Source organism: Lathyrus oleraceus, chromosome 4, assembly GCF_024323335.1.
Source record: "Lathyrus oleraceus cultivar Zhongwan6 chromosome 4, CAAS_Psat_ZW6_1.0, whole genome shotgun sequence".
NCBI classification, from domain to species: domain Eukaryota; kingdom Viridiplantae; phylum Streptophyta; class Magnoliopsida; order Fabales; family Fabaceae; genus Lathyrus; species Lathyrus oleraceus.
The window spans coordinates 100,410,505-100,482,593 of record NC_066582.1 but is presented as its reverse complement, the minus strand read 5'-3'; the positions used below and the strand labels follow the sequence as shown (position 1 = coordinate 100,482,593).

General features: G+C 33.9%; 1 protein-coding gene and 1 long non-coding RNA gene across 2 annotated transcripts; one reads left to right on the top strand and one right to left on the bottom strand.

Moving 5' to 3' along the window:
- Positions 1 to 43,091: 43,091 nt before the first annotated feature.
- On the bottom strand, positions 43,092 to 47,002 carry LOC127073690 (uncharacterized). The gene is made up of 3 exons (XM_051014870.1): positions 46,491 to 47,002; positions 45,083 to 46,400; positions 43,092 to 44,776 (listed from the first exon to the last, which is right to left on the bottom strand). Exons 1-3 carry the CDS (start codon positions 46,785 to 46,787, stop codon positions 44,538 to 44,540), a joined length of 1,854 nt encoding a protein of 617 aa, XP_050870827.1. The 5' UTR covers positions 46,788 to 47,002; the 3' UTR covers positions 43,092 to 44,537.
- Positions 47,003 to 62,467: 15,465 nt separating this feature from the next.
- On the top strand, positions 62,468 to 65,112 carry LOC127073689 (uncharacterized). The gene is made up of 3 exons (XR_007785837.1): positions 62,468 to 62,911; positions 63,777 to 63,943; positions 64,066 to 65,112. It is a non-coding gene; the product is annotated as an uncharacterized LOC127073689 (long non-coding RNA).
- Positions 65,113 to 72,089: the final 6,977 nt, after the last annotated feature.

Genomic DNA, 72,089 nt, shown 5'->3' with positions numbered 1-72,089 from the left:
GTCACATATATTCAAAAGTCGTTGGCTGAACTTAACAAGCAAAGAGTTTCATATCCCATGGTTTAGTTCCTGTTTGAATTCGAGCTTACTTCGATAAGGTCTGTCGAGACATAAACCTCAAAAAGGCCTATGGCGCTTAACTTCAGCAAAAAAAAGGGAAATGACTGCAGCGTAGCATCTGAGTGGTGCTACTGAAAAGAGTCGTTAATCTCGAAAACCAACTTCAAGAATATCTGGACAAGAAGGCTTCATTTGATGATCAAATTTCAAACCGTCGCACTTGAATTGCTGAATTGACCAAAGAAATTGAAAGTTTGGAAAAGAAAAAAGTTGAGATCAAGAAGCTACCGAGGGTGTCGAACACGGTGAAGTTGCTCTCCGACTGGGAACTGAGGTTGATTCTTTAGAAGAGGCTAGTGATCATCTGGCCACCAAACTTGCATTCTCCAAGAGGAAGCTTGAAGACTCTAGATCTAGATTTCTTGCTTAAATGTGTACTTTGAATTTTCTATTTCTTGGATTGTAATTTTTGTAATGACTTCCATTTTGGCACCTACTTTTGAACACCACTTTGGCATATCGTATTTATGCATATTATTTTGTTGAAATTATAATTTCATGTAGCATAGGTTTGTATATTTTTAAATATTTACTGTTTATTCTCAGGATTCGACGGTCAGGTGCTAACTATTCGATCTCATAAGCATTATTAGAGAATACTTAAATGATTCGAAATGGAGCTTCCCAATTAGGGGACCATTTACCTAAAGTCTTGTCGTTTTTATCCATAGGCAAAATAAATTTGCACACACAATCTCCGGTCGAGAATTTTTTAACCTTAACCTTTTTATTATAGGCCTTGGCTACTCGCTCTTTTTTCCTTATCAAAACATCTAAGGTAGCTAGTCTTTCCTCATCCAAATCGACCAATTCATCCAACATCATATTCCAATAATGTTCATATGGTATCTCATTTTATCTTTGAATCTTATTCGATTGTAAATATATTTCGATAAGTAAGACAATCATGTTCGTAAGTTAGTTGAAAAGGAGTAGCATTTGTTGCTTTCTTAGGGGATGTTCGACATGCCCACAAGACTTGGTCCAAAGATTTATGCCAATTCTTTGGCTTCTTTCCCACATGCTTCTTAATTAGACCAATTATGATTTTATTAGCTGCCTCGACCTGGGCATAATAAGGTATGGATGTTAACAACTTAATTCCCGTCTCAGAAGCAAACTCTTGTATCTTTCGACCAGTAAACACCGATCCTTGATCAATCATAATGGTATCAAGGATTCCATATCTATAAATAATATTTTGGATAAAATATTTTGCTTCATCATGGTCGACATTGACTAGGTTATTGCTTATATCCACTTATTAAAGTAGTCAATACCAACTAAGATGTACCTCTGGCTTTTAGACGATGTTGGTCAAATATCTCCAACCAAATCCAAAACCCAACCTCTGAGTGGCCATGGTTTCACAATTGCATGTAACTCGCTTGCAGAAATATGTTGAATGTCTACATGTATTTGACATTCTTGACATCCCTTGTAGAATTAAATACAATTATTTAGAATTGTAGGCCAATAAACACCAATAGAAAATAATAACCATTTAATTTTGTGTGTGACTTGATGGGTGCCACAAGCTCCACTGTGGATATTTGATACTGCCAAGTATGCCTCACTTTTGCTAAGACACTTGAGCAAGATACCTTCAGGGGTCTTTTTCAACTATTTATTCCCTATGATAACATAGCTTAGAGATCTATACTTCACCTTTCAATTGGTCGATCATGTTAGATTTTCTAGATATTCTACTATAGGTTTTCTCCAATCAGTATCTGTCAACTCGTCGATGGCAAAGATCTCAAAGTTTTTAGGATCTACAAATCCCAATTTTGTCATCAGCAAATTCGAAGGAGATAACCTTGCCGATTTTACTCTTCCTCGAACCTCGCTTAATTCTTCCAACTTTCCCTTTGATATTTTGTATCCTGATGTAATCTGGTCCAGATCATTTGCCTCTTGATTTTCGAGTCGAGGGACATGTTGAATGTCAACAAAATCAAAACGCTTAATTATTCGGTTTACTATAACAAAGTACATTATTAAATTCTCCTTAATACACATGTACTCTTTTTTTATTTGCTTAACAACCAATTCAGAGTCTCCTCTAATTTCGACTGTTTTTGCCCCCAAATCCAACAAAATTTCAAGACCAGCTATCAAAGCCTCATGTTCGACCTTATTATTCAAGCAAGAGCCGTCAATTTTGTATTTAAACTTTGTTGGAATCATATTAGGAAAAATTACTAAGATTACAATGTTGGTTCCATTTTTATGGCTAGGACCATCAAAGTATAATTTTCAAGGTTCTAGTTCCAAATAATTTTGAGGTGTCTCGACTATCGCATGATCTACGATAAAGTTGGTGACCATCTGCGTCTTCATTGCCTTTAAAGGTACATATGGAAGGGAATATTCAGTCACGGGAAGCCCACTTTCCAATTAGACTATGCATAATTGGCTTAGATAATATATGCTTAATGATATTGAAATGCGAAGAGACGTAAACATCAATGGGTTTTATATAATGCTTTAACTTCATACACGAGAAATAAAAACAAAGGCACATCTTTTCTATTAGACTATACCTAGTCTCTACATCATTCAAGACTCGACTGAGGTGATAAATGGCTCTTTTGACGCCATTATCGTCCTCATGTGCTAACATGCTTCCTATGGTCGAGTCTGAGGTAGAAATATACAATCTCATGCACTTATTCATAACAAGAGGAGAAAATATAGGAGGGTGCATCAGGTACTACTTTATTTCGTCAAAAGCCTTATAATGTGCTTGCTTCCACTTGAACTCTTCCTGTTTTAGGCGAAGCGATGGCGAGAATGCTCGAGTTTTTCCACTAAGGTTCGAAATAAACCTCCTCAAAAAATTGATCTTCCCCAATATACACTTGAGCCCTTTCTTTTTCGATGGAGTTTGAGTCTCCATGATGGGTTTAGTCTTATTTTGGTTTTTCTCGATGCCCTTTTTATGGACAACGACACCAAAGAAATCTCTAGCTTGCATATAAAAAGCGCACTTAAGAGGGTTCATTTTCAACTTTTTTCATTCTTTCGAATGATTGTCGAAGGTGGTCAAGATGACCATTTCCTGACACAGACTTAATGATTATATCATCAATGTATACTTGCATAAAAGTTCCAATATAGTCATGGAAAATTGAATTCATTACCATTTGGTAGGTTTCCACAACATTCTTCAAGCCAAATGGCATCACTACCCATTCATATGTGTCTAAGCCTCTTGGACATCGAAATCTCGTATTTGGCACATCCTCATCTGTAATAAATATTTGGTTATAACTAGAGTAACCATCAAGCATACTAAGATAATAAAAACCTATCGTCGAGTCGACCAACCTTTCAACGACATGCATATGGTATTCGTCTTTTGGGGTTGCAACATTCAGATCTCTGAAATATATGCAAACCCTTAATGTTCCACTCTTCTTAATTACCAGAACAATGTTTTCAAGCCATTAGACATACCTTGATGTCCTTATGAACTTGATTTTTAGGAGTCTTTCGATCTCGTCTTTTATTTTTTACATAACTTCTAGTACGAACCATCTTGGCATTTGTTTGACGACTTTTTCCTAGGCTTTATTGGTAACTTTAATTCCACCATATCTCTACTTAAACATGGAATTTCATTATAATCCCAAGCAAAACAATCTTTATATTCTTGAAGTAAATTAATTACCTCTATTCTCAAACTTGGGTCAATGTTAGCATTGATGTACATCGACCTTTTATTAGTCCTTTCTCCTAAGTCAATTTCCTCCAAAGGATCCTGGGGCTGCATCTTTGTGGTTGATGCAACGAGATCCTTCTTTAAACCCAAAGGCTCATCATCATGATATAGTCGAGCCTTTGGCCTTCTACGCCACCGTTTTCCATTCCTTCTTATCGTGACTTGTCAAAATAGAACTGGGGTTTGTTATTCTTCCAATTTCCTTTTCGATGCACCTGTCGAGAATTCTCTACCTCCCTAACATCCTTTTTGTCAAAGAATGCACTGCATCTTGGTAAAAGTACGAACAAAACCCAAAGATAAGAAGTTTTCAAATCAAAACTAATAAAATGCCAGAGATTACAGGTAAGGGGGTTGGTTACACAGAGGGAATGTGTTAGCACCCAAAGTGTCCTAGGTACTCCTAGGGAGCCCTTTTTTATATGTGTATGTGTTTTCGGTATAAAATGATGTTTGCAGTAAATAGAGTATGGGGATAAGAAAAGAATTCATTAGTTATACTTTTGTGTTTGACAAGACCTTCAGACTTGTGCCTACGTACCAACATAAAAATGAGGGATCAAAACCTTGTAGTTTGTGGTATCAATTTCAAAGTGAGTTGATTACTTTTAACAAAAGTTTAAAATTTATAGAGGCACAAAGGGTCTAAAAGAGTTTGCAGGAGTGTTAATTCTTTTTGTCTTTTGAAATTTTAAGTCAATATGGTTAAGTACGTTTACAGGTTTGATTAAGAAAAGAGTGTAAAAATGCAATGGCATAAGGCCAAGGTTTCTAATTTGCAATAAAGAGTCTAAGTTAGAAATCAGAAGCAAAGAAGATTTTGAAAGGGGATAGAGATTTCAAATTTAAGAAATGGGAGGATATGAAGAGACTAATCCTAAGAAGAAATTTAAAAGTTAAGTGTTGAAAAGATCTGACCAATGGGATGCAATCCAACAGACAAGAATGTCATATAGAAACCCATTTTTCCTTTGGAGTTTAGAATCAAGCAATATCAATAAATAAGTAGCAAGATTAAGAGCAAGGCATCAAATAAAGATAGCCACATCCAAGCTAGCAACTTCATAGTCTTCTTTTTAATCTTCCCATGTATCAGATGACATACTCCATGAATGGCTCAGAATAAGGCATTAGATCCAGGTTTGAAGTAACCTTTGCATCAAGACCATGTAGCAGATGAACTCAAGTGGATCTTAATATTTGCATCAGATGAAAGCTCAATTTACAATCCCTTGGTTTCAGAGACGTTGGCATTAGCCAAGTCCTTTTGCATATGGAATGTTGCCTAATTCTAAGTCCAAGGCTCAAATCAAATCCAAGAGTCCACACAAACATTTTTTAGGGGTTTTTTGTTGTTTATTAAGTATTTTAAAGTCCTAAGACCACAAATACAAACAAGGTACACAAACAAATATAGACAATCACAATATATGGCTCAAGTGAGCAAAGTAAAAATGGCATAAACATAAACAAGTTAAATGATATGTAAAATGGCAAATGAAATGATAAATGACTTGAATTTAAAGTACATAAAGTAAATGACTTGAAATTAAGAGCAATAATAATAAAAGTTAGTCAAATTGTTAGTTGGTTAGATGTTAGTGAAGTTTTGCTTTTCAATTGTTTAAGTCATTCTTTGGATAACACCCAACCCTCTATTCACAAGCATGGATCCTTGAACCAAGACATCTTCCAAAGAAAGGAAAAAAGGCCAAGTTTCCACATAATTCCATGAAAGAGGGGAGACTTACAATCTCACGTACTAGAATGCTATGCCTTTTGGATCAAAACTTAGCGTTATGTTAAGCAGTCGTAATTGGACTGATGTAGAAGTCACAACTATCTGAGGTCGGGCAATAGAAATTTTGGTGTTAATGCATGTTAGAGATATGGTATAATGAACCATACTCCTAAAACATACCACACTCAAAAAAGAAAATGATCAAAGGATGAACCTAATCTCATTCATACTTGTATTGGTTCATCTAACATGAAGTTATTGATTAACCAATTAGCCTTAGGATATTGAGACTTCAATGGTCAATGAGAGGAATGGGGATAGAATGGGATTGAAGATGAAGAGGGAGGGGAAATGATACAAACACAAATTGATCATGGGAGGGCTTTTACCAAATTAAAATCATTCATTCATTTTAGGAGATGAAATGTACATTTCATCAATCCCCTAAATCCAACGATTTTAATCCAACAAAAGTCAAATCAACCTTGACCAAGGCGCAAACACATAGTCAAACTTCACAAGTCAATAAAAATGGCTCAACATAATTTCTACACAATTAATCAATTAAAAATCAAATTAAAATGCATTAAATTAAATTATGTTTGATCAAAAACCTAAAACCTCTTCAAAACACCAAATAAATGGCCAAGAGATTTATCATAGGTCAAACAAGGTCAAAGGACCTTGGACAAAAAAATTCATAATTTTTGAAAAGTCAGAAGTATTTTTGAACAATTAAAAATATGCACAAAAACAATTAATTCATGGAAAATATCAAAATTAATCCAAAAACTAATTTTAATTCAAAAATTGAAAGAGGAAAATATTTGAAAATGTATGTTAAAAGTTCCATATTTTTTGGATTAAAAGTGAAATTAATATGAATTAATTAAAAATAAGCAATTAAATGAAATATTCAGAAATTCAAAAAAAAAGCCATCTGATCTCCCTCATTAATTGAGGTGGCAGATCAGATGGATGGAAATGCGTGTTCCACATGCGCTTCAATCAACTATCCCACACACGTGGTAATCAAAAGCAACGCACGAGATTAGAACAAATCAGTTGGATCATATGGCTGAGATGCACGATAACACATCACCGGAGCAAGGGTCCGGTCTTCTTCTCTGGTGGACCTCACCGGACTGGTCCACCATCAACCATCACCAAAATGAAAAAGCAAGACATGGATTTATGGAAAAAATGCTCAGGAGCTCGAATCTGGCCTCAATTTTGTCCAATTTCAAGTATATAAAAAGATACAGGGATTTGAATTTTGAGGATCATGAACTGAGTTGCTTAGATTTGACCTCAAAGCAACTCAATCTTCTTGCCTACATTGATAGGACTTTAGACAACCAAAAATCACAAAGAATGGTGAAGAATTGAGAGAGAATCGAAGAGATGAAGTTTTTGAAAAACCACCTTCGAGTTGATCCAATTCCACTTGATCTTGATCGGAATTTGATTGCTTTCTCTTCCTCTTTCTTGCAGAAACCAATTGAGATGAAAAGGGAAGTGAATTTCTGGAGTTTGAACTTCCAAACAGAAGATGAAGTTCAAGCTCGATTTCAAGAGAAATCTTCAGAAATTTTATGGCAGTGGGGTTTGAGTTGGTCTAGCAAAGCTTGGGCAAGGTGTTGATGATGATTCTGAAGCCTTGAACTTGTTTAAATAGGCAATGCATTTGATATTTGCACCTCTTGAAATTTGGCCAATTTTAGAAACTTCTTTGCATGGGTGCATGGGCAATGATTTGGGCCTTAGGAATGATGCAATCCACTTTTAATTAGTATGCAAAGTGTACTGAATCTATCATGTGGAAGCATGCAAAAGAGTTTGATCATTTGAATTCAAATCTTGCCAAAACACCTCTCACAATGGAGCCATGCGCAAGTCCCTCAATTTTGATCCAAATGAGATGATCTTGGACTTTTTGGAAAGGCGAGGTCAAGGGGAACAACTTTCATGTTTAACACGTTTTCATTTGAAGCTTGGATCATGATGAATTTTAAGGTGGAAGTTTGGGAAATCAAACATATTTGAAAATTTTCTAAGTCCCAAGTCAAATGTTCACTTCTTCCACCTAGAATAACTTTTCCTATGGACTTCAAATGAGAAACATTCCTTCATCAAAGTTGTAGCTCTTTTAAACCTCTTAAATTTTGTAACAAATTTGACCTTATTTGGATTTGTCATGAAGGAGTTATGCATTTTAGAAGTTGAGCAAAATCACTTGTTCAATGGTAATGGTCCAAAATGACCTATAATGTTTCCTCTTGGCACATTCACTTTCAAGTTTAATTTGCACTTCCTCCAAACATAAAAGTTGAAGTAGACATATTGAATTTGATCATGTAATTTTAATGTCTTTCATCTCATAAAAATTGATCAAGTTATGGTCTTCGGAAGTTGACCTATAAACTAGGTTTCAGACAAAATGACCTATAATCTTTCACCACAAAAAATGACTTTCCAAGAAAAAATAGCTCTTGACTTCAACATGAAAGTTGTTTGGAATTCCATTTTGAGTAACGTTTCTCTTGGAATCATTTTCATATGACAAATATTGCAGGAGAGATGGTCTAGGGAACCCCAGTTTTGACCAGTTGACTTTCTCTAGTCAACCCCCATGAACCATCTTGCTAGCTTGATATTCTCTTGACTTTTGGGACTCATGAAGGATAATATATGCATAATATGATGTAAGGTGAGGTATCCCTTGAAATATTTGACCAATTGTTGAAGAAACTTGTTGAAGAAGTCACACAAGATACCCAGATGAATTAGGGTTTCCAAGGCAAACAAAATCCAAACTCTTGATGATTTCTTGATCAAAATAACATGTGAAGAACATGGGGATCCATATATGATTCTTAGAGCCAATGTGAACCATTTCTTGATTGTGCTCCTTGCATTGAGGTTCTTAAACCCTAGATATGAGCTTGATAAAGCATAGGTGAGCGTGCACACTACCTACAAAAGCAACAAACTATACATTGACATGATTTTGGTATTTTGGTTAGTAAACAAAGAAAAATGAAGTATGATACAATCAAAAGTGCTTGGTGATCTCTTCCAATGAAAACCCAATGAATGAGGGGTAAGGAGGATGTCAGGTGGTGATCCTAATGCATATGATGAGATAGCATGAGGGGTCTTAGGGCCAAAATTGGGGTCTTACAATCTTGCAACGACAAAGTCAAACTTTTGATGTCTTTGTTTTAGTGCTTGTTTTGAACTATATAAGGATTTGACAAGCTTGCACACCTTTTGTTCATTACCCAGAAGCACATAACCTTCTGATTGCTCCATGTAAATCACTTCATCGAGATATCTATTTAGGAATGATGTTTTGACATCCATTTGATGAACTACAAGGTCATGCAAGGAAGTTAATGCAAGCGAAACTCTAATTTTTGTTGTGCTTGCTTCTAGTGCATATGTGTTGAAATAATCAACACCTTTCTTTTGTTTAAAACTCTTGGTTACTAATCTATCCTTGTAGGTGTTTAATGTACCATCACTATGATAATTTCTTCTAAACACCCACTTCCATCTAATAGATCTTGATCCTTTAGGTAGATCAATAAATTCTCAATTATGGTTTGACATTATTGAATCTATTTCGTCTTTGATAACATCCTTCTAAAAGGATTTTTTTTGAAGTTACTACTTCCTTATAAATCTTAGGATCATCTTCCACTTGAAGAATAATAGGAATCTTACGAACTAAATTCTAATGATTTCCTTCTACTAGGTACAAGAAATAAGTCGAGAATCAATTTCGTTCGGTCTTAGATCCTTAGTCTTCCGGACTCCCTTGTTTATCCTATGTTCGATTTGTGTTTCAACAATCCGTGAAGAACTTTTGGTTTGTGTTTCATCAATCCGTGGAGAACCTTCCTCACGAGGTTCTTCATTTGTGGGAATATCAAATTTCATATCTCCTTTGTGATAAGATTCTAAAAATTCCACATCTAGTAATTTAATAGTTACATTAGACTCCAAATTCCGAGGTCTATCATGATTCATCTTTAGATGATCTTTATATGTCTTATAATAAGTATCATTGAACACAAATATATTATTCACATAACATCCAAATTATTATTATTATTTTTTAATTTAGAATCGTAAACTTTAATGAATTTGATCACTTTAATAATTAATAAATTTTTAATATAATAATTCCAAAAGAATAAATTATATTTAATATAAAGAAAAGCTATATACTAGTGTTTTGAAACAATAGCATTTTAAAAAAACAATATTGCAAATCAATAAAACCAAAATATGCACACAAAAGCATTTGAAAAATAACAAAAATAACAGTACCTTTCATAAAGTCTTTATTTTTGCAAAATATTTCACCTTTAAATGTAAATTTCAATTGACATTAAATTGACATTAAAGTTTCCAAGTAAATACATGATTTTGGAATGAATTTTATTTTTCTTCCAAAAATATCTTCTTTTTTTTATAAATAATAACAAAATACAATCCCTAAAAATTGGTGGTTATTATTAATAACTTTTATATTTCCACTAGAAGAAAAGGTATAACCGCCTCATTCAAAAAACAAAAATTATACCCTCTATCAAATATGTGACTCCACTTAATAGAAATAGATCAAAATGAATACAAAAATACATGATGTTATTGTTGAAATTTCCATTAGAAAATCGCATGGGGCAAAACCATCTTCTATTTCTTATCTTTTTCCATCTCGTTTTCATTCATCTTAATTTCTTCTTTTCAATTGATATATTTTTTTCTATATTTTTCTTCATTCAATTTAATTTTGATCATGATTAATTATATTTTTATTGTTAATTTTTTATTTTCAATTTTTATTCTTGATGTTTAATTATAAATGAATTCTTTACACAAGTTTATATTTACATAGAGTTGTTGTTTTTTTTCTTGATCTTTATGACAAATTAAAAGAGACATGCTGAACTTTCATTTATTAACTTACCTTTTTCAAAAATAGTGATTATATTTGCTAAGGTTTTTCTTTAATTTCTTTCTCCTGTTCGTAAATTAAATAAAAAACTATAGTCTCAATTTTTCAAGTTTTAAATTGTTGTCCCATTCTTCGGCTGTATCTTCTTTGATAGTTTGATTCTTGCAATCTTTAGGGACGTTCATGGTGCGGGTCAACCAACGAATCCGCTGACTCAAACCAATTTAACTTATAAATTATCTGAACTCATTCATTTATGGGAATACTCAACCTAATCCATAACAACCTGAATAGTTTTGGTTGGATATCGGATTTGAGTTTTGTAACTGCGGACCCGTTCATCCAATCCATTAATGTGGTTTTAGTAATTATTATTATTTTAAATAAAAATATAAAATTAATATCTCATTAATAATCATAATGTTTTCAAAAAAATATATTTTCCTCCAATAATACTATTAAACCAGTAAATTTATGTAATTTTAAGATTAAATATTATTATTTATTTATTTTTGTATCATTTCCAACTTATGTATTTTTATAAAAATAAAGTGTCTTGTTGAATTTTATACTATTATAAAGTGTTATGCCGAGTTGATGAATTTTATTAAATATTATATGATGTATTTCATTGAATTTGAATGTTATAAATGAATATGATTGTATTGAATTGTGTTATATATTTTTTAAAATCGATAAAAAAAATCATAAAAAATATATTTTTTATTTGAAACACTACCTACAAATTCAACCTAACTCATTAATGAATGAAAGTTGGACGATAGATTCAACCTATTAAATTTTGAACGGATCCAGTAAACAAAAGAAATTCTCCTTTTCATCTCTCTTTTTATGCCTTTTCTCTCGTTATGCCTTTTGTTTCATTTTAAAAAACTTTCAGTATTAAAAACAGAATATGCGTTTTTTTTTTATATTACGCAGTTCTGTGCCCACTGTATTCTTATTAAATTAATGTTCTTATTTAAATATAGAATTTATTACTATAGATAAATGGGATATAAGATTTTGATCTGGACTATTTTATTTCCAATATTCCAGAAATAACATAGTAAGTTTAAAAACTGCATTTCCAATTTTGTCTGTTTCAATTAAAACTGCATTTCCAACTTTGTATGTTTCAATTAACAAATAACTGCTATATAACTTTACCACTTTCTCGGCATTACATCCAATACACAGATATTACTTATTATGATACTAACTTAACTTTCAATGTGTGCTTTCCTTTCAAAAATTTACATATTCAATGATTATCAAAATGAATAAAATAACTACTTTGTACATTGTTTAAAAAAAAAATACTTTCTACAAGGGGTGGAGTGTATGAGGCAATGGAAAATGGAGGAATAGTCCCTGAAATTATTTGTGATACAAGCATAAGCATGATTGGTGACACAACATAACCAACAACAACAAAAGAATTTGTGAATATATTTTCTGATTTTAAGGTTGGATTTTAAATGTGGTTCGTTGTTTATTGTTTCTTGAATGAGGTTGGATTGTGGATTTTGTAATCTATAACAATAGTCTATAAGAATAGTTTATAATAATAGATAAAAGAGATAGTCTTTTTTGTCTAACTTATTTTTTCATTCTGGTTTTATCCTTCAAAAAATTGTTAATTGATTATCAAAGTGAACGTAGAATGATACAATGGCCATAGAATTATATATATATATATATATATATATATATATATATATATATATAATATATATTAATATATATATATATATATATATATAATATATATATATATATATATATATATATATATATATATATATATATATATATATATATATATATATATATATATATATATATATATATATATATATATATATATATATATATATAGTGTGCATGGTTACCACAAACCGTAGAAATCAATTCATTCTTTGTTCAAGTTTGACAACCGGTTTTTTTTCACAATTATGATTAGGATTAACTTTTTTGGATGTATTTAAAAGGTTACTTAATTAGAGTTTGCTTCTTTTAGTGGATAAAGTTTGTATCAATTATTTTGTTTCATAAATTGAGAATTTGCTTGGAAAGTGGTGAGCTTCAATCTTGAATCAGATAACTCTGTGTTCATTTATCTATTTATAGTATCTGGAATTGGTTTTTAAGTTCAATTTTGAATTAATTTTCTACGGATTTTTGTCAAGAAGATAAGTGAGGTGTTAGGAATTTGAATTTTTGATTGGTTTTAAGTTTAATTTTGAATTGGTTTTCTATGGATTTTTGTCCAGAAGATAAGTGGGGCGTTAGGAATTTGAATTTTTGATTAATTTTAAGTTTGTTTATTCGTTTATAAAGTCTAAAATTCAATAATGATGACAGCCAAATAAAACACATTCATAATTGATGGTTTATGGGATATAAATAAAGGAGAAAATAATTTCTCATCTTCATTTCTCTTTTGGTTACTGATAAATAATTTTCTCTCTTACTATAAGTTTCAGATTTTTTTAAAAACACATGTGCATTGCTTTACAATTTTATAATATTATGTATAATTGTAACAAATTTTATTGAAACTTAATCCTTAATTATTATGTTTTTTCGGCTAATATAAAATTGGTTTTTGGTTTTGGAAAAATTTGTATTCTAAGTAAAAGATCGGTGAAAAAAACATGTCAAATATGTTACAATAACAAATATGTTTTTACACATTGCTTATATTTTGATGCAATAGTATATTAAAAAAACGGACAAGTAAAAACTGGAGTTTCCGCTGACAACGAACACGAATGCTAGTTAATATGAGACAAATATATGAGAAGAAATATCTATTATTCAAATATATACTTCCTGAATCAGATTGCATCGGTACCGTAATATATGTCGTATAAAAATTCAAACCATGATACAAATATTATATTAACAATATCAACAATTAAATTTATAAAATATAATTAATTGCTTTATTCATATAACAATAAAACACATTACTGTAAAAAAATGCACTCTCATAACACAACTCTATATGTATATGAATTGCTACTGTGTATTATTAATGCATATGTGATATGTTGTTTTGTTTGTTCCCACAACAAATAAAATGAAGCAACATTTTCAATTATATAAATGACAAATGCAGCACTATCCTCTTATGAGTTTTTCAAGTAATTGTAACATGCATATTATAGTCACTTTGCAATTTGAAACACACATACATATCTTTTGTTCATTATGTGTGTAGGGATTCACAGTAGGAAACAAAGTTTTCCAAGTTATGTAGGTATCTACCGGATTTATAATACCGATTTGTCTTATATCTTGTCTCGAGTTCTTCTCTCTAATGCTTAAAAGTGAAGTTTTGAATGCCATTATTTGAAAACACATTCATTTTGAAAATATTTATAAGATTATTAAAAAATTAAATTATAAATCGAATAGATTAAGAGATTATTTTATTTTAAAATATTTCAAATATTTTTAATTATTTTTGAGTTGGAATATAGGAATGCACAGAATAATTTAATATATATTCGAATTTATACGATCGTTAAAAACTCAAACTATAAAATCTAGAATTTTGTGTAAAAATGATAGATCTTTACTGTGTTTTTTTTAATTCAAACTAAAATATTTATAGGCTATATTGGTCCTATATTATAAAATTCAAATATATTTATTTTTTAATTTAAAAAATAATATTCAAATTTTATATTGTATATCCTTGTATTCTTGTTAATACACAATATCATTATTAAATTATAAAAATAATGATAATTTAATAATATTATTAACTCTATTTTTATAATAAATTAACATTATGATGATAAAAATAAATAAAATAAATATTAATTAAATTCGATTGGATTTAATTTTTTGACATGTTTAAAATAATTATTTAATTTATAAAAATTATATATATTTTATATTAAATCTATTTCTTTTGATGTTTAACTATTGTATTACTAAAGATATTATAATTAAAATTCATAAATATCATATGTAATTTATATTTAAAAAAAAAATTAATGCTTAACTATTGTATTACTATAAAAAAAACGTGAATAAAGTACTTAATGCGTGAATAAAGTACATAACACCTAAATGTTCGTTTTTAAACAATATTATCAAGAATCAATAATTAATTGCATTGTAGTTGATGTTTTATATCAAAATTTTAAAAATTTCTAAAATAAATTATAAGATTTTTCTTAGAAGAAGACATAAAGTATTATTTTTATTCATTTATATTGAAAATTAAAAATAAAAAAGACTTAAGAAATTAGAAATAATAACACAAAAACTTAGAAATTAAAAATAAATAAATAATAATAAAGACTCCAGAGATTCATTAATAAATAAAAAGACTTTTTTAATTAAAGAGAAGAAAAAAACAATACTTTTTAAAAGCAAAACAATAGTTTTTTTAAATTAAAGAAAACAGGACTTATTTTAAAATTAAAGGAAACAAGACTTTATAGAAAAGCAATACTTTTTTAAAAAATAAAGTATTTTAAGAGGTGTTAGTCGATTAGTCCAAAGATGTTGGGTAAAAAAATCTAGGTCCACTGTTAAAAACTAAATCTTATTATTATTTTTTTCCAATCAATAGCTACCTATTCTCTCCTTTCTCTTTGTTTGTGTTTTATTTCTCTAGTTTACTTTCTTCTTCATAGCATACTATATTGTATAATATAAATTTAAAAAAAAAATTGAGGGGTGTCACTGCCCCTCCCGGCTCTTCGGTAGATCCGACATTTAGTGGATTACTTGAAGAGACAATTATTAAACCATGATTAAAAAAAATCCAAATTAAGAATATAGTTAAGGAAATGTTTATTTTAAGTTTAAAAATAGATTTCTTATATTTTTATTATAAATATTTTTATCAAAATATTATAAAACATACATATTTGTTTTTTTTAATAATAAAAGATTAATTTAACATTTAACATCAATTTAAAAAATATAGTCGAAATCATAATTTCAAAAATATATATATATTTCAAAAATAAATTTAATAAAAATTTATTTGAAATACTTTTAAAATTAAATGATTTTTTTAAATTTAAGTATTTATAAAAGTTTAGTAAAATGAAAAAATTCCTAAAATAACATTTTGTAAATAATTATTTAAAAAATTTATAATTTTTTTTACATAAAATTACGTTGCACGGTAAAATCATTTATTAAAAGTAAAACAAAACAAATACACTAAGTTGTGGTGTTGTCGCATAGGTAGTGTAGCAAACTATTTTGTTCATATAGAATAGTAAAGTGATTATTAGTGTGTGGTGTATCAAAAGGGAAAGCACGGAATACTTTGATTAAAATAAATTAATAGTAATAATAAAAATAGAATAAGAAAATCGAGAAAAAGGAAAGAATGTGTAATGTTATGGAGAAACAAAATTAACGAAACATAGTGAGAGCACGTGGGGGAGTGAAAGAAGAGATAGAGAGAGAGTGTGAGTGTGTTTCACTTTGTGTGATACTTGATGGGATAGGATGGGATGGTGGAGCTGTATGTCGTTTTCTTTCTCGTGACGGTGTCACGTGATGGTGGGTAAGGGACCCACCCACAAGTGCATCCATTAAAAAGGTGAGGCAAATACTTAGTGGGGGCATGTGCTTTTCTTTCTCAATTCATCTGTCGCTTATGGCTCATTCAAATCTGAAAGCGATCCAAGAGAGTGCTTCTTACTCGTTACCTTTATCATCATGTGACGTGGTTCACTCACGTGCCACTATCCACTGTTATTTTTTTATCCTACTTTCTTTGTCGTTTAGTGTAAATTCGTAGCTACAGCGTGGACCTTACTATGGTAGGACAAGTGTCTTCATCGAACATGGCACAGATTAGAGTATGGAACGTAATGTAGAGTAGCACCACCACCACCATGGTTGAGCTTCAACATAAGACTTTTCATGTATATCTTTTGTTTGGTACTAGTATTTTATTATTGTTAAATGAGATGAGATCAAAATTTATTTAACAGGTATCATAATCGAATTAAACATTATAATATACGAGTTGAGCTCAGATTTATATTAGGTGTCTGAGGATAAGTGTTGAACCTCTATTGATGTTGAGTTGAAGTTCTACCTCATTTAGATTTTTGAACGGTTGAATATATATATATATATATATATATATATATATATATATATAATATATATATATATATATATATATATATATATATATATTATCAAATATATTAAGGTGTCAAATTTAATAGCATAATATATTTTATAACTCTTTATCGCATATATGTGTAATAAAATCGATTATTATATTGAAATGTATTATCATATAAATCATTTGATATCTTAAAGAAAAGAATCGAAATTAACTGCTCTTTTAAAATTTTGCAGGATGTTAATTTGTATGCATTTTGTTAATATATTAAATGATTTTCGATTGATATTAAATTTTGTAGATATGATCTATATGATAATAAATTTCAATCCAACGGTGAATTTTGTTATACGGATATGTGGTAAAGAATAATCAAAGATTTCATATTATTAAGTTTAACACCTTAGTATTATTTGATCTATGAGTTAATTTTTCAAATACAATTCAAATTCATTTAATGATAATTATGGTGAAAAATCTTAATTTTGCAAAATTATTGATTAGAATAATTTAATAATAAGCTAATAACTATTACAGTATTAGTACTAAATTTTGTATTTTCTTTAAGTTTTAAATAATTTATATCTATTAATCTACATTAATTTTTTTATATATTTAAATTTATTATTGTAATCTTTTTTAAGTTATTATATTTTGAATTTATATATTATATAATAAATATTATATAGAAATAGCAAGGTAAACGAGCAACAACTTACATTGTTATCTTTTTTGGATGATAAAATCAATCCCTTTAAAAATTATATTTATTATCCTAAGACACATCGTTGTTATGCATGCGTTTTTGCACTCTCCATAAAAGACTCGCTGCTTCTTGGTGTTAGAAAATCAAAAGTGTCAAAGCAAATGGTATGAAAGCATGTTGGTCATCTGAACACATTTTTCCGTGTTGATTATCATAACACATTTTCTCATGCTTAGTCACTTTACTTGAAGTGAGTTTAAGAGTTGTCTGTGTCACAATAAAACCTCCAATTGTCAGTCCCATTAGTAGGGAACTCTCAATCAAGTCTACACATGCATATTTCCCTCCTACCCACCTGTACACTAGAACATTTATTGGCCTAAGTGTCAATCCCACATTTGTGGGTCAGACAAGAAATTCACAGATACTCACGCACGCCAAAATATATTAAATAAGACATGTCTCACAAAATCATGTCGGTAATCAAATCTTGAAAGCTCCTTACAATGAATGATGTGTTCCTCAAATGCATCCAAGCACGTCTTGCGACAAACAAGGCAAATATCATCAACAGGAAATCAGATAATCATAAGTCGGTATTTAAGGATGGTACGGTAGTCTACCGGGACATATTTTGGCTAGACCATTAATAGGGATATCAAGGAGAAAATATTGAGCATGTGTTGCTTGCAAACAACCAAAAAATACTTCATGTTTTATGGTCATGTCAAATTTTACATCCATGTCCATAACACTTTTACTAAAAAGGGAACTCGCCAAAACATGTTGTATTTTAGGATGGACTGTGTCCTTGCTGGTAAAACTGCTAAGGTCAACATTTGGGCATCACTAACTTTATTCAAAGCTCTGTCGAAATCAAGGTACATACCGTATTATCCACTATTTTTGTATACATTGTTAGACGATAGGCTTCGATCTAGAGGGGATGAATAGATTACTACTTAATAAATTTAACAAAAAAATAGTTTTGAAGAGTTTATGGCAAGTAGAAGTAACACGGGTCGAATCGTCTAACCGAATCTCTATCCAAAAGCTCGGATATGCATTAATGTTATCAATGTATGATAATGAACACAAATTGATAAAATACTTTTAATCACTGGCAATTGAATGCTAAGCTACAAGGCTATTCTATTTCCAATGATAAAACACAAAAAAAATCTATTGAGACAAATTATCAAACACCTCGTGTGCAATCGATATTGTTTGAAAATTTATGTGGTTTTGTTGATCTTAAAATCCAATCACAATCTAAAGGATTGTGATCAACTCAACAACACCTCTTTCAAAATCTAATCAAATATATTATCCAAATGAATTGATCGCACGATCGATGAATTCAACAATTTGCAAACGGAAAATAAAAGAGATTGAGAGGGAGAGAGAGTACACAAGGATTTGTTTAGACAGTTTCCTAATCGACCTCACTATGGGTACTTATGCCCTTAATTCGAACTCGAATTGAGGTAATGAAATTAACCTTACTTTGTAAAAGTATGTATACAAGAGAGATGTAGTAATCCAATCCTACAAACCCCAAGTTCGATATTGATTTTGACATTTTCTCTTCCTTTGATCAAAGCTTGATCAATTAACCCAACAATGTTGATTTGATTCACCGTTGCAGGCTACTCCTTTGCAAGGAACCCCTTGTTCTTCAAAGCTTTCACTCGATCGAATCCAAACTGCGAATTATTGTAACCCAAGATTTAGCAATATGATCCATCGTTCCACACTACTCATTTACAAGAACCTCTCATTCTTCAAAGCCTTCACTCAATCGGATCCAAATTGCGTAATCTTGTTCAAAACCTTCAAACCCCAAATTGATATTGAAGAAAAACCATACCTTGGTTTTCTTATTTGAAACCCTCAAAGAACCCAACCCAATTTACAATTCAATCAACCTAAATTGGATATTATTAATCCTAATACTAAATAATATCCAAACAAAGAATGATTATATGCAGTTTGTTTGTGTGTATGCATAAAATGAGGTTGAAGATGATGAGAACTCTTTGAAATCCAGGTTTGGTGTAGGTTTACTCTAGAACCTTACTAGAAATGATGCGTGTATGAAGTATTTATATGCATGCATGTTTTGAGGAAAAAGGAATGCAAAAGATTTGAAAAAGTTGTAAATTTTTGGAAAAATATGCTGCATGAGTCGACCAATGTAAGTCATGAGTCGTCATCTTCGAAGCATGTGTCAACCTGTATAGGTCATATGCCGACCTGTATAGGTCGTGTGTCGACTTGTAGAGGCAGCACATCAAACATAAGCTCCAGACTTTAAAAATGCAGTACATGTGTCGACCTGAAAAAATGATGTGTCGACACATAGAAAAAATGTCTTCTATGTGTCGACACATAGGTTATTTTTCCCATAAAACTTGTTTTTGATGCATTTTTTATGCATGAAACCTTTTCCGACTTATTTCCAAATGTTTTTATACTTCCTAATTATAATATGCACATTGTGAATCAGAGGATGCCGTCCAATATACACCAACGCTAAAGTATCCTAGTTTTGATATCATACAAAATACATCTAATGAAAAGTTGCACTCACATACTCCTTCTTTTTTATGATGGCAAAACTTGAGACAATGTATTTCGTGTCTTCATGAAGGCTCCCCCTGAATATATGCATCCCAACTTCATCTTGCATATGCTTATCCCCCTTTGACAACATCAAAAATGGACAAAGAAATCCATGATAAGTATCTTATATCACACATAAACCAATATAACATACAAAGGCGTTTGCAAAGATAATATCATCAATACCACAATACTCACATAAAATGGTATACATTTTGAAAAAGAATGTCTAAACATAAATAAAATCATTTAAAGAAACAACATGGTTGCCACAACTTATGCCAAATAACCTATACAATAAACATGAAAGATGAAGGATACAATGTAATAAAAAAATCTTGAGTTGCTACAAAAGCGACATGATTACGTGACATATGCCTTTGGTGCTCCCGAAATACTACACACGCATGTGCTCTAGCAAGGCGATATATAGATTTATCACCACTCAAACAAAAACATAGAAATGTTATCAAAACAATGACACATTACAAGAATTTTGCTAATATTATAACATGTTCAAACATATTTCATGTCATAATTGATAACAAGTCAATGCACCAAGAACATATTTTAAGTATGAAAGAAGAATAGCATAAAGTCACTATAAGTATATAAATTGACATACACCAATAGAAGTTTTAGGAAGTGAACATTCAAGTACTATTTCATAAATAAATAATATCAATCATTCGGAACATAAATATCATGCACAAGTAAAAACTTACTTTCAAAGAGAGAAAATGGAACAATATTACCTCGCTTATGAATTGATGAAGGATGCACTCATATGTGATTGAACTTCTAAAGAAAGTTAGAGCAAAAGTATATAAAGTGCATGCAACAAATCATATTTAGGCAAGATTTGAAATATCAAGTATTCCCAATTCCCTTCAAATATTGAAAAACGGTTCGATCGCAAGAGATTTTGTAAAGATATCCATAAGTTGATTTTTGCTATCAACCTGCTCAAATACGATGTCTCCTTTCTCAACATGGTCACGTAGGAAGTGGTGACGGATCTCAATATGCTTAGTGCGAGAGTGTAACACCGGATTTTTGGTTAGATTAATAGCACTAGCATCGTTGCACGTAATAAGAATACGTTGTAATTTAATATCAAAATCAAGTAGTTGTTGTTTGAGTCACAAAATTTGAGCACAATAACTAACGGTTGCTACGTATTCCGCCTCGGCAGTTGACAAAGCAGCGAAAACCTGTTTCTTGCTATGACAACTTACTAAGGAGTTTGAAAACATGTGTCAAGTTCTACCAGTACTCTTCCTATCTGATTTGCAATCGGCAAAATCAGAATCGGTATAACCAACCAAGTTACAACCGCTTCCCTTGGAATACCAAAGCCCATACTTAGAAGTACCATGAAGATATCTAAGAATGCGTTTCACAGTTTTTAAATGTGATTCCTTATGAGTCGATTGATAACGAGTGCACATACACACACTAAACATAATGTTCGTCCTAGATGCAGTAAGATATAGAAGAGAGCCAATCATACCTCTATACTTCTTGACATCAACATCCTTACCATTTTCATTCCTTTCCAAGTTTCCATTTGGGGCATTAGAGTGTCAATTGATTTTGCATCTTCCATACCAGATATCTTTAGTAATTCGTTGTAATATTTGGTTTGACACACGAAGGTCCCTTGGTTGAGTTTCTGGATTTGAATCCCAAGGAAGTAACTCAACTCCCCAATGAGACTCATCTAAAAATCATCATGCATAAGCTTAGAAAAATCCTTGGATTGCATGTTAGTGGAACCAAAAATGATATCATCGACATAAACTTGAACTAAAAGAGTATGCTTTCCTTGACGCTTAATGAAAAGTTTAGTATCTAACTTTCTTCTAGAGTATCCTTGATCGATTAAAAACTTACTAAGTCGCTCATACCAAGCCCTAGGTGCTTGTTTGAGACCATACAAAGCTCGTTTTAGTTTGTAAACATGATTAGGATACTCGTGATTTTCAAAACCGGGAGGTTGAGTTACATACACTTACTCATTAATATACCCATTAAGGAACGCACTTTTCATCCCCATTTTAAATAACTTGAAATCTTTGGAGAAAACCTAAGCTAGTAGAAGGAGTATAGCCTTGAGGTGAGCAACCAGAGTATAAGTCTCCTCATGGTCAATGCCCTCCTCTTGGTTATAACCTTGAGCCATTAGTCAGGCTTTATTCCTAGTTATCACTCTATTTTCATCGAGTTTGTTTCTAAAACCCATTTGGTACCAATAACTAGATGATTTTTAGGATGAGGGACAAGGTCCCAAACATCATTTCTTTTAAATTGGTTTAGTTCATCTTTCATGGTCACAATCTAATGCTCATAAAGTAATGCATCTTTAACATTTTTAGGTTTAACTTGTCAAACGAACGCAAACTGATAACAAAAATTACTTATCTTGGAGTGTGTTGTCACGCCTTTGGGGATGTCTCCAAGTATGTTGTCGATAGGATGATTTTTGGAGGTTCTCCAAGCCAAAGGTAGATCGTCCATCTTATCCTCCTCACAATCATTATCTTCTTCTTTCTCATGTTCCACCAGTTTAGGCTAATCAATTCCTTTTTAGGTTCCTTGAGAATATCTTGTGAAGATACACCTACATCATGAAAAGAAACACCTTTCCTGACATTTTTAGGATAAGACTCATCAAAAGTAACGTGTATCGACTCTTCAACAATAAATAATATTTTTTATAAGCCCTATAAGCTTTTCTAGACTGAGAGTATCCGAGAAAGATACCTTCATCGGCTTTCGCATCAAACATACCTATATTATCCTTTCCATTATTCAAAACAAAACATTTTCATCTGATAACGTGAAGATGTGACAAATTAGGTTTTCTACCCTTAAGTAGTTCATAGGGAGTTTTTTCTAAGATAGGACGTATTAGTATCCTATTCAAGATATAACATGTAGTGCTAATAGCATGGTCCCAGAATTACTTAGGTAGATTATCTTCGTTGAGCATAGTTTTAGCCAACTCTTCTAAAACACGATTTTTCTGCTCCATAACACCGTTTTCTATGGAGTTCTTGGAGAAGAGATGTTATGCTCAATGCGATGTTTATCACAATACTTCTCAAAGAGGTGATTTTCAAACTCTCCTCCATGATCGCTTCAGATAGCAACAATTTTCAAATTCATCTTTTTGGGATAATCTAGCAAGTTTTTTGAAAGCTGAAAAAGCCTCATCTTTACTTTACAAAAACATGACCCAACGAAATCTCGAGTAATTGTCTACTATCAAAAAACCATAATAGTTAACACCTATGATGTTGGTCCTTGAGGGACTAAAGAGATCCATATGAAGAAGCTCAAGAGGTCTCGAAGTTGAAACAATGTTTTTCAATTTAAATGAGACTCTCGTTTGCTTGCCCATTTAGAATGCATCGTATTGATGGTATTTTGAAAATTTTATTTTTTGTAGACCAATTACTAAATCTTTTGAAGTCACTTTGTTTAGTAAATCAAAGTTGACGTGAGTTAGGCGTCTAGACCATAACCAAGAGTCTTACTCATGGTCACTAGACACTTAGTTCCAACCAAGGATACATCATCTAAGTTAAGCATATAGGTGTTATTAACTTCCAAGCCTTTAAACATACAATCCTTTGTTTCATTATGTCCAAACAAGCAACAAGGTTTTGTAAAAGTAACTTTAAAGACCTTGTTGCATAGTTGACTAATGCTAAGGAGGTTATGTTTAAGACCATCAACTAACATAACATCGGAGATAGTAGTAGAGATGGATTACCTACACTGCCTTTTCCAAGTATTGCTCTCTTGTTATTGTCTCCATAAGTAATGTAACCCTTCTTTTTTGGCACAAAGTCAATGAATAGAGATATATCACCTGTCATATGTCTTGAGCATTCACTATCTAGAAACCACATTTTCTCCGTAGAGTCAAGACATTCAACCTATAGAATCAAACAAGAGAAATAGGTACCCAACTTTCATTTGGTCCTTGAGAGTGAGTGAAATCAAGGTTGCATTTGGGCAACCATTAAAAAGCACCTTTAGGAACAAAAAGTTTCCTAAACTTGCATTTTTCAATAGTATGACCTTTCTTGCAACAATAGTGATAAGATAAGTTGTGATGAGATGTACTTTTTCTATTTGAGTCCTTTTTAACATATTTATGCTTTTTATATGAATGATCCAAAGACCATTCAAACTTTGATGGATCAATAGCAAATGTAATCTTTGGGTTTAATGATTTGTCCAATTTTACTTGAAGAGTATTTATCTCTTTTTGCCAATTGTGACAAGATTCACAACCAAACCTTGAAGGTTTTTCATACTAATTCTTGTCCTTTTAAATATATATCATAGATTGCTTAAGAGCTTCCATCTTCTTTTCAGATTCTAAAACTTTAGCTTCTAAATGTAAGAAGATTCTTTTGTGTGAAGCTAACTTTTTAAAAGAATATAAGGCTTCTCTATGAAGATTTTCAAAAACATTTTGTAATTGATAATAAGATAATTCATTAATAGATTCAAGCATAGAAATACTTACATTTTTCTTCTTCTTTTTGTTTGCCATGACGAAAATCTGGGACGATTCGACACTTGATCTTGAGCTTTCATCACTTGAATAATCACTTGCACTCTCCCAAGCAACATAGGCTCTTCTAGACTTGCTAGATTTCTTGTGATTGCCTTTCTCTTTTTCTTTCTTAATCATAGGACACTTCGGTCTATAATTACCAACTTCTCCACAATTGTAGCATGAACTTGTAAGTTTACCTTTCTTATTATCATATTCCTTTGAGGAGTTAGAAGGCCTTCTAAATTTGATTAGATTCTTGACGAAGTGCTTGACTCCAATTTTCCTTATGTACCTTTGGCACCTTTTGACAAATAACCCAATATCTTCACCGTCAGAATTCTTGGCATCTCTTGCTTCACAATCACTTTGCTTACTATGTGAGAACTTTGAGCTTGAAATCTTTAGAGCAATAGACTTATTATCTACCTTCTTGTCTTTACCTTTCTCTTTCTTTACCTTTTTCTTTTGCTCTTTTTCATGTTTTTCCAAGCAAGTGAATTCTTGCTAATGTTCTTCTAGTTTTCCAAACAAAGTTGTGAGATCAAGTATTTTAAGATCACTCGCCTCTTTTATTGCGGTCACATTGGGTTGCAATTCCCTATTAAGACACTTCAAAACTTTATTAGTAGAAATATCATTAGAAATAGGATTACCTAGAGTATTCAATCAATTTATAAGATATATGAACCTCTTTGCAGGTCGGCAATGGTTTCACCATGCTTCATGCGAAATAGTTCAAACTCTTGATTCAAGGTATTGATCCTAGCTTATTTGACCTCATCAGTCCCCTCATGGGAAACTTCTAATGTGTTCCACATAGCTTTGGCGATTCCACAATGGGAAACACGATAATACTCATCAACACCAAGTGCGGATATGAGAATATTTTATGCCTTCCAATCATGTGACCATAATTTCTTATCATTATCATTCAATTGATATTCTGGTTTTGGTACGACGACGCCTTTACCATTGGTCATTGTAATTTGATTAGGATCATTTATGATGACGTCCCATACTCCCTTATCAATCGAGTTGATATGGATACGAATAAAAGCTTTCCAATAGCCAGAATTTTCGCCGGTGAAAATCGGTGCTCTATTGTACGCCCCTTTAGGTCCGGTAGTCATTTTCTAATAAGAAAATATTAAGCACGAAACTAACCGGAGCTCTTATACCACTTGTTATATGATAGGCTTCAATCTATAGGGGGTGAATAGATCACTAGTTAAATTTTTTAATAAAAAGGAGTTTTGAAAAGTTTATGGCAAGCGGAAGTAACCCGGATCAAATTGTTTAACCGAACCTCTATCGAAAAGCTCGGATATGCGTTAATGATATCAATGCATGATAATGAACACAAATTGATCAAAGACTTTTAATCACTATCAATTGAATGCTAATCTACAAGGCTAGTCGATTTCCAATAATCAAACACACACAAAATCTATTGAGACAAATTATCGAACACCTTGTGTGCAATCGATATTGTTTGGAAATTTATGTGGTTTTGTTAATCTTAAAATCCAATCAAAATCTAAAGGATTATGATCAACTCAACAACATCTCTTTCAAAATGTAAACAAAATTATTATCCAAACTAATTGATTGCACTATCAATGAATTCAACAATTTGCAAACGGGAAATAAAAGAGATAGAGAGGGAGAGAGAGAGTACACAAGGATTCGTTTAGGCAGTTCCCCAATTGACCTCACTATGGCTACATTTGCCCTCAATTTGGACTTGAATTGAAATAATGAAATTAACCTTACTTTGCAAAAGTATGTATACAAGAGAGATGTAGTAATCCAACTCTACAAACCCTAAGTTTGATGTTGATTATGACACCTTTTCTTCCCTTGATCAAGTAACCCAATAATGTCGATTTGATTCACCGTCTCATGCTACTTCTTTGCAAGAAACCCCTTATTCTTCAAATATTTCACTCGATCGAATCTAAGCCATGAATTGTTGTTACCCAAGATTTACCAATATGATCCATCATCCCACATTACTCTTTTGCAAGAACCTCTCGTTCTTCAAAGATTTCACTCGATCGGATCCAAATTGTGTAATCTTGTCCAAATCCTTCGAATCCCAAATTGATCTTGAAGGAAAATCCCACCTTGGTTTTCTTATTTGAAACCCTCAAAGATCTCAACCCAATTTACAATTCAATCAACCTAAATTGGAAGTTATCAACCGTAATTCTAGATGGCATCCAAATAAAGAATGATTATGTGTAGTTTGTTTATGTGTATGCATATAATGAGATTTAAGATGATGAGAACTCTTTAAAATCTAGGTTTCGTGTAGGTTTACTCTAGAACCTTACTAGAAATTATTCATGTATGAAGTTTTTATATGCATGCATGTTTAGAGGAAAAAGGAATGCAAAAGACTTGAAAAAGTTGTGATTTTTTGGAAAAATACGTCGCATGATCCAACCTGTGTAAGTCTTGAGCCAACCTATTCGAAGCATGTGGCGACCTGTATAGGTAATGTATCAACCTGTATAGGTTATGTGTCTACCTATATAGGAGGCACATAAACATACGTTACAGGCTTTAAAAATGCAATACATGTGTCGACCTGAAAAAACAGATGAGTCGACACATTGAAAAAATATTCTTCTATGTGTCGACCTGAAACATGTATGTGTCGACACATAGGTTATTTTTCCCATAAAACTTATTTTTGAAGCATTTTTTATGCATGAAATCTTTTCCAACTTATTTCCAAATGTTTTTATGCTTTCTAATGCTAAGATGCACACTGAGAATCAGAAGATACCGTCCAATATACATCAATGCTAAAGTATCCTAGTTTTAACATCATGCAAAATACATCTAACCGAAAGTTTCACTCACATATATGATATTGTAACACCCAAGATTGGGCCCTATAAGCCATAAACTCATATGCGTCAAGCTCTATTGTCGAGTACAAACTCAAACCTCCAAGGTAAAGAAGCCACCTCCATTGAAGATCCCTAGAGAAATAACCTTCACAAACCATGATGCTTCAACCGTGATGTATTCATCCTCCCTTCATAACTCTTTATCAAACCAAATAGTTGTTTCTCCATGTGATTATGTTAACACGTTCTAAGGCCAAAAAAGAGTTTGGTGATACCCATGCAATATCAAAGTAGAAGAAACTCACTTTTAGGATCCCTTAGTTGTGGTAGAAGATGCATTAACTCAACATCCTCGACTTCTCTCTTCGTGAACAACCCCTCGATAAAGACTTCATCTTGACTAACAACCCCTCCAAGAAATTTCATCTCCAACACTGGCCTCCCAATGTCTGAAGGAAAAAACTCCCCGCAAAGTTTACTACCATTACACGAAGGCCAAAATATCTCAGTTTTATGAATATTAAATTCGGGAATGGTCTTATGAATGATGTCAATGGATTTAGCCACCTCCTTTGGATCCCCTATGATGGTCCCATAATCAAGATACCAAGCATGAAGAAGAAGCTTACAATTGTTGTTAATCTGATAATATATCAGTGTAACACAAGAGCAAAAAGAAGCAGCCTGAATGGGTCACCTTGTTGCACTTGAGTGGCTGACATAATATGCACATCCCTAAGGTATAACATTGATGTCTGACCATATAGAAACTCAACCCACGAGGAAATAAATGGGATCTCATCCTCACCTCCCATAGTATGGTTGATCGATCTACCAGGTATGAAGTATTTGTGAAATCTATCGTGAGCATAGCGAACGAGTCATCTCCATGTCGCTTGCTCAACACCATGTTGGAACTATGCAAAATGGCCTCAGCACCACCCGATACCCTAACCCCAAACTGGAAGTCATTGAGATATTGTACCACATCCTTACTGACCCCTCTCATTAGAACCTTGGATGCCATCCACCTCTAGATACAAACCATAACAATTGGTTATATCCCACCATCGGGCTTTAATAACAACTTCAAGGGTTCAGAGGCAACAAAATCTTCCAAACTCATCAGGAATCTCCCTCTCATCCATAGGTTAACAAGTAAAGTGATTGTATATAAGAGATCTCTAGACACACTAGAACCTTCTCCACACAATGTGTCCAATAAATGTTGTGCTCGCAAACCATATTTACCACATGAAGTTATTTTGGGAAATGTATTAATGCACTTGAAGAGAATATCAATTTCAATCACTAGAGGAGCTTTAGAGAACAAGGTGGTCGGTATGGAGGGAGGTGGTTTGTACATACTAATTTTAAAATTGCATATTAACTATTAAAATAAAATTTTGTTTAATTTATTTCTTAACTCATTAGTTTATATAAACATATTTTATATAAATTATTTAGATGCATTCATATAAAATAGAATTTTAAATAGAATATAGAACACATTAGAATTTCAAAAACGTTAAACCTTGAAGTTTTTATCCAGTCTAAAATTGCTAGAAGATAGATCAAATTTAAACCTTAATATTTTTGTCCAAACTAAAATTGAGCTTGAAAAAGTATAGTTCAACTCAATCTATTCTTACTCTTACTTACACTTAAACTCTTATAGTTTTGTATTTTATAAAAGTTATTTAAGTGAAACCTCATTTCTTAAACAAAAGCTATTTTTATGTGTTGAAACCCTTTTAAATAGTACATGCTTTCTATAAGTCCACTTCAAAAAAATGTAGGGTGATAAAGTTGCTTCAATATTCTTTTGTGGTTCTCCAGTATGGGATTACTCAATACATCCTTAGTGGTGCTCACACACCTCTTTAAAAAATCATAAATGTCCCTTAAAAAAATGAAACTACACTCTTGGACGCATCGAAGCGTCAACACCACATCACGTTATAAGTTAGTCACCCTCAATTTGCCAAAAATAAATTCGGAAGTGTATATCCATACTGAGTTAAGGGGGTATGTATGTATACTTCTGTAATAACTCTGATTTCACAAATAAGTGAATACTATGAAATTATAGCTCCATATGTATTTTGAGTTATATTATCGCGCTATACCTTCCCCATTCCTTATTCACTTTAGAAAATTACTTAGAATAAAATTTTAAAGAAAGAGCTCGTGAACAAACCCCATTTCCATCACTTTTCAAGCATTCTCATAACTTTTACTACATTACATTCAATCCAATAACATCACTCAATATATATTTCACTCCCTTCAATCCAAGAGCTTTCACTTCTCACATTTGACAAGTTTTTTCATTTCCTTCTTTTTTTATATTTGTGATGCATGCATTGCTTAAATAGGTTATTTAAGTTACGTTAGATTTTAGTTACACTCATAATACATAATTTTATTGAGGTATGCATTTACGTTTTTTTATTCTTAGAGCATAGGGCATGTTGGGTTTTTGTGTTGTTGTTTTTTTGTTGCAATTTTTGAGTTTCATGTGTTACGGGAGTGCATTTCCGTATTTTTTATGCATCTCCTAAGTATTTTTTATTTTTCATGTATGTCATCTGGATTTGAGTTCTTTAATTATGATAGGATTTTTATATTTAATTATAGGTAATGATTGAAAACCAAGATAGATTGAGGCATAGTAAATTGTCCTAGCATGCATTTGTTCGTAGGGAGAGAATTGTGCCCTTGCGACCACCAGTTGATGCTAGTTTATTTGATTGAAATGGTTATATTACCTAGTATAGGTGTCTCTAGTATCGTCTTCCCAGAAGAACATGTCACCTGGTGGTGTTGTAGAAGCCTCAGGAGTCCATTTTGATGAACTTGTTGTTGTTGTTGTTCCTGGTGTTTTTCTAAGAGGCCCCTATGAGACTTCACTAATTTCTTTGTATGTAAATCATGCTTCTAGGCATGTGTGGGATGGAGAGGTAAAATAAATTTATATTTATTCTTTTAAATATATGTTTTAGAATATTTGAACCTTCTAACGGCCATGCAATGTTTTTACAATACTGTAAGACTTTAAAATGCATCAACCACGATAAGATATTGCAAAGCTACAACATCCTGAAGAGAAATGGTTTCATGATGTCATGCAGCAATCTGGATTGCACGATTTATGCATGAATGGTTATAATTTTATTAACCATGGAATGTTGTCTGCTTTTATGGAGAAATGGAACTCAAAGACGTCATCGTTTCATCTTCCGACTCGTGAGATGTCCATCACACTTGATGATGTATCATCCCTCCTACATCTTACGATCAAGGGAAGATTATTAAACCACTCCATAATCTCTAGACCTAATGCATTAGACATGATGGTGTTGTACTTGGGAGTTGACCCAGGTGATGCCCAAAAGGAGATGGATGACACCAGAGGGTGTCATACTAGATTTGGATTTCTATAGGAGCTATATAAATACCACATGGTTACGACAGTAGAGACCGATGGTGATGATGCACAGGTTTTGCATCATAAAGCATGTTCATATAGGTCATACCTCATGTATTTGGTTTGCACGTCTATATTTGTGGACAAATGTGTTTATCATGTCGATGTCGTTTACCTTAGATATTTCATTGACTTCAAGCGGATTCATGAGTATAACTGAGGGGTTGTTTATTTGACTTACTTATACTCGAAGTTAGATGAAGATTATCTTTCAAAGACTAGACATATTAGAGCAAGGAACGCATTATTTATGATAATATATTTGCATATTTACTGTTACTAATATTTTATAATACTTGTGATACATCATTACTAATATTTTATCTAAACCATTTTCCAGCATGAATTATCTCTCACTTTCAATGCATCTACAGCTGGTCATATAAGGATGAATATAATGAGGCTTAGCCACATGCTTGCTCCTTCGTTCTAATCAGAAGGAATTAGATGGTCGAGTCATTATGAGTGTATCTTGACTGCATCAGAGCAGATGATATACGCTATAAACCATACAACGATCTTTGTCAGACACGTCCCTTAGATGATATAGTCTTCTACTCCTGATGGTTGGCTTATGGGTCACACATGATATAGTCTTCTAGTTCGGGTTTCTACACGGTATTCCAAAATACCCCATTATGTCTCCTCCTCCCACTTTCGTCCGTAAAGATGTTGATGTGATACTTGATGATTTCTATAATTATATTCTACTAGAGGAAGCATGAAGTGTGCTGACTCCTCAACCATGGAGTGCTGCATACAGCTACATCCAATTATTTTTCAAAATAGCACATCCTTACATGACACTAGATGTTGAGAGAGATCCACCTAAGCCAGCGCATTAGGAGATATTGGAAAAGGAGAAGACTATGTCGGGTCATGCCGTTGATTTCTTGCATATATGTAAGCGTATTATGGTCATTGGGAGAGAGGGCATAAATAGATGAGAGATTGGGGGAGGCAGTCCTGGGATGGACATTGTATAGGTCATGATAGCCGAGGCACGAAATGTCCTGCGGTACATGAGGCAGAGAAGGAACTAGGGGTTATATATACTCAATAGTTCACTTTTATTTGTATTTTGATAATATTTGTATTATGGTTTGTAATTTTTCAACCATGATGTTTGATTATGGATTTTAATTTAATTTATATACGGAATTTTAATTGAATTACATCAGTGCATATGGTTTAATTGAATAACAATCATGTATACTTAATATAAACAGCCTAAAGTATAAGGTTTCTTAAAAAATATCAATTTTATAACAAACTTACTGTAAAATAAACACACTACCATGAGTTAAAAATGTGTATAGGAATTATTACAAAAGTGCATATACGGACTCACCTTTTCATCAGTACGGAGATACACTTTCTGACTAATTCTTAGCAAAATGGGACAAGTGGCTCACTTACGAATAAATGTGGTGTATTTTGTGTGCCTATAAAAGTAGAGAAATTCTAACGAGTGCCCCAGTGGCACTCTTTAAGGACTTAAAATAACAACTTTTCTTGAAAATATGTGTATTTAATGCATTAGAAATTGAAAAGATTAACTTTTGTATAAAATATTTTTTTTACTTGGAAGTGTTCCCCTGGGACACTCGTTAGCAAGACCCATAAAAGTATACTTAGAAAGGTAGTCTTAAATTGATGATTTAGTAATCCACCTCATAAGTTTCTTAACCACCGTGCGAAAATAAACAAATGCCCATTTTAGAGATGCGTCTTCGGAGGCACCAAAAGCTCAATTAATGTTAAAATATTCTGGAGATGCATCTCCGGAATATTTTGAAGGTTAAATCTCACTAGACCCTTCTCCTTCCTCATTTCTCATTTTACTCAAACTCAACGTCAAACTCTCTCAAATTTTTCCTCTATACCAAGTCAAAACTCAATCAACAAGGCTCAAGGAAACTTCAATCAATATCTCTAACATCAGAAGCAACATCAGAAACATCAATCTCTTGTAAGTTTTTTGAGTTTTTGATAATTTTCTTAGTTTTTGTATAAATGAGTAGAAATCGATGATTAAGGTTAGAAATGAGTAGAAATAACATTTAAGATAGTTTAGACATTAGACGTTTGTTGGCTGAAAAGGTTGATCAAAGCATGTTTTTTTGGGATTGCATATGGTACATTCATGTCATTGACGCAACTTCTGAGTTGCAGGAATTTCAGAGATGTATCTCCGGAATTTTTCAGCGTTTTAGTTTCCTAGATTTCGGAGATGCATTTTAGGAATTCGCTCAGTCTTTTTTTTCTTTCTTGTGGTGTTATTTGCCTACAATAATACTTTGCTTTACTTTAACTTACAAGAATAATGGTTGATAGACACGATAAACTGAGGCACATGAGGGTTTCTCAGCATGCATAAGTGCGGTGGGAGAAGAGTCGGCAGACTCTAGAGGCTCCTGGTCCCTCTGGTCATACATAGACATCTACTTTTGGGGCTCGTGTTTCTCCTTAGGCCAATCCATCTTCTTCTTCCCGTAGGAGATGAGATTAACCATTTGAAGCATCACTCCCTCGATCCTCCCAAAGGCACTAGGTTTCCCCTATTCAGGCGCCTGAGGTAGCCGATTCACTAGTGCCACCTCCTACTGTAGATGCTTCTGAGTCTGTGCCACCTCTTACTACTGATGTTGTTGATCCAGTGCCACCTCTGGAGGGTGAGGCTGCTACGGATATTGAGCCAAAGGAATTTGGAGAAGGCCCTATTGATTTGTAATTACTGCCTCAGTACCCAAACCATACTGTCAAACATATCTGGGATAGAGAGGTAGCATTAGTTGGATTCATTATTTTTTATTTACATTAATTTTAATTGACAAATTTCGGACATTGGTTATTTTTTTCAGGAGCATGATCCGAGAAGTTTATTAACCATGGGCAGAAGATTAGTCACTTGGCCAACCAAATGAGGATTGGTTTCAGGAAGTTTTGTCCTTATCTGGCCTAAAGTACTTGTGCATGACCAGTTATACTACGGTCAACCACGAGATGCTTAATGCATCTCTTGAGAGATGGAACTTTGAGACCTTGTTATTTCATCTCCCGCTTGGTGATATGTCTATCACACTCGACGATGTCTTGTGTTTGCTACATCTTTCGATCAAGGGGAGACTCTTATATCATTGAAGGATTACCAAAGACGAGGCACTCGAGATGATGGTAGACCATCTAGGGGCTGACCTAAGGGAGACGAAGGACGAGTTGGATAGGACCAGGGCAACTCATGCTAGATTTGAATACCTGAAGAAGATATATGCAGTTGAGCTACAGATAACACATCATGTCACATGTGATGATAAGCAGGTGAGGCTTCATGGAGCGCATGTTATGAGAGCATACCTGCTATATTTGGTTGGAACTTCCTTTTTATGGACAAGAGTGTCAGTTATGCAGATGTCGTCTACCTACAATACTTCCTGTATTTTGAGCGAATCCATGAGTACAATTGGGGGGTCGCTTGTTTGGTCTACCTGTACTCGAAGTTAAGAGAGGGTTGTATGTGGAAGACGAAACAAGTAACGGGCAGCGTGACACTATTGATGGTAATAATTATTGGAGTTTTAATGTTTCTTTTTCATTTTCATTTCATCTTTGCAAAGCCATTACTAATAATTCGTGTGATCCAAACTTTTCATTTCAGGCATACCTCCAGCACTTCCCGCACATCTCCGGTTGGGCGAGTATTGAGACTTACACCAAGGATATGTCTCGTGCTACTGCTTTTTCTCCGCTCATAGGAAACTAGGCGACTGAGCCTTTAAAAGTGTATCTTGACAGTTTGGTTGTCGAGGACATGCAATTCAACAATTATCGATCACTGTCAGACGTGACCATTTGATGAGATAGTGATATAGTCTAGATGGTTGGCCTGTGGATCACGTCACACTACTCCTCATCTGCCCGAGCGCGTCATGGGAAAGTTTGGCTACACTCAGACCATTTTGTAAGACCCTAATTTTGACCCTAAGATCCCTCATGACATCATATCATTGCTCATTGCATTTTGCCTCAAGGATCATAACATCTTGGCTCCTTACCCTTGGGTTGGGACTTATGTGAGTTGGTTTGAGACCACCAAGCATGCTTTAATTGTATATTATTGCTTTTCTTATTTACTAACCAAAAGCACAAAAATATGTCACGAACTTGTTTTGTTTTGAAGCTTAAGCAATCATGAGATCCAAGGCTCCTAGGAGGCCCCTATGCTTATTGAAATGGCCAGATGAAGATGAAAGCAAACATGACAATGGTCCACAAAGCTCTCAATAATCATATATGTCTCCCAAGTATCTCAATTTGTCAATTTTATCAAGATAAACCAAAGGGCTTGAGGATTGTTTTCCAAGGAAACCCTAATTCAACTGTGCATTGAATGTGCCTTGCTCATGAAGCAACCTCAACCTATGATCAAATTCAATTAAGGGAAGTTATTTAATTCATCATTTTGTTCATATATGAGCCTATGTTAGTATCCTAAATCATTCATTCATCAAGGTTTGAAGTTTGGACTTGAGAAGTTGACCAGTCAAATCATCTAACTATTTTGAAATCCACTGAGACCTAACTTTTGATGTGTTTGTCAAATGAAGATGACCCCAAGAGAAACATTGTTCTTAATAACCATATGAACAACTTTCATGTTCATAAAAAATCCATTTGAAACTTTTAAGATCATCATTCATTTCAAAACATTATAGGTCATTTTGACTGAAACCCTAATTTTGGGTCAACTTCCCAAGGACCTAACTCCTTCATTTTTTATGATTTTTAGGTGATACCAAGTGCATTGGAAATTTTAAGATGTATAATTCAAATGTTATATTGGAAAACATTTCATAATCCTAAAAGAAACACATGCGATAATACAAAACATTATAGGTCACTTTGGACGAAAACCATTGAATCTTGAAAAAGTCCAACTTCAAGTGCCCATAACTTTCTCATCAAAAATCCAAATGATGAAAAATTTAAGTCCAAATTGATTGTTTTGAAACTTTCTACAACTTTGATGTTGGAGGTTTTGGAATTTGAGGCTTGTATAATTGAAACAGAAGGGCTTGAAGTTGGTCATTTTTGGCAAATTTTTCAAATACATGTTTTGTACCTTGAACTTCATGGCCAGTTTTCACAATTTTACAAACTCCAAATGGATTTTTGTTCAACATAGCTTTTGTTCCTTATGTCAAGACCTTTCCAACCATTACTCACATACCTATGTTTGGGTTTTCCAAATGGGACTTTCGAAGAGATGAACTTTTATGACCATTTATGCATTTCATGTTAAATCTTGATACACAAGCAAATGTAATGCAATATGCATGTCCAAACTTACTTCATTTGAGTTCAGCATGCAAAATCATTTGATCTTGGGCCTCACATGCGCCTGTACAGGCCCATGCATGGAGGACTCAATTCTCATGCACACAGTTTTCATCACTCTCCTTGCAGCTTCAACTATAAATACATGCTTCACTTCATTCAATTGGTAACCTGAAGGCGCCTAAAACCCTGCTGAAATCATTTCCCAACCTCTCACCAAAGGAATTTGAATTTTTATTTCTCTTTTTTCAAGTTTGATTTTCAACAACATCAGTTGATTTTCAATACTAATTCCTAAGCCTTGCTCTCATATCATACATCAAGATCAAGCTGCAAGCAAGCATTTGGTTGGATCGTGCTCATTAAAGCTGCACTTCAAAGGTTTGCAACTCAACAGTTTTGCTTCGAGTCTCACTATATATTATGCATTGCTTGTGTTGGTTTGGTTTTCTGAAGTCCTCATGTGAGAGGCAAGCCAATGGTGGCTTTAATTTTGTGAATTGTTGAACTTCAGATCAAGTACCTGGATTTACCATCTCTGATTTCTCCTTCCATAGAGATCTAGAGCACAATCCAAGGTTACAGGGGTGATGTACATCACCCCAGTTTTAATTTGGTATAAGGATCGTGTGGTTTGGTTAAAGTTGCAAAACCTGCAACTGGTGGCCGGATTTTGTCTTCTCACCGGAGAAGACGGTGGTTTCCACCACCGTCCACACGTGGCTGGCCTTGTGTCCCTTGGATCTGGCTCACAGGATCTAATCATGGCCATGCGTTTTAATTACTTTTTTAAATCCAATGTGTTATGCTGTTGACTGGGGAACACAATGAGCGCGCGCTTCATGACCTTTGGATGATCCACGTCAATTAATGAATCTGGATCCAACGCTCCCTGATTTTTCCTATTTTCTTAATTTCTATTTTATTTTCTTTAATTCCTTTTATTTTCAAAATTTCATAACTTCTTTATTTGGAATCACAAAAATATGGGACCAATTGCAAAAAAAATCTCTTGAATTCTAGTTTCATAATATGATTTTTAATTATTTTTGTGATTCCATTTAATATTTTTTGTGAATTATTTTGATTTTGATTGTTTTTAATTCATTTTAAATACTTTTAGGTATTCAAAAATTCCAAAAATATTTTCTTAACATGTATGAATGATGATGAGTCTATGAAAAATATTCTCATCAATTTCTTAATTGATTTAAGATTTATTTGAGATTTTAGTTCATATATGTTATTTTTCTCCATTTTTTAATTGTTTAAAATTAGTTTCTGTTTTCAAAAAATGTTGAGAAAATTTGTCAAACCTTGTTTGACCATGTTAGACTTATGATGATCCAATTGGACTTATCCAAGTTGATTTGAATTAGATTTGAAGTTTGACCTTAATTTGTTCATTTTATTTTATGTATTATTTTAATTCCAAAAAATACCAAAAATATGTTTGACTTTTCTTGACTTCTAATCTTCATTTCACTTTTGTTTACCATTGATTGATGTTGATTCTATTCATGTTTGATCAATTTGTTTTGGTTATGTCATTTGAATTTCCATTTTGTATATTCTATCTTCATCTCTTTTCTTCATCTTTTTCTTTTGACCAATGAGTTAATGATTTGTGGTTAGCCTTGACATATGGGAAGCTTAACCTTCTTTGATCCAAATCAAATTCAATTTGATCAAAGATCAAGTGAATTGCTTTGTGTCCAAGATAGGTTGCTTCTTGGTCAAACAAAGAACCTGAAATCCATACAAGGTCATCCTTCTTTTCTTTTGGCATGACAAGTTGTAGGAGCTTGGCTTACTAGTCATGGTCTCTAACTTGTGTTTATTTGCCTATAGTTTTATTGACCGGCCTCAGATAGGTGTGACTACTACATTAGTCCACTTACGATTGCTTAACATAGCGCTAAATTGCCTTATGGCACACTAACACTAACTACTAATTACTAACTTTAAATTCAAGCATTTAATTCTTGCAATTTAATTTAATGCAATTTAATTTCTTGCTAATTTATTCATATTGTCTTTTCCTTTTGCTTATTTGAGCTCATGTTTATGTTTATGTCATTTGCCTTTTGCTCACTTGAGCACATTATTGTGTAAATATACTATTGCCTTGTGCTTGTTTTATATTTGTCTGTGTGAACCCAATGCAAAAAGGAGAAAGGACTTAGAATTAGGACCTCACCAATGCTTAATGGAGTTCAAGAGCAACTAGGCCTCATGCCTTTAGAATGCTAAAGTTGTTGAAGAGTAACTAGGCCTCATGCCTTTAGAATGCTTAAATCTTGATGTTGACTTGAAAGGACCCCTACTCTAAACTCTCTTTGTCCATTTCTTATTGCATTTTGAACTTTTTGATTGTTTGTTCTTGTGTGATAGGGATCCCAAACTTGAGCTAGTTAGAAGGACCATTGTCATGAACATCCAAGTTAAGAGAAAGACAAGCCAAATGGAGATCCTAGGAGCTTGATTGAATATTTGCTTGATTGCTTGAGTTAATTACTTGTTGCTTGCTAAGTCCAAAGAAAATGAGCATCTTGGATCATCTTTATAATCTCAAGAAAGGAACTCCAAGGGTTTTATTCTCTTCTCTCATCTTTGCATGTTTAGGACTAGCCATTCTCTTCTTCTCTCCACTCTAACCCAAGCCAAACTTATTTTGTGCAAACATTGACATTGTTTTCAAAACTAGAAACCTGGGCATTATGCCTTTGATTTTTCAAACTCTTTTCATTAATACTTATTTTGAATTGAACCTTAAGTCAACTTTGACTTCATTTTGTAAATACTTCTAATTTGTAAATACAACTCATTCGAGATTGTTTTTGTGGTTCCATTGGCCACCTTTGCCAAAGCTTTTCATAAACATTAGCTATTAGGTTTGAGTTATCATAATGGTTGATGTAAACCTCACATTATCCTTAGTGATTGGACTATAAGTCTTCCATACTTATTATAGGATGGATCCCTCACTAGTATGTTGAAGCTCTCCTCACATGGTGGATTGTTGGTTTAGGTTGAGTTTTCTCCCTTTGATAACAAAAGACCTTAAGGCTTTTGTCAAATCAATTCACCAACTTCTTTTGAGATTTTTACCCCGAACTACGAGGTTTTGATCCTACCTTTGTGATGGTACGTAGGCAATGGGTTTATCCATTCAAACAACAAAAATTATAAATAATTTGTATATTCTTTTCTCATCTCCCCAATCATGTTTGCACAAATATTTTCACAAATACCAACCTACCATACAACATTTGCAAAAAGGGCTCCCTTAGAGTACTAAGGATGTTTTGGATGCTTAAAACCTTCCCATTGCATAACCAACCCCCTTACCCAGATCTCTGACATTTTTATTAGTTTTTGATTTGATAAAACTTCTCGGTTTTTGTTCGCTTTCTAACCTTTCCTTTGGATAAATAGAAGTGCGGTGGTGACTCGAATTGTATGATTTACTTTTGATTTAGTCAATAAATCTAAAGGTAACGAATACCCCGCTACACATTCAAATACACTTTGTTGTCTCTACTCCTCCTACTTTGACACGTAGATAGATAGATGACATGTTTGCAGATTTTGAGAGTCATCTGGTACCAGAGGAGGCACAGAGTATCATAGCCGTGAACGACTGGAGCTACGTCGAAGAGTATCTCATATGGTTCTTCAGGGTGTCACATCCGTACATGGTGCATGCTGCTCCAGGAGACCCACCTAGGTCAGCTCATCAGGAGATACTAGAGGAGGAGCATGTATAGTTAGATCATGTTAAGGATGTCTTGCCTAGATGTCATCGCATTGTGGAGATTGCGTAGAAAGGCACTGACAAAGGTATCTTTCCTGATGAGTCTGATGTGAGGTTGATCCTAGATGTCATCATGACGGAGATACTGAGACATTGATGTATCGGAGACAACGTTAGAGGACGAAGGAGATTGATGGCTGAGGAGGTAGAGGAAGCAGATGAGATAGAGGAGAGATAGTCAGACATACACAATAGTATATTAATATATAGCAATAGTATAATGGTCTATATTTTATTTTTACATCATGCTATTTTATTAGTCTCGATATATATATATATATATATATATATATATATATATTATATATATATATATATATATATATATATATATATATATATATATAATTCTTGGACCATCTAGTTTTATGTATATTTATTTTTTATTTTCGATCGTATAATATGGTTAAATCTACGTCTAAATACACGTAAATATAATATAACATTTAAAGCTCTATTTTGATATATTATGGAGATGTATCTCCAAAATATGCACAAAGGTGCATCTCCGATCCAATTCACATGTATAATGGCTTCTGAGTGTGATGTATAATATATTTTAAATTATTTTAAAGTTTATTCAGAATTTAATGTGCCCAAAAATATATCTCTAAAATCTAAGAACATTTAAATAATTTCGTATGATGACTAAAAAATATAAATGATGCATTGGATGGTCCCCTCCCGTATACATATCTCCGGACTACTTCTAGGATTTTTTTATGGGCCAAGTCCAACCTCATGTTTCATTCAGCTAATGGCACCTTATCACTGCATAAATCTAAGTTACAACTATAGAGTTTCCAAAAGTTCAAATTGACTAAATTATCCTAAACTCCAAAACAAAATTTCAAATTTATTCTATTTGACTACTCTTCATTTTCTGTTCATTTATAAAAGATACTGAAGAGTTGGAAACTACCAATAATATATAACTTTAGCTTTGATCTAATTATTGTTTTTAGATACTGAAGAGCCAAATAGGTGTTCGGATCATCTCTACATATAAACATCAATCCAATCCTACTAAATGAAATCACCAACATCATCTCTACTATCATACATTTTTGTTTTTATTTAAACTTACAAATTCGAACTCTAAAATTCAAGGTTTTAAATATATATTTTTAAAAATTTACATATTAGTAATTTAAGACCTGAACAGATTTTGGGTATTTCAGAAAATAGAAATTTCACTAGGAGTAGTATTATAAATTAGGGATCCTCTTCATTTCTTAAAAGAAATGAACATCTTCATTATTATAATTTGTGTGAATAAAGTCATGCAAATGGTAAATATGTTTCACATGTTTTAAGAATGTATATTATTTACATACCAGACTAAACTATAATAATTGAGAAAATGGAGAGGATTCTAAATCCTTCCAATAATTTAAAATGAAGACCCCAGACTTGTTTATCAGTTAGTTAATGACTAACTTTACAAAAATATTTTCCTGTTACTATTTTACCAAACAAATTTTGCATAGAACATTATAGCCACATCCACTAATTCCTTCTTCCCATGTCATATTGCATTTTACTGAAATGTTTTAGAGGCATAGATAGTGTCTTAGGGTCAATTCGGGAGTCAAACATGAAAGAGTGTTTTTTTTACTTTGGAGTTTTTTTTTATCAATACATTTTTGTGAAAGATACACCACATACTCATCCAAAATTTTAAGATAATAGATGTGTGAATTCTCCCACTTATATAACGTGAAATTTCTCCACACTACTCACACTTGTAATTCTTAACACTACCACTTAAGTGTGAGTCTATCCACAATATTTTCCCTTAAGCGGAATTTTTTTTATCACATACATTTGCACTGCCGTTGACATTCTTCAACGGAACACTCTACCCACGACCATGTGGGAATACTTTCGATACAAGTGAGTCTTCACTCGAACCAGACTCTAATATCATTATAAGAGTTAATTCGGAAGGTCAAACACGAGGAAACATTTTTCACTTTGAGACTTTTTCTTTGAACAACACACATTTGTGAGAGACACGTCACATACTCACCTAAAACTTTAAGATGATAGGTGTGTGGATTCTCCCACTTATAAATGCTCAAGTCCCCACATTTCTAACGTGAAATTTCCACATACTCACACTTGTAATTCTTAACATAGTGTCATTAGGGGTTAGTCCCTTCTGGTTTATTCCTAAGGTCTGTGCAAATGTCTAAAATGGGAGATCAAGGTATGTCTGTGCAACTGTTATATAACAGCTACTTCAACAGTTCTGAAGTCCTAAACTAAATTCGAGCACCACTCTTCTTCGATGAGTCTCTAATCTCTTATACATATCTTTGGTCATGACCTTCTTAAACCCTGTCGTGTACTCTAGCTGCCTTCTCTCCTTTTTTAGGATCTCACACTGCATCGTAAATGACACACTTATTATTGTTAACATATACTACCAAAACTGTTGGATCGATAATTTCAGTTTATACTATTAGTTTAACGTTAAACAAAAACTTCCAAAAATAGAAGCATTTAAGCATGTAGAGAGCACATACAATGGCATTTTAGAGTATTTCCCAGTTGAAAACATGGATGTCATTTTAACATTACTTCCAAGCAATGCAAATAGCTAAATTAAAACAACATACGTAGATACTCTGAAACTGAAATTATGGTAAAAAAAACTGAAACTGAAACCACAAAATAGCCCAACATGAATGAAATCACAAATAAACAGGAAGCATCAGAGAAATAGCTCTAATATTTAACTCTTTCATGAGTCTATTAAGAAAAATTAAAAACAGATTTCTTGCAAGTAACTTACCAAAGTGAATAATATTCTAAGGGATACTAAGTCCACATGAAGCTATTGTGTTTAAGAATAAGAGATGAGATTCCATTATCCTCTTCCCCAACTGGATCAGAGTTAACAAAATAAGGCTCTATTCTCCTCTGACTTATGTTATTTTAGACAGTCTCATGACTTTTTCCATCAAGATTCAAACACTGTTGAGCATTAAAACCAAAGCCAATAGATCAGAAAATGCATTACAACAAAAGTGCAGCACGTACTGCTTACAATATTAAATTCTGTTGGTATATTGGATCTTCAGAAAGTGAAAAATACTAAAACATCAATATTCAATAGCCAATAATTGTGTTGAAATAATTGATGTATATATATTAAGTAACCTTCCACTGTATATGCGCCGAAATGATCCATACAAAGTTGCACTTTGATTTTTGCACATGAAAAGTTGAAAGGAAAAGTTAATATAGCATCCAAAGTGATCAATCAGTAAGTAGTGGCTGCAGTTTATAAATGTTGTATGAAAAGATATTCTATGAGTTACATATTTGTATTTTCATATGATTTGTTGATAAGAACAACTCAAACTATTGTGTAAAACAAAGCACGCCCTAATCTTGGATTCTAAAAAGGCAGAAAGTGAAGAATTTAAATACTGTCATTTACTAAATCCAGATACAAACAAATAAATAAATAAATGTGCTTACATTGCGACGGTTCACACATGCATACAAATAAATCACATACAAGTCAATTATATATGTGAGAAAGAGATGCAAAAAACATTTAATAATTGACAGTTCAAAATGCTACTTACTTGGTGGAAAAAATCAGCATGTGTATGACATGGTGGGAATTGAAAGTTTCTGGACCTTTGCTCAAACATATTTGCGGAATCCATAGGAAGATATCAAAATTTTAAACCATTTGAAGGATGAGATGTCATTTCACAAAATTTTAAAAAAGAGCAACACTTCTGTAAAGCACAAAACAGAATAATAATAATCATAGTCATGGACTTAAGCCTATAGGCAAGACTTCTCTGTGGTGCTGCACAACAGCTACCTCTGTTTTGGACTTTGTCCAAACAAAGGAGTGACCCAAAGCCGGGGCCCTATATGTTAATTTATGACAAGAAAAGAAAAATAGAATATTGGAAGATGTAAAATTAAACTACTTTTATTCAATAGAAAAGTTACACGAACCTGTATACGAGCGTCCACGGATAGATGGATCATTTCGTATTCTCAAACCATGCAACTGCTGGTGAATTAGGTTGTGCTCTGTATCTCTGTAATATCTTTTCCCCATAAGGCAATATTGACACATTTGTCTTGAAGAAATAACATAGTTTAATTTTAAAAACTGTAAATTATACACTCGCATAAAATACCCAGATTATGCCAAAAATGAGCAGAAGTTAGACGGTACAAACTTATCTACTTTTATAGGTAAAGACATTTTCAATACATTTTTCAATTCCTTTTCCATCCAAGTGGAAAAGTAAAATGGTAGAAATGCAACGTCTACCTCCAACTTAAGTTAACAATGTGGTTGCCTGAGGCCCTGAGCCAAAGGGAAGCCTTAATTTATTTACATAGTTGAAAATAATAATCATTGAAATGAAAAAAGACAATACGAAAAAAATGTAGATCAAGAACAACAGCCCACTTTTTCCAACATGATGGATTTGACAACATCGTTCACAAAGACGTGAAAACATTGTCGGCAACAATTGGGCATTAAAGTGGACTTCTGTAACTGTGTAATATGGTCAGTATGGCTGCATACGGAGCTTGAGGAGTATATATTAGACCTGTGCTGCTCGGAATGGCAAGCAGCCAAGATGGTATGTGTGGCTTGCCTTGCAACTAACTTGAAAGTTTCGACGCCTGCATGTAAAATACTTACATTCAATTAACAACTATCATATGCATAATACCTGTTTAACAGTTTGAAACATACATATACTGATACAAGTACAACAGCAACAGAAGTTTCTCAAACAATTTTAGAATATATGTCTAGCATTGTAACATGCATACACTCCTAAAGATATAATGCATATCAATTACCAAATGAGTTTACCTAGTGACCACAAATAGAATTTAAAGAACATCTATCTATAACAATTTCAGCCAAAAATGGTCATGTCAATATGGAGGGAAAAATCAAATTCAACAATTAATTAATATTACCTAATTGTTTATCTCTAGTTAAGCACTTCAGATTCAGTTTAACAAGACACTGGATCTCTGTTTTTGCATCTTCAGTATTTTTTGTTATCTCATTCCCAAAGCCTTTAGCAAATCTCTTTTCTTTATTCACATCCTTATTAGAGGAAAACACACTGTCAGATTTGCCACTAGAGGATGCTGAACCTACTGAAACTACCAAGTAAGTAGACTGCCTTTGTTCCCTCTCGGAATTTCTTTCATCGTCACGGGGAGCACTGTGGGTACCAGTATGGACCTTACTGAGCAATGGACGTTCCCTGCATCCTACTGAATGTGTAGTACTAGTATGGTCCCTCAAATGCTGTATCTTCTCCTGATATGAGACCCTACTTTTCCTTTTCTCTCCCAACATCGGAGACAAGTGATTTTCCAATTTTTTTGTAAGACTTGAATAGCCACACTGCTCCTCCATTCTGGTGCACCTAAAGTCTAATGTTCTGGGCTGTAGGTTTTTCAATTCTGGGCAACTACGAGGTGCAAATGATTTTTCTCTAGCACCGCTACACGAGGGATCATCATCCACTACCTTTGTAATTCTGCTAGTTCGTCTAGGAGTCTGTTTCATTGTCTTTGCCCTATCCATCATTTGCCAAGCTTTGTGAACATCATATTTCAAGTCACCATCATTCACCATGTTACTAGATTGGGCGCCTTGGACTGTGGATTGTTGACGGCCTGTGGAAGCTATTGGGTGTGAACCATCTAATTTACCACGTGATAAAGAACTAGAATCATGTTTTTGACTACTTGTGCCACCCGATTGAAATGATTTCCTATCAAACCTCAATGAACCACTTCTCAAAGAATCCCAATTTTCACGAAGCACCTGGACATTACATTGCGCACGCTGCACAGCTGTCACGGGTTTTTTACCTTCTGATCTACTCGCTCTATCAGCTAAAGGAATAGCAGAAGACAAAGAATGGTTTCGTCGAATGGAAGATATCATCGGTCTTCTAGCCACTTGGCTGCTTGTTTCTCTCACGATATCTAAGACGGTTACACCAGGCTCAGGCTCAGCTGTTAACTCAAGAGCTTGTTGGTCTAAGTCTAAACCATCATTAGCATTAGTCTCCCGGGAAACAGCACAATCATGACAAAACCAATCACCTTCAGGAACGTTGTATCCCAGGCCAACGCAATAAGCATGTGAAGCCATATCGCAAAGATCGCATATAATTATAAGATTTTCATCTTTTGCAACATAGCAAATACAGCATTTGAGTTCAACATTAGAATCAACAGGACCACTTGTCATATTTCCATGAGGATGATAAACCTACAAACATGTTTTGCACTATCATTCCGTTAAATTAGAGTTTCATGAAATTTCGAATGTGTTACAGTTAGTTACAGAGAAGAGAATGACCTGGTCACGGAGAGGGACCTTAACGTCCCGAGAGGAAGAAAATACGCCAAGCTTAGGGAGTCTACGAACGTTGGAGAATCTCTGGCGACAGATTGGGCATCTAGATTCGTGTTTGGCCCATTCCATGATGCAAACGAAGCAAAAATAGTGGTTGCAGGAATCGATTTCACCTGGAATTGAAACTCCGCGTTCGACGTAGCAAATACCGCAGCAATCATCCTGCTCCTTGTCGTTTTCTTCGTTGGATTCTGCTTCGGATTTGGGGCGTTTACTGGATGTTGGCGGAGAAGTCGCCATTTTTGAGTAAGCTCTCAATTCTGCTCTAAAGCCAAAATGGAAAGCGGAAGATGATCGTGATGAAGAAGATGATGATATGGATTGGAACGATGATGGCCCAACTCAAATATGATGAGCTGAAGTCCAACACAATTTGTCTAGACCTATTTCATGTCTCTCTCGAAATTAGAAAATTGGACTTCTTACTTCCTAACTAGACATATAATTAGACATAAAGTTGTCTTTTCTCCATTGGAATATCAGTCCGTTTTTTTAATTGAATATAATAAAAGGATCTTGAAAAAGTTAATCATTCTAATTCCAATCATATATTTTCAATAAAATTAATAAAAAATAATTGAATGGTTAGAATTTTTTTATTTTTAAAATAACTATATTTTTTAAATTAAATTCTTAAATAATTTTTTTTTCCAAAAAAAAAAAACCAAAATAATCACATTTCCAAACAAATGCGTCAGTTAAACTGGCGCATCCATTTACATTTCAAAGGAGGCGCCAGCTCCATTGGCGCATGCCTCCAAAGGCATCCTATGGAGACGTCTAGACCTCTGGTGCATGCATCTGCTTGTGTGTGTGGCGCCTAACCCTCTGGCGCATGCATTCCATGGTTCATTTATAAATATATTGCGCATCTCCCATATTTTTCACACAAGTTCTTACCCTCCAATCTCATTTTCTTTCATTTTGCTTCAATCTCCTTCAATTTTTTGTTCTTTAACCATGTTTGAATACATTCACAAGAGAAATACCGATCTAATTTTTTCAGCTGTCGCACCTCCGATAAAGATTCGACTTTGGAATATAGATTCGTTTGAACGTCTTAATCAGACGTTGAACCGTTGGTTAGATTGAGAAATTGCAGATGGTGAAAGGATTAGAAGGATTCAATGGCTTGTGTCCACGTTCAACCAAAATGGAGAAGTGCGTGAATAGGTGGATATTAAGACTGACAAAGACGTTCACAGGATGATGCATAATATGTTCAAAATTGTTTTGATGGTTGTAATCGCTTAGTTATAGTAATGGTATTTTAATTGTTTTAGTTGTTTTAGTTGTTTTAGTTGTTGTTTATGTGTTGCTTTTGTGTTGAATGTGTTGTATTTGTTTGTGATGGTATTTTCTCACAAAGTTATTATATGAAATAAATTTTGTTTTTTATATATTGCAAAAGAGGTACATGTAAATTTATCTTGTTGTGCTCGTTCCAACACTAGGATAGTTAGTGCGATTGTGACTGGATGACGACATGAACTACATAATCAAACCATTTTGTTCGTCGTATCCATTTCGGTTCGAATACGGGTGTTGTTTGGGCGATCCTTTTGCTTTCTTCGCATAACTTCATTGTGTCAGACAATGTCCCCTTGTTATTCTGGTCAGTAATCCTCTTTTGCAACCACTGAAAAACTAATTTTGTAAACATTTGATAGGTTTATGACTTGGTAAACATCAAATAGTAAGTATGATGGATCCCTTCGAACCTTTGAACATGCCGCAATGACATGGGAGCAGGGCGTATGAAAGGCTTAGAACTTTCAGCAAACGCACCAACCTCTATTTAGTTCCACTTTGTATTGTCCCATCGACATGCCTTCATTGTGATCCATGGACTCAGTAACATTGTACCAACCTTTAGTACGGTCAAACACCGTGACCACGTGTGTGTTTGCTTTGGTAGCTTCATGTCTAATGAATTTCATTGAAGCATCAATGAACAACTGCCCAGATTGCAACACTAAACTCCATTTGGAACATCTGGTCTCAAACAGCGCCTCTAGCCTGAAATATGTTGCCTGCACCAAAGCGGTTATAAGTAGGTCTCAGATGCTTTTGAAGACAAAGTTCATTGATTCCACGAGATTTGTTGTCATGTGGCCCTAACGTTGACTGTTATCGTATGCCCTAGTCCACTTCTCCAATAGAATATTGTCGATCCATCATATTGCATCTGTGTTTGACAATCTTATTTCTTCACGGTAGTGTTTGAAAGAAGGTTTTGATAATGCATAACTTGCATTGACAACCTTCTTCCGCAACATTTTGTCTTTGATCTCACGCATAAAATTCTGAGTGATATGTCTAATGCAGAAGGCATGCGTCGACGGAGGATCCTGCCAGCCATTATCAATGTTTTTGTATGCATTGACTATTGAAGGGTGTCAGACAGAGATCAAACATAAGTTAGATTGAGGAGCAACGTACAATCGGATATTTCTTAGGAAAAAACTCCATCCCTCAGCAGTTTCCCCTTCAACAAGGGCAAAGGCGATTGGGAAAATATTGTTGTTGCCATCTTGTGCCACTGCCATTAGTAACGTTCCTTTATATTTCACGTACAACCATGTATCATCAATTTATATAATAGGTTTACAGAAAGAAAAACCTTTGATGCATGGTTGATACGCCCAGAAGAGACGGTGAAATATTCTCCAATAGCACAAGTCTCGTCTGGGGTATACGCCAGTAACGTTTCCAACTTGACAATAGTCCCTGGAGCATACTCTTTAAGAGCCAACAAGTATTTTGGAAGTTGTTTGTAAGACTCCTTCCAATTTCCATACACTTTTTAAACCGCATTTGTCCTAGCTATCCAAGATTTCCTATATGATGGAGTATAGTTGTATTGTGCTACAATATGCGAGATTATTGTACTCATATTTAACGACGGATTGTCGTTAATGACAAACAAAATTTCATCGCATATTAACTGAGAGCTAAGTTTCTGATGGTCTTGCATTGTGTTCGTGAGCATGCATGTGTGAACTGGACCCATGGATTCAATCTCCCAAGAATCACTCCTCTTCCGGTACGAAACTAACAACCTGAAAAGGCAGTGCTCGTTTCGACAATAAATTTTGTACCTCATTGCATTAGTTATATCAACTTTGTAATCAGCTGATAGTTCCATTTGAAACTTTTTAATAGCTTTTACACAATCTTCTTTTGTGCGAAATGTGTCTCCTTCTTTCAAAGATCGTTGAATTTGCACATAAGGATTGTAAAATATATCTGATGAAGGCTCATCGGCACCCAAATTCAAGCTTGTCATGTGTTAAGGTGGACAATATACATGACTAGCTGGTAATGGCTCCTCTTCTTCATCATCGTTCAACATTGAATCAACCAAAAACTTGGCTTCTTCTTCTTCCTCATCTACAACATTGACCTCAACTTGTTCGTCGTCATCAGTTTCATAAAACACTTGTGACTGATCAATGAACTGAGACACTTGTTATTGTTGTGGTAATATATACAACTCTATATCGTTGTACCTAGATTGTTCGTGACTGAAAAACATATGATGAACACCGTCATCATCTCAAATCTTCTTCTGATAAAACTTTACCTGGTTGTCTGCAAACCACACCGGATTTTTATAGATGAATTGGGCCACAGGACTACACTGTAATTTCTTTTCTAATCTTTGTTTCAGATGTGAAAAAATTGATCTTCGATTTATTGTAAATCGAGTTACTTCTATGTTGCAAAAACAAAAACCGAATAATTGATGCTCAAATATTTCACCTTCGGTATGGGCACTAATCATGTAATGTGGTGAGGAAGACATTTTTTTAAATGTAACTTTAGTGTTTCTACTGATGGTGAATGCATTGATTTATTATTCGCATGCAATTAAATAGTGTAAACGGTGTATGCACTGATCACGCAATTCAGCTGCAAAGACAAGATAATGCAATGCAAAGAATCCATGCAGAGACAAGATAATACAATGCATGCGCCTGGAAGGAATCTCTGCATACAAAGCATGTGCATGCACACAAGGAATCTATGCCCTAATAATCCAAGGCAGACGCTCATTCCAATGGCGCATAAAGCAAGACATGCGCCCTAGCTTTAGGCGCCTCTTCCTTGCATGCATAAAAAGACATGCATGTGCCACTAGCCTTGGCGCATGTGACCATGAATGTCATAAAGCAAGCATGCGCCATAGCCTTAGGCGCCTACACCATTTTCACATTCATGCGCCTTATCCAATGCTTCACATGATGTGTACTTATTCAACCTCTACAACACTTACTCATCTATAAATAGGGCATCAACTCACAACATTCAACACCTGCAACACTAATAATCAACCTCTACAACACTCCATCTTTACCATACTCAACCTCTGTAACATTATATCTCTATTGACTATGGGTGATGAACATCGAGGAACAATCGACAATATCTCGACATTTGTATGTTATTACTTCTTTTTACTTATTTCGTATTTATTTTGTATTTATTTCTTATTAATTTTTTTATTGTATATTACTTCTTCTTGTTTTATTAGGACCCAAAACGATTTCGATGTCGTGTACATGAATATGTACCCCACGGTCCTTTAATAGAACCATATATTCGAGGATGTGGTTTTGTAAATCTCCTCAACATAGTCTCCTACTTGGTTGACTACAAATTTATTCTTGCTTTGATGGAGAGATGGAGACTCGAGACCCACACATTTCACCTTCCTTTCGGTGAGTGTACCGTCACACTTGAGGACGTCTATATGTTGTTGGGTTTACGTGTGATGGTAAGGTCGTGAATAGTAGAGTTAACCAGGATAACTCTATTTGCAATGAATTATTGGTTCCCTTTTGTGTGACGACCAAGCTGCGGGAGAGACATTCGGTCAAGCTAGGGGGAAAGGTATTAATTTAAGATATCTCAAACAATATTATGCGAGGATAACATTGATCGAAGAATCTACCGAGTACGAAAAAATTATTAAAGCTCGGTGTTATATTATGATTTAATTTGGTAATTTTTTATTTCCCGGAAGTACTGGTAATACGGTAAATATTATGTATTTACCGTTGTTACGAAACATAAATAAGGTGAGCACATATAGTTGGGGTTCAACTGTTTTGGCCCATCTATATAGTGAGATGTGTAAAAATGGCAAAAAAAATACTTGTACTTTTTATTCATGTGCATATTTGCTACAAGCATGGGGTTGGTCAAGAATGTCGTCACTCGCCCCAGTAAACGAGAAGTCATTCATATTCCCATTTGCAACAAAGTAAGTTTAAAACTTTACCATATAATAAATTAGAATTTATGTTACAATTAACTGTAAATAATATTTTTCAATTGTTTTTGATCTAGGTGGTCAGTTAGAGGGATGAACTACAATAGGTGTCTGAAACACGTTATAGTAGTATATCATAATCTATTGGATCACATTGGACCAGACGATGTAATAGTCCTACACAACTCTATTTTAATTTAAAAATAAATATCAAATTATTTATCATCTAATCATATCGTATTGTTGTACAGTTTATCTGGAGACCAGATCTGGGTCTTATCATCAGGTTAACCATGATGATGATGCAATTTGGACATCAAAAACACCAATTATCTGGTTCACTACTATGGAGATGCACCAGAGTGATCGGGTAAAACTGCAGTTCGGCATGCAATAACAAATTCCAGAACCTCCGACGTGTTTGGGAGATTGGAATAAAAAAAGAGTCGATGCCCAATGGGATTACTCCGACTGGAGAGACTTCGAAAAAGAGATATGTCGTCATTGGAGGAATCGACGATAACACATCTTAAACGAACCAATCATACAGGGTGCTAGACCAACTCAACAGTACATGGCATGGTTTAGGTCGGTTACAATGAAACAATTTGTGTTTGAGCCAAGGTATTTGATTGATCCACGCCAACTAGCTTCATCATCATACACCCAACAATAAGTCCCCATCCAACACCAATGTCAAACCACCCAAACCCAACAACCAACCTTACATCATCACCCTACAACATACACCTAACAACCAAACACCCAACCTCGCAACCCATTCATGCAAAACACCTAACATCGCAATTCATTCATGCCACACACCCAACCTCAAAACCAAGAATCAAACCCTATCCACCAACAACCATATGCAGCTACCACAACAGTCTATAGCTCATATGATTCATACGATTCACTCTATCGTATCCCCACGCCAATGACCATACAAACATCTTATCACACTTGAGGACGTCTATATGTTGTTGGGTTTACGTATGATGGTAAGGCCGTGAATAGTAGAGTTAACCAGGATAACTCTATTTGCAATGAATTATTGGTTCCCTTTTGTGTGACGACCAAGCTGCGGGAGAGACATTCGGTCAAGCTAGGGGGAAAGGTATTAATTTAAGATATCTCAAACAATATTATGCGAGTATAACATTGACCGAAGAATCTACAGAGTACGAAAAAACTATTAAAGCTCGGTGTTATATTATGATTTAATTTGGTAATTTTTTATTTCCCGGAAGTACTGGTAATACGGTAAATATTATGTGTTTATCGTTGTTACGAAACATAAATAAGGTGAGCACATATAGTTGGGGTTCAACTGTTTTGGCCCATCTATATAGTGAGATGTGTAAAAATGCCAAAAAAAAAATACTTGTACTTTTTATTCATGCGCATATTTGCTACAAGTATGGGGTTGGTCAAGAATGTCGTCACTCGCCCCAGTAAACGAGAAGTCATTCATATTCCCATTTGCAACAAAGTAAGTTTAAAACTTTACCATATAATAAATTAGACTTTATGTTACAATTAACTGTAAATAATATTTTTCAATTGTTTTTGATCTAGGTGGTCAGTTAGAGGGATGAACTACAATAGGTGTCTAAAACACGTTATAGTAGTATATCGTAATCTATTGGATCACATTGGACCAGACGATGTAATACTCCTACACAACTCTATTTTAATTTAAAAATAAATATCAAATTATTTATCATCTAATCATATCGTATTGTTATACAATTTATCTGGAGACCAGATCTGGGTCTTATCATCAGGTTAACCATGATGATGATGCAATTTGGACAGCAAAAACACCAATTATCTGGTTCACTACTATGGAGATGCACCAGAGTGATTGGGTAAAACTGCAGTTCGGCATGCAATAACAAATTCCAGAACCTCTGACGTGTTTGGGAGATTGGAATAAAAAAAGAGTCGATGCCCAATGGGATTACTCCGACTGGAGAGACTTCGAAAAAGAGATATGTCATCATTGGAGGAATCGACGATAACACATCTTAAACGAACTAATCATACAGGGTGCTAGACCAACTCAACAGTACATGGCATGGTTTAGGTCGGTTACAATGCAACAATTTGTGTTTGAGCCAAGGTATTTGATTGATCCATGCCAACTAGCTTCATCATCATACGCCCAACAATAAGTCCCCATCCAACACCAATGTCAAACCACCCAAACCCAACAACCAACCTTACATCGTCACCCTACAACATACATCTAACAACCAAACACCCAACCTCGCAACCCATTCATGCAAAACACCCAACATCGCAATTCATTCATGCCACACACCTAACCTCAAAACCAAGAATCAAACCCTATCCACCAACAACCATATGCAGCTACCACAACAGTCTATAGCTCATATGATTCATACGATTCACTCTATCGTATCCCCACGCCAATGACCATACAAACATCTTATCACACTTGAGGACGTCTATATGTTGTTGGGTTTACATATGATGGTAAGGCCGTGAATAGTAGAGTTAACCAGGATAACTCTATTTTTGCAATGAATTATTGGTTCCCTTTTGTGTGACGACCAAGCTGCGGGAGAGACATTTGGTCAAGCTAGGGGGAAAGGTATTAATTTAAGATATCTCAAACAATATTATACGAGTATAACATTGACCGAAGAATCTACCGAGTACGAAAAAATTATTAAAGCTCGGTGTTATATTATGATTTAATTTGGTAATTTTTTATTTCCCGGAAGTACTGGTAATACGGTAAATATTATGTGTTTATCGTTGTTACGAAACATAAATAAGGTGATCACATATAGTTGGGGTTCAACTTTTTTGGCCCATCTATATAGTGAGATGTGTAAAAATGCCAAAAAAAATACTTGTACTTTTTATTCATGCGCATATTTGCTACAAGCATGGGGTTGGTCAAGAATGTCGTCACTCGCCCCAGTAAACGAGAAGTCATTCATATTCCCATTTGCAACAAAGTAAGTTTAAAACTTTACCATATAATAAATTAGACTTTATGTTACAATTAACTGTAAATAATATTTTTCAATTGTTTTTGATCTAGGTGGTCAGTTAGAAGGATGAACTACAATAGGTGTCTGAAACACGTTATAGTAGTATATCGTAATCTATTGGATCACATTGGACCAGACGATGTAATACTCCTACACAACTCTATTTTAATTTAAAAATAAATATCAAATTATTTATCATCTAATCATATCGTATTGTTGTACAGTTTATCTGGAGACCAGATCTGGGTCTTATCATCAGGTTAACCATAATAATGATGCAATTTGGACAGCAAAAACACCAATTATCCGGTTCACTACTATGGAGATGCACCAGAGTGATCGGGTAAAACTGCAGTTCGGTATGCAATAACAAATTCCAGAACCTCCGACGTGTTTGGGAGATTGGAATAAAAAAAGAGTCGATGCCCAATGGGATTACTCCGACTGGAGAGACTTCGAAAAAGACATATGTCGTCATTGGAGGAATCGACGATAACACATCTTAAACGAACCAATCATACAGGGTGCTAGACCAACTCAACAGTACATGGCATGGTTTAGGTCGGTTACAATGCAACATTTTGTGTTTGAGCCAAGGTATTTGATTGATCCACGCCAACTAGCTTCATCATCATACGCCCAACAATAAGTCCCCATCCAACACCAATGTCAAACCACCCAAACCCAACAACCAACCTTACATCATCACCTTACAACATACACCTAACAACCAAACACCCAACCTCGCAACCCATTCATGCAAAACACCCAACATCGCAATTCATTCATGCCACACACCCAACCTCAAAACCAAGAATCAAACCCTATCCACCAACAACCATATGCAGCTACCACAACAATCTATAGCTCATATGATTCATACGATTCACTCTATCGTATCCCCACGCCAATGACCACACAAACATCTTATCACCACAACATCCAACCATTGTTTAACTATAGTAGACCCCAGGAACCATTACTTCGTTTCCAAAACGATTCAATATCCCAATTCGGGCAACTATACCGTCCATAATTCGCCCAACCACATCAACCCAACTACGACCACATGGGCATCAAACTCAATTACGAAAGCGTCGTTGGCCAGAGCCCTCCGACTATTGGGAACAAATGATGACACATCTATCAAATACCTTTGGACCTTTCACTGGACCTTCACACCAGCCACCATTGGATCATGTCAGCACTCAAAGACCTCAAACACCTCAGGAAAATCGTGAGAGACCTCGAAGACAGACTAACGCACTTGGATGTGGAACAGGGGGGACGTTTCAATCGGGCCGGTCATTGAATTTTTGGTCAATTCCATGTAATTTTTATTATAACATAAATAATAAAAATTCAATATTTTTTTTAATTAATTGTTAAATAAACATTTAAAATTAATACAAAAATTTAAGGTTTATGCGCCTGATGAATTGGCGCATACACTAATGCATACATACATGCGCCATAGTTGTTGGCGTCTCCATGCAATGCCTTTGGAGGCATGCGCCAATGGAGTTGGCGCCTCCTCTTAATGTTAAATGGATGCACCAGTTGATCTGGCGCATCTGTTTGGAAAGGTGGTTATTTCGTTTTTTTTTTAAATTGATTATTTCAAGATTTAATTTTGAAAATGTGATTATTTTAAAAAAAATCTAATGGTTATGATTTTGATTAGATTCCCTCAAGTAAATATGCTATGGACAGAATACTTATGTGATTCTCACTACAAGTATTTAAAAGGTTTTAATGCAGTTTTTGTTCTTCAAGATTTTCAATTGTTTGATTTTGACCCTCCAAATTTCAATTGTTTGATTTTAAACCTTCAAATTTGTCTCATTTTACATTTGATAATTCTCATTGATTTGTAAACTAAATTTCTCTTATGTGGCATTAAGAAAATTAAGTCAACCCTAATGGACTATTAAAAAAATGGTTGATATGGGAAAAAAACCTTTACAAATTCAAAAGACAATGTTTTTATAATATTTGATTACTCAAAAAATTAAAAATATATAAACTAAACTAGTAATTATTTTTATAATATTTAATTAAACAAATTTTGTGGACTTGAAAGACCTCGAGAGTATCCAATATAAAAGGCGGTCTTTCATATCAGACCAATAAAAGGTTTATTAATACTTTTTAAATATTTAATTAAGTTTTATTGTCCATTGTGTTTGATATTTTTGAAAATTTTAAAATATTTGATATTTTTAATATTTTCATCAATGATTGATTGATACTTAAAAGAAGTTGATATAAATGTCGAGCATGTGTTAAACATTTTTATGAGTGAAGCTTTTACTAAAGCCATTTTTGAAAAGCCAATTTTGAATATAGGGACAAGCATATAATATCCCTTTTAGAAGGTTTGAATTTTATATTGAAAAATTTGTTCTTCAGAGCACAGATGTTGGATTAGATGGATGAGACAACGTGTACTACATTTTTATGACAAATTACAGCTTTTAGGGACAGATGTCAGACACAATGTTTAAGACATTGTAAACTAGAAACAAAAAAAATATCTTGCACGCAAGATATGACAGTTTAACTTAAACAAGATGATGAAGCAAAAAAGCAGTAAAGGACACAAGAGATTGATAACTCAGTTCGGTGAAACCACACCTACGTCTAGGGGGTACTCTACCCAAGAAAGGAAAGTCATTACTTCGAATTAGAATAATTAGTCTTATAAGAACCTTCAACCCCTATGAAATTATATGTCTCTCCCTAATCCTATTGACTTTCTATTTAGATATCGCCCTAAATATGAGAGCCCGTATCATTTTCTATCAATCATTAATCACAATTGATCAACTTAACCATTAACACAATAACTTTTGAATTTATAACTCAACTAAAACAAACCAACAACTATGCCAAGTTACTGAAACATAAAGTGGTGTACACAAAGATTCAATCCTAATTTGGTTATGGCATTAGCATGGAATATAATAAACATTGTGAAATCTTAAGCTTATATACATAACATCTTAGAACAAGGTTTACAACTCAATCAATAATCAAACTTTATGCCTTAAGATATGAAAGGAGACGCTAGAGTGATGCACAAACAAAGACTTGAAAGATAAACCATAACACTATGTATCTTCAAAACATGCACACCTTAAAAGTGAGGTTTGAGTCTCCTTAAATAGCAATGTCTTTTGGGCTTTTCTCCTTTAGATTTCAGATTTTATTTCGTCCAGAATAATAGTAGAGTCTTGTTGGATTATATTTGCTACATAAAGATCTACAATAAAAGATATGATTTGTTATTAATTAAAATTTAAATTTAAATCTCCATTTAAATTCGATTTGATCTTCAATAATTGTCAAACAAATCATGCAAACACATTGCTATAATGCAACAACGGATCTGATTAAATCTTAACCATAACTTTTCTCCAAAACGACATCCATCATGGCCTGTTGAACAAGGCCAGATCTTGCACTGCACATGTTGGAATATCGTGTTCCACATGTTGCAATAGTAAATTTAAATTAACTTATCTCCGTAACTTGTAGATCTTCTGTTGAAGAATGAATCTTTGATAGAGAAATATTAAACCACAACTACAATAGTTGTCAGATGTTGCAACATAAAAATAACATATGTCTTGTTGATGGAGACCAAATGTTGTAACATACATATTGGAACATCGTGTTCTACATGTTACACCATAGCTCCAAACCAATTTTTATACATATAAGTCTTCTCTGTATACTAGTTTTTGGATCAAATCTTCCTTGAATGTACATCCAGTCAGATCTCCTTTGACTGGAACAATAATCCAACATCTTTCAACTTAAGTTTGGATTAAAAAACATACTTCATCACAAACATAAAACCCTTCATCTTGAAGAAGTCAGCACCATAACACTTCTAAAGGACATCTGAAGATAGTCAGAACTCAAACCTTAAGCCTATTGCTTAACAGCTTTTGCTTAACTAGATTTGTCATGCACTTTAGTTAAACAACTCTTCTTGGCAACAAACCCAGATGTTGGAAAACATGTTGGCACATCTTGTTCCACATGTTGCCTAAAATACGTCTAGTTCATATGTTATTTTACCTAATGCAACTAATCCAAAAGGAACAATAATCTCCCTTTTGGGTAAATTTTGGCTAAAATAACTACGAGATGTGTTCTTCATGAAGTAGTGAAGCTAGCGGAAATATACCCGAACGTATCGCATGCTCGAACATACAACAAAGTCGCCTTTGAACTTTATTTGTTTCCGAAGGAAAGGTAAAACATCGATAAAACCCGGGGGGAAGAGATATGATGGGTAAGGAAATCGGTTATGCAAGGGGAAGGTATTAGCACCCCTAACATCCATGGTACTCCACGGGAACCATTTTGATTGGTCTCGCTCGAATAGGTGTTATATATAAAGACTACTCGCAAAAGAATGAGGGAAAGGAAAAGAAATATATAAATTTCTCGGTGAGGATTAGGGCCATCATGCCTACGTATCGTCATAGTGCAATGAGGAATTCAGAGCTCCGTAGTTCAAAGAACCAGTGGTAGGAGGTGAAAAGAATTATGATAACAAGTATGGTATGAGCCAAAAGATTATCTTATTTAAACTCCACCAAGGGGTGAAAATGTGAACCCAAGAGTAAGATGTCTCTTACCAGTACGTGGGCTAGCATGGCTGCCTCTATAGGGTAATGCCGAAAAGATGAAGAAATACGTGTTTGGGCATGGTCCCAAACATCTCTTGGTTCACAATAGGACACAAGAAGGAGCACAAATAAGTAATATATTTGGCTCAAAGATAACCGGTATATCACATGGAGTGAATGAAGGTAGAATATGAATGCATCATGGAGATGGACGGAAGGAAGTGACCAAAGTCACATAATTGAATAATTTGGTGACAAGTGACTGAAGAAGTATTGTTTGAAACCGAAAGGTGAAAGTGTATTGGAATCCATAGGAGAAATGGGATTTGTACCATAGAGGGAAACGGAGTTAAACGATACGTGGAACAACATGGTCGCCACTATCTGATATTTAGCCAAAAAAGAAGGAATTAAATGTCTAGGTACAAGCCAAACAACTATAGGTAGAAATGCGGAGTTTTCGCTAGGCGTCCTAAAAGGGTGTATATAGAATTCCAAAGAAAAATGTATTTCGGTGTCAAAGAAATAGTATGTCACCGGGGGAACGGTTTATGATCGTAGGTAGATAATGGATAGTGAAAGATATGAATGGTGCCCTAAGGTGGAAGGAGGAATAATTAGAAGTATGCTCGCCAAGGATTCGCATCCTCGTGCCTACTTATTCTCATTGTGCAATGAGAAAATCATAGCAATCGTAGTTCGTGGAACCACAAGAACAAAGAGAGAGATAAGTGATGAAAAGTATAACTTGTGCCAACAGAATCGTATCATGGGAACCCACAAATGGATGGAACTTGGAATCAAAGAGTAAACAAGCATTTACCAATACGTGGGTTAGAAGGGTTGGCGCTATAGGGTAAAGGCAAAAATAAAGACTGAATTAAGTGTTTGGGTGCAAGCCAAACAACTCTTGATTCACAAGACGGGCTGCCGCTATATTGTCCTAAAAGGGTATAGGCGGGGCCCAAGAGAAAGTATCGTTGTGTACAAGGAACAATATATCACTAGATAGGGAACAAACAGTTCGAAATCAAAGAAGGACAATATCTTGGATTCAAGAAAGAGATAGACTCTGAATCGAAGAGCAAACCGTCATCTTAGCCAAAAAGAATTAATTAAATGTTTAGGTACGATCCAAACAACTCTTGATTTATGAGGTGGACTGCCGCTATACCATCCTAAAAGGATGTACAAGGAGTCCAAGGAAGAGTGTATTTGATCTCAAAAAGATGGTATTGATTGATGAATGAAGAATAATTGATTGATTAATAAATAGGTTAGAAATAGATAAGGTAGCTCGTGGAGAATCTGAATTCTCCTGCCTACGTATCCCAATAGTACAATAAGGAAATCAGAGCTTTTGTAGTTCAGCCCACTAGGGCTGAAATCAAGGTGATTAAGGAGGCAAGAGGAGATGATAGATTGAAAGAGTGGAATATACTTGATAGTTACTTGATAAGAATCACACTAAAGTCTATGAATAAAGGTGAATATGATAAGCAACGGGCCAAACATTCCGCATTCAAAGGTGTCCAGAATGAGTGTAGGAAAGTTCCAGTCTCATTCCTTCTTTACTACTTAAGGCTCGTGACATGTAATTGTCATCCTAACTTTCAAGTTGATGAAGGAGAATCTTTGTTGTTTCTTGTAATGAAGACCTGGTCAATTGTTTGATTCAAATTGTACTAAAGTTTATGAATGGAGGTGAATACAATGAGCAACTGGGTCATTTGTCCCGTACCCAAAGATATTCATAATGAGGGTAGGAATTCTCCAATCCAATTCCTTCTCCATTGCTTAAGGCTCATGTCGTATAACTTGAATCATAATTGATAAGTTGTTGGTGAAATCCCTTGCTTGTTGCATGGTGCTCTGTGAAGAGCGAGAGAGATTTGCCAATCGTAGGATTAGAATTGTGCTAAAGTCTATGAATAAAGGTGAATATGATGAGCACTGGATGATTCTCTCATACCCAAAAATATTCATAATGGGGGTAGGAATTCTCCATTTCCATTCCTTCTCTATTACTTAAGGCTCATGCCACACAATTCTAACTTTGATTTAACAAGCTCTTGAAGATGCCACCTTTGATATGCTTGTATTATCCACTGCTTAGTATAACTGAGGACGCCTTGATTGAAGATCTGACTTGAGGCTTTGAGCTCAACAACTTAGAATAAAGAGTCTTATTAAGTGACCGATGGTCTTTTGGTCACTCAATTTAGACTGTGGGATTATACAAGTTCAAAAGATTTAATTGATCAAAATTACTTTTGATCAATTTGAATCATGTGTTTGATTTGATTAGAAAACTAGGTTTTTTCTCAGTCTAATGGTTAGAATTGAATTAATATATCCTAAGGGATCATGTTATAGTTAGTCCTGGTTTGATTAAAATCTATATCAAAAATTCCTAAGGGAACATGTTATTATAGGCTAAAATGACAAAATAAACCCTAAAGGGGCAAAATGGTCATTTCACATGAAATATTTAATTAGGAACCAAATTAAATCTTAATCAAAATTGAAATTAACCTAAAAGATTCATCAAGTTCTAAAAACTACTTTTAATCAATTAAATCTAACGATTTAGAAAATTAACTAAATTCTAAAAAATCAATTAATGTTCTAATTAAACCTAATTTTATTCTAATTAAAACCTAAATCCAATTATCTCAAGATTCTAACTAATCACTAAAATTCAATTAAACTATACAAAATTGATTAACAATAATTAACCAATATTAAACCTAATTATTCTAAAAGCTAGAATTAAATGAAATTAAACAAGTGTTAGGGGTGCAAAATTGGAAATGGAGGTGTGATTAGTGATTGGGCCTTAGGCCCAAGAATTTCTCATGCAAACAAAAATGGTCCACAACAATTCAGCACGGGGGGTGTATAAATCGACTAGGGATGGTGATGGATGAATGATGATTGGGCCCATCAAGCCCAACAGAAACAAACTTGTCTTGGCTTGCAACAAAAATCCAATACGCACACCCGAAATTGAATTTGAACAGGGCTCAGACGCGCGTCCTCTTTGCTCACCATCTCAGGTCAATGGTCATCACAGGCCACCTTGTCGGTCGTCTCTCCCGGCGAAGGTGGCCTTCCAAAATCAAAATGGAGCTATCATAAGAAACCTCTCTTCACGCCCTACTCAAATCCACGACCAACTTCACGTAATTGAAACTCTAATCCCCTAACTGAATCCCAATCTCCCAAGAACCTTAACCTTTCCATTTAAAATTTAATGTTACGCCCTTGAAATAGAAGCCCTAGAGGTTAGGGATTTGATTCCCTTAAACGAAACTCACAATCTGGCATCAAGAAGTGAGCGAACGGGGAAGAAATACCAACCTGTGAGATTCTCCGGCAACGACGGTGATGACGGTGTTGAGCTTCCAGGTAAATGGTCTTGAGTCTATCTCTTTCACTTTTGTTTTCTCCTTCTTCTTCTTCTTCTCGCTGTGAACGAACCAGAATAGGAAACCGGGATGGCGTGGGGATTATAGCTCAAGCGAGTTGAAGCTTCTATGTGAAGCTCCAATAACTTCTTAGGAAGAGCTTTAAGTGAGGGTTGAGAGAGTTTGCAGCGTGGAAATCTGAGTTTGAATGCAATGGCAAAAAGTGATCGAATAATGATGGTGATGGAGTTTAAATAGGAATCGGGTTTGGATTTGATATAGGTTTGGGATGAGGCTCAGAGTTTGTTGAGATTGACTCACTGAGTTAACTGTTAACTCAGTTAGTTAGTGGATTTGGACTCAGTTAGTTAGTGATTTAATTTTGCTCTTGACTACTTATTGCAGGTTGCCACCTTAAGTTTGCTTTGGGTGATGACCTATTATTTAGTTAACTCATGTGTAATGTAACAGGTAGGCTTATGCACAACTTGCTTAATTTTGTTGAATTCCATTTATGCCTATTGTTTGTGGTGTCAGCTGTTGTTAGCAATTGTAGGGGTTGAATTAGTAGGTTAACTTGTTAATTCATATTAGCAATGATTAGCAACTAAACTATTAGTACATTTCATGTTAGGTATCAACAATCTAAGTTGATGGCTTATGAGGTATTATTGAACCATTATGTTGACTATAGACATCCAACTATGATTGTACCCTGCTTACCAATCCAATGAGATGTTCAAGTGCAATATGTTACTCTAGCTATGGTTGATAGCATGTGTGATTTTCAATGCCTTTATTCATGATCTGCTTCTGGCCAACTTTGTACCTTGTGACATGTACTGATGCATGCTTACTTGGTGCAGGATTTTGGACTTTAGTTTGATGGATTCTGGTGTGATGATAGGTCAATGGTATGTTGTTGTCATGGTCATCTAGTAGAAAATCTTGCATCATGAACAACTCAGCATGTAGTAGTGAATTATTGGCATGATGATAATGATATGGAAGTTACTGCTAGGATACTATCAAGGTTAGAAATGAAGGTTAATTGTATTGGACTATTAATGAACTTCCATGCCATTGGTTTTATATTGAGGTCAGTTATGGTAGTTATGGATATTGTGCTTGATGCTAACTTGTGATGCATTGTAGGTTTTGAAGCATGATGACATTTGGGGTGGCTTGCTGGAAAAATCAGGGTGCATGGCCTTGTTTTATGCTGCTGCGTTGTTCATTGCAGTTTATTGTTTATGACTTGCACTGCTAATTGCCTAGGTTCTGCTAGTAGTCTTGTTTTATTGGTTTTGTTTTCTTTTTCTTGAGGATGCTATACATGTTGTTACCTGACTTGTGGAATTTTTGCTGCTACTTGAATGATGCAATGTAGTTTAATGTGATAGTTGCTTGGTGAATTGTTGATGCAATTCTAAATGTTATTCCATGCTTCAAATGTGTTATGTATGCTAGTGAACTATTTTGAAGCATTGCTTGAATATTGAGGTTGCATCCTACCTTGGTTATGTCCATTACTATGCCTTGCTTGGCACCAGGTATGTAAATAATCCTGGCATGTCATGCTTTAAAGTGAAACATTATGTAGTGCCAAGTCTTCCAACAGGCGACTATAGTTCATCATTGTTTTGGCTTGGTTTGTCATGAGCCCTACTCATATTTTGCAGCATGGCATCATGATTCTGCAACAGGATGACACCTGAGTGTTGCTTGTTCCAAGGCAACTTTGCATTATTCATTCAGTTGTAGGTAAACCCTTTATAACCTTGATATTGGTTTGTTGCCTTGAGTACATGCAAGTCAGGGTGTTTGCTTCATCATTTGGCTAAGTTTTTTGGTCAAGGTTTTGCATTTTTCTTTGTAGGTCATGTGCCCATGGAGTGTGGCTAGACAAGGCAACAAGACATCAAACTTGGCATTTGGGTTATCATGTGCAAAAGGCAACTCCATGACCAAAGCTCCAAAGACTCAAAATTAGGAATGTAGTTAGGATATGGACTTAGATTTTTAGGCCTTTTGGAAGAAAAGGGTTTAGTTGACTTTGGTCAGAGTTGACCAAAAAGTCAATTGTTGACCAAAGTCAACCCTTGGTCAAAGTTGTAAAAAAATTGCATTTTTCATGTAATGACTAATGTGATGGGTTGTAATGGCTTGAAATGGATTAAAATTGATTTGCAATGGTTTGAAATGGATTAAAAATGGTTTTCTTTTTTGTACATGTATGCTTGATTTTGAGATGAAATGAACATGACATGACTTGTGACATGAAATGATCACAATAGATGGCTCAAGAACAAAGCTATGACTTAAGGAAATAAGACTAAGGCTTGAACATGAATTAATTATGCTTGACCATCATTTTTGTTGTGATGCCATATGATTTAGTCGTTTGGGTAAACCAATGCCGTGGATGCACTAATAACAAGACATGGGTTTAATTCAAGGCCAATGACCAAAATATAAACAATCCAAGAGTGGACCAAATACTTAAAATGGTTAGATGAAAAGATATGGATAGAACCAAGCAAGGGGACTGTGGCACCAAGACTCAAGCCAAAAAAAGGATATGGATCCAAGTGGGCACGAATCCTTCAATGGGTGAAAGGTGGATGAAGTTAGGGTTTTGAATGTCACCAGATGGAAGGTCAATCCATTAAGTCTATTAGGATCGATCCCTCCCTGATTAGGGTTTTGGTGAGGCCTACTTCCCCAAACAAGCCATTTTGAATCCAACCAGATGCTTCATAAGCAAGTCTTCCAACATATGAGTCCCCCATTAGGGTTTTGGTAGCCAAGACAAGGCCCAAAGAAACTCCACAGGATCCATCATCATATCATCAAGAATTAGGGTTTAACATCCCTTATGCTTCAATGAATAGCCAAGTTATACTTTTGAAGCTTGATCCACACACAAACCCTAACTTCACAAGCCAAGAGTTTTGAATCTATGGTGATCCACTAATGGATGGATGATGCATGTGAATGAGTTACGAGTGTATGAAAATGATCTCCAAGTCAAGTGGTTGGATGGAAATATGAAAAAATAGAGAGCAAATTTTGGGGTACAACAAGTAGCACAAGATATCACCTAATAGAACTAACAAAGCAAACAACAACAACATAAATAGCATATAAGACATGTGATTGGTACACTTCAAGAGATCAATTCCATATTAATCCATGGCATCACTACCCCCCCCCCCCCCCCCCTTTGCACAATTTGGTAAAGGCATGGAAAGAAGATCAAGCTTCAGAGTTCAGAATAACAGCCATCCCATATCAACATTCAAAGTAGCAGCAACATAAATCAGCAGCATAAAGTCAAAAGATACAGGTTGCTACAGACAAACCAATGCTCCAAAGCAGTCAGTCATGCACTCATAATGTCAGTTTTGCATGAATACACAATTAGTAGTTGTGTGATAATCAATAGTAGAAACTACAAACACAAAGATCGACACACACAATTAAGGTCCAAATGTTTGACCAGATGCTTCAGCATGTGCGTACATACAAAATCAGAATGATTAATACCCAATACATCATGTAAAACCATTCACACCATAGTCAGTAGCAAAAATCAGTTGCAAACCATACAGTCAGTAGAGCCAATAGACATATCATACTACCCTACACAATAAAAGAGTGAAGGCAACAACAACAGGTTCAGGTGAACTAGTTTCAACAATTCTTCATTAAAAACCAGATTGACTGGTACATAAATGTTGGTCACGAGACTTCTTTCCAACATTCAACTTGCAATAGATCTTCAACAACCTATAAGGAAAGCCATCATCTTTAACCTCAATCTCCTTCATCGGCCTAAGATAATAAGTTATATAATTCATCATTGTCTTCAATAATTAATCATCATTATGAAGTTCCAAAAGTCCATTATACACATGTGCTTTAACAGAAGATCTTTTGGATCCTTATATGTAGTTTCTTTACTTCCTTAGTTCCTTTTGCTTAGGTTATAATCTTATAAATAGAGGGAACATTGGTTATTCCCAATCAATTGAAAGTTGAAGGTGAAAGTTTCACATATTTTCCTTTATCATACACTTTTCTAATCTCATTGACCAACTTTTCATAGAAAGGACCATCATCAGTAATAGTTTTCATTTACCTAACAACTTTCATGCTTTCTTTTAAATCAAGACCTTTTTCACATAACTAGCTCTCTTTCAGATGCAATCATTCTTTGAAGAACATACTTCCACTTTTGACCACTTGTTTTAGGATGTAGTGTCTCTGTATCTATGTGAGCATAGAAGATATACAAAATAATTAGCTTCCCTCCAATCTTTCTCCTTATTATGACCATAATGTTTTAGACATTTGCTACAACATATGTCTCAGATTCACATATATGTCATACAATATGTCATAGATGTTGTCAGTCTCGTCCAGGTTGGAATTCTCACTACCATATTTGCTACTCATTCTTCCACTGAGTTGGTAACTCAGTCACCAATATGTCATACATGTTGTCAGTCTCGTCCAGGTTGGTATCATCACTACCATATTTTGTGACCTCTTTAAGCATTTGGGTGCATAACAATAGTTTAGAGCAACTACTTCCAGCATGCATACCTTCGAAGTCAAAGGAGTAGTCATTTATTCATTTATCTTGAGAAACATAAAGGTAGGTAACATCTTATACCATGCTCAACTCAAAATCAGATTGTATTTGATGAACAACATGTTCCATCATATTGTCTGACATGTCACCAACATACATGAGAGATCTCTTAATATTCTCATTGTCTTTCATAATGACTTCCTCTAGCACCTAATTATCCTCTTTAAATGTCAAAGATTCTTTTGACAACTTCTCTTCAAGGGCTATCCTTATTTGATACAAATACTCCAACTTCAGCATAATATCCTCATTATGGAGAGACACATTACAAAGATCAAAATCCTTAGTAACACCTTCATTAAATGGTTTAGACCCATCATGAACTTCATTGTTCATATGGATAGAAGCTCCATTAATAGGACTGGCCGAGTTATTAACAACATTATCAATGTTGTTACTCACATTATCCTCTAAAATTTCCCCCATTATATTGGCAAAAGGAAGGTCTTTAACTTACATATTCAAGTAACTATTAAGAGAGAAACTATGCACATCCATTTGATAGAGTTTGAACTTCAGCATACCTGACATACTTGGTATTAATCTGATGGCTCTAAGATGATGAAATGTTTCAGCATCACAAACCCTTCCATCTTGTTTAGCATGTAGCATGGTGTTTCCTGATATAACAGTAACACTTTGTTATTCCTCAAGACTAATGAGTTCATACACTTTATCTTTATAAGGATTTATTCTAGTTTGAACATCAAATATGGGATGTGAGTCCTTTCTATTGATAACACAGTCCAGAGAAAAACTTTCATCCTTACTTATCACATTTTTACACAAAGTCACCGATTTTTATCCTGCATGATTATGGGTATTAACAACAACAACACCTTTGATCTCCTCATAGACATTATCATCATTTTTCTTATACATTTGAGACTCTATCAACATGTTAGACAAGATGTCTGACACATCTTTATCAACATCTTTTACCATATTCCTTACTTGGGTCTCTTCACCAAACTACATGAGATGATGATTTCTCATAGTCTTGTGTATGAGTGGGACATCAATCACAATTCCACCATTAGCTAGATCAGTCTTACCAACATGTGGAATATCATAGAGAGTGATATCTGGAACATATTTCTTGACATACAACACGTGGCTCGACTTCAAGACATTAAGAGTAACACTAATTCCATCTTTTTTTTGTTAATCAAAACTCTAAACAAATGATAAGAAACTCCATAATTCCTGTGATACGGTGAACTGACGTTGTGTTTTTGCTTTGAAAAGAAATGTTGCGAATAGCAAGAGTCGCCACCGACTTTTCTTTTATCCAATAAGGAAAGGCGGAAAAGAACAGGAAAGACCTTGATTAGATTTTGAGTTCGGGAGGTACATTATACAAAAGGAAGGTGTTAGCACCCTTTGTATCCATGGTTATACATGGGCTCTTAATTGCTTAACTCACTTATGTTTTCCTTGTTTGAGAAAGTGTTTGAGAAATGTGGTGTGTTTAGAAAATATTTTGAAAGGAGAGTTTAACTTTGTAATGATTCTTGTACGAATGTATACAAAGTGTTTATCTCGTTTGATTTTGAAAGATGTTTAGAAAAATATAACTCGGCGATGATTCTGGTGCGAATGTATACCAAATGGTGATTTTCTAAAATATGTTTTGAAAAGTGTGAGGTGTGAAAAGTATTTTAAGCTGTGAGCAAGCATTTAAGAGTTATACCTAACCAAGGTCTTTATAGGTATTTCCTATCCTTATGAGGGTAAAACTGTCCTTACCATTGAGAAGTAAGTAGTCTTATCCTTTGGATGTAAAGGGACATCGCGGAATCGTCGATTGGTCATTGAAGACAACATTTGTAAGGATACCTTAGCATTCGAAGTGACGATCATCATTTAATCGTAGGCTACAACGAAGGGTCATCGAGGGACAAAGTCATATATTCGAAGGCAACGCTCGAGGGACAAGGTCATATATTCGAAGGCAACGTTCGAGGGACTATGATTTATCTTGTAGGGACATTGACCTTTTGATCGAAGGGACTATGACTTATCTGTTTAGGGATGATGATGATTTAATCGAAAGGGTCTTTGCTAAGGGTATCCCCACATTCGCGGGACATGACCGTAATATCGTAAGGCAACAAAGAGAGGGTTACCCTAGATGTGCAAGTGTGGAAATGATTGGATTCAGATATATTATCTTGAATTAATTTATCTAAGTTCGATTATTTATCTTTCCATGCAATCCTATTAGCATACATGTAGACAGTTATATTCACAGTATGGAAAAATTAAAGTGCGAAAAATAAGACTACGCTATTACATGGCTTCGGGATGGGGGTACATAATTTAAAAGGGGATATAAAATATCTAAATCTTAATTAACGAGTACAAAATTAAAAGGGCATACAAAATAATAAAACCTAATTAAACTAGAAAGAAAGAAATAAAAAAAATATAATTAGATTTTTATTATTCAAAATAGCCCATTTTAATTAATTAAGTGATATATGAAAATTTAATTAATAAACTAGATTAAATTATATCCTAGTTTAAATAACTAATATAATATATTAATTAGAAAATTAATTAATGAGTTTTATTTTAATAATAGAAAAATAGTGGTGAATTAATTATAGTGGAAAGAGAGTTAACATAGTAAAAACACTGAAAAGCCTCAAACCCATGACCTCTACGTTGTAGTGAGGGGGAGCTACCAACGAGCCATGTTGGTCCATTCGTTATTTATTCGCCTTCATTAAAATATATATTAATTCTACATGGATTTTTCCATTTTGACACAACACCACCATGCATGTTACAACTTTCTCTCTTACGGCAAACTACTTTATTTTTTCTCATGCTGTTTCTTTCATGTGAATATAACAAACCTGCAACTTCATCTTATATCAAACCACACACATAAAATAAGATCATATGTAATCATCATGCAATAATAAAAATAGTCATGCACAAATCAAGAAGCTTATATTATTTTACTCATGTATTAGTTCTCTTTACTGCAAGTGATAATGATAAAACAAACCTTACACATACATGTTAAAGACAACCAATGATTTATATTATCACCATTATATCATCATCATCATTATTATATAATAACAACATGTAAAATAAACATAATCATGCTAGAAACAACACTCATATAATAATAATTAAATGACAGATATAATTCTTTAATCATGCAAACAAAATTTCTCCAACATGCTATGACATAACAAGAACAGATGCATACTTGAATAAAGCAATATCAACATCCACCAAACCATGAATACATCATCTCAATATATATATTAAACCAATATTATTCATGCATGAATTAAGGAGTATTGCAAGGTAATCATGCTGGATGCAAATTCCATAATGAACACTTACTGGGGATTTGATTCTTCTAGCTTGCTCACTGTATGTGTGTTGTTCTTATTCAGGCTATGAGTGTTTTATGGTTGCTTCTATTTTCCCTGCCCGTGAACCTTCTTGCTTCTGCCTTGCCTTGTGTATCTTCTTCTGCTGTATCTCTCCTCTTTTCCCCCTTTTTCGCTGCAGCCATATGAAGTATTTATAATGATGTGGATTAAGGTTTAACCTTGCTAAATATTTGGATCCCTTCCTATAATTTAGGAGAGTTAACTATAATGGTGTGGACTAGGGTTTAACCTTGCTATCTATTATTATAAATAAATATTTATTAAATACAAATATTATTATAAATAATGAATAATTTAAATGACTTTCAACAAATAAAAATTAATTTAAATTTTAGTTACATAATTGAATTAAAATTTAAACCTATTTCTATTTTTACTTTCATCATTTAAAAAAAATCAAAATTATTCTTACTTATATCAACCAAAATTATTTTATAATTTATGGGTTTTTTTTTTAAAATGTTACTCTTATAAATAAATTTTATTAAGTAAAAAAAGTTAATTACTAAATAAATACTATTTATAAATAATGAATAAATGGAACATGAGTCACTAAATTATAAAAAATAGTTATTATAATTTAATGAGCTTTAACAAATAAAGTTAATTTAAAATTTTAATTATACAATTAAAATTCAAATCTATTTTTATTTATCATTAAATTAAAACTATTTTATTTATATATATATAATTTATTTATATCATACAGATTACCAAAATTATTATTATTTTTTATATCTGTATCACATAATAAATAAATTAAAATTTATAATTTATATGAGAATGTATGCTAATGAATGAATGCAAATGTGAAATGAATGCCATGCATGAATCAATTTATCATAAAAATTAACAGGCAAATTTTGGGGTATGACAGCTGCCCCTGTTCAATATTCTTAAACCGAGAGGATTAGAATGGTATGTACGCCATTCGTGATATGGAGGTGGAAGATTATTGAACACTTAGAATGCCCCAAAAATTTGCACTTGTTAATTAAAAGATAGTCTTGGTGGAGATGGGCTTAAAGATGCCATCCAGAAAGTTTGATGATGAGAGCTTCAGAGTGCGTCGTACATTAGACCATATCTGAAGACAT

Excerpts from the sequence above, each read along its gene's own strand:
- LOC127073690 (XM_051014870.1), bottom strand. The coding sequence starts at position 46,787 with ATGGCGACTTCTCCGCCAACATCCAGTAAACGCCCCAAATCCGAAGCA. Across the intron at positions 46,401-46,490 it reads AGGTCCCTCTCCGTGACCAG|GTTTATCATCCTCATGGAAA; the intron begins GTCATTCTCTTC and ends ACATGTTTGTAG. Across the intron at positions 44,777-45,082 it reads AACTAGAGATAAACAATTAG|GCGTCGAAACTTTCAAGTTA; the intron begins GTAATATTAATT and ends TTTTACATGCAG.